The 72,089-nt window shown below is 33.8% G+C and overlaps 5 protein-coding genes across 6 annotated transcripts in view; 1 reads left to right on the plus strand and 4 right to left on the minus strand.

Annotated features, from left to right (window-relative positions):
* LOC141671026 (berberine bridge enzyme-like 24) overlaps positions 1-1,700 on the minus strand; it is a 1,711-nt gene extending 11 nt beyond the window's left edge. Inside the window, exon 1 of the mRNA XM_074477098.1 lies at positions 1-1,700. This exon is cut by the window's left edge and continues 11 nt beyond it. Coding sequence (XP_074333199.1) covers positions 94-1,683 — 1,590 coding nt within the window. The 5' untranslated portion in view covers positions 1,684-1,700 and the 3' untranslated portion in view covers positions 1-93.
* An 8,809-nt stretch (positions 1,701-10,509) lies between these two features.
* Positions 10,510-12,280, minus strand: LOC141671060 (berberine bridge enzyme-like 8). Its single transcript, XM_074477151.1, has one exon. The coding sequence runs from the start codon at positions 12,162-12,164 to the stop codon at positions 10,575-10,577; it is 1,590 nt and encodes a 529-aa protein (XP_074333252.1). The 5' UTR covers positions 12,165-12,280; the 3' UTR covers positions 10,510-10,574.
* A 16,082-nt stretch (positions 12,281-28,362) lies between these two features.
* LOC141672181 (berberine bridge enzyme-like 24) lies at positions 28,363-30,080 on the minus strand. Its single transcript, XM_074478711.1, has one exon. It carries the CDS (start codon positions 30,052-30,054, stop codon positions 28,453-28,455), a length of 1,602 nt encoding a protein of 533 aa, XP_074334812.1. The 5' UTR covers positions 30,055-30,080; the 3' UTR covers positions 28,363-28,452.
* A 1,629-nt stretch (positions 30,081-31,709) lies between these two features.
* LOC141670551 (uncharacterized) lies at positions 31,710-34,094 on the minus strand. Its single transcript, XM_074476452.1, has 3 exons — positions 33,822-34,094; positions 33,641-33,716; positions 31,710-33,317 (listed from the first exon to the last, which is right to left on the minus strand). Exons 1-3 carry the CDS (start codon positions 33,849-33,851, stop codon positions 31,891-31,893), a joined length of 1,533 nt encoding a protein of 510 aa, XP_074332553.1. The 5' UTR covers positions 33,852-34,094; the 3' UTR covers positions 31,710-31,890.
* Positions 34,095-40,175: 6,081 nt separating this feature from the next.
* On the plus strand, positions 40,176-43,316 carry LOC141672471 (putative serine/threonine-protein kinase PBL7). Of its 2 annotated transcripts, XM_074479088.1 has the most exons (7): positions 40,176-40,326; positions 40,576-40,686; positions 40,782-41,026; positions 41,528-41,913; positions 42,195-42,327; positions 42,767-42,856; positions 42,934-43,316. In XM_074479088.1, exons 2-7 carry the CDS (start codon positions 40,578-40,580, stop codon positions 43,090-43,092), a joined length of 1,122 nt encoding a protein of 373 aa, XP_074335189.1. In that variant the 5' UTR covers positions 40,176-40,326; positions 40,576-40,577; the 3' UTR covers positions 43,093-43,316. The 2 variants fall into 2 exon arrangements, with proteins under 2 accessions (XP_074335189.1, XP_074335188.1); XM_074479087.1 differs by having other exon boundaries at positions 40,270-40,686.
* Positions 43,317-72,089: the final 28,773 nt, after the last annotated feature.

A 72,089-nucleotide genomic window follows, 5' to 3' on the forward strand; every position in this document is an offset into this window, starting at 1 on the left:
TGTCGAAAATATAATTTATTACAGCTTGAGCATAAGTTTATAATTGTACAATTTTAAAAGAAACTAACAAGTAACAACCAATGTGGGCTTCTACTAGTACAATAAAGGAATGCTTTGCTTGTGGTTGAAGAAATTCTGAGGGTCAACTACAGACTTAATCTTCACTAATCTGTCGAAATTATTCTTGTAATACTTCTTACCCCATTTGCTTGCTTCTTCATATGTCTTGCTTCCTGTTCCCAGATCAGCATCCCTATAATTCACGTACGAAGTTCTAGGGTTCTTGGTCACAAATGGAGCATAGTATTTAAACAAATCTCTACTCCACTTTAAAGCGCCTTCCGCATCTTCAGCTGCCAAAGTCACGGCCATGTTGATCATATACAACACACCTGGACGATGTGGAAATGGAAGTGCAGACTCCGAAAACTCGTTCATTCTCCCACCGAATGGTGTATATTGGATGAGCATGGTTTGTACTGGTTGCTTTAACCACAAGTCCCATATCCCGTTTAGTCCTTCCAATGAAATTGGTTGTGTTGTGAAACTCGACCTTATCTTGACGTAATCTCTTGGAATGGCTGTTTTGTTGAGTAATATCTTTGGATCAGTCCCTACTGTAAAATTTGAAAATAATGGGGCTGTTTGAATCCAACTAGTTTCAAGACAATCTTCTCTCCTCAACCCTAATTCCGGGAAAAGTTCTTGCATGATTGGAAGTAAGGTATCAATTTTACCAAGATACAACGATTGAAAGATAAATCTGACTGTTTTCTTATCTTCGCGAGCACTTGAACTGCTTGTAATAGAATCAACCACAACTCTAAGATCAAGATCTCTTGGAAACACGTTCGCAGCAGTAGCTTGCCATTTCTGAAATAGAGCTGATCCATTTTGTTCCAAAGTTCTTACGACCGCGAAATAGGTCACTAACTTTGGGACAGGAACCAACTTTATTTTCCACTCAAGAACAACACAAAAACTAGCAGGATCGCCACCTCTAATAGCCCAAAACAAATCTTCTCCCATTGATTTTCTGTCGTGAATTTTACCATTAAAATCCATAATACGTGCATCCAATGTATTATCAGCAGCAAGACCGTATTTTCGCTTCATCATACCGTATCCTCCACCTCCAAGAAAGCCAGTAATTCCGACAGTTGACCATAAGCCAGCTGGGAAAGCGAGAACATCACTTGTTTGCGAGATTTTATAGTAAAGTTGGCCAAGGCTTAGGCCAGGTTGAACCCATGCAGTGCTACTTTTCAAGTCTATGTTAACTCTATCAAAATTTATCATATCAACCATAATAAACGGCACTGAAGCTGTGTAAGAAACACCTTCGAAATCGTGACCTCCGCCACGAATTCGAATATTCATTTTAGTCTTTCTAGCACAGTAGATGACAGATTGAATCTGGGATTCGTCGACCGGTGTAATAATGACGAGAGGTTTTCGTGTTTCGGAATTATTGAAACGAAGGTTTTGTAAATTAAGTTGCAAAATCGGATTATACGAGGCATTGGCCGGTGTAAAAATGACTTGGGTAATAGCTTCTGAGTTTTTAGAGTGTTTGGTTAAACATTCAATAAAACGACGAGGACTATCAGCCGAAGTTTGCAAAGAAAAGGATGAGAAAATAATTAGAAAAACAAAAGAACAAAGTATTGAAGGAGTTGCCATATCTGGATCTTGTAAATGACAATGTTTTTTATATGAAATGATTGATTCAATCCCATCTATTTATAGAGTATCTAGTGTTGATGAATTACGACCCTTTCGTGGTAAAGATGTTAATTAATTTTTTTATGAAGTATAAAGTTGGATATATAATTGCATTTTTGACTATGTCGTTTCAAAATAGTTTCATAGAAATTGTCAAAACATGTAAACTCACATTAGATCTGCTTGTTTGACATTATGTGAGTAATTGGATCAACATTCCTGGGTTTTAATTTACGTGAATCAGATTAGCAACCACATTAATAAACTCTACGACAAGCAAGTTGTTGCATGAAGAAACTTAAATATGGTCAACGTTTTGCATAATTGATCATTTCGTAGGCGGTTGACAACCGAAATGCACATCTAGTGTACAATTTATTGGTTGACCTTACATTCACATGCATCTCTCACTTTATAATTTTATAATTTTAAGACGGGAAATGTTAAAATTCTCAAAATTATTTTCAATGTGCCGATCAATTATTAATTACTTTTTTATAATAAATTGAATATGTATATATTAATACGAGTTCTGTCAATTAAAATTTGTTAAAATAATTCAAAAATAAATTTGAAATTTAATTTGAGATCGCTATAATTGCTCCGCTCACAAATACCCTGCCGGAAAACCAGATCAACATGCAGCTAATAACTGTTTGACTTCATTAATTTATCATATCTCATGTTAAAAAAAAGTAGCCACATTAATCATTTTGGTCTAGGGTCGTTACTCGTTACCAGCTGTGGATCCGGCTTAAAGTTAGCTAGAGCTGTTCACGAAACGAGCTGAGCCGAGTTTTGATCAAATCGAGTTAAGCTTTAATTTTTTTTCTGACGAGCCGAGCTTTCTTAACGAACAAAAACCTGTGTTCGAGCTCGAGCTCGTTAACGAACGAGCCGAACACGAGTTTTTATCGAACAAAATCGAGCCGAGTCGAACTGAGCCGAACACGAGCCGAGTCGAACCGAGCCGAACACGAGCCGAACACGAGTTTTCTCCATCAAAACGAGCCGAGCCGAGCTGAGCCGAGCTGAGCCAAGCCGAGCCGAGTTGAATTAAAAAATTCTGGTCAACACACCGGTTGACTGTTAAAATAACAAACCAAATACTTTTATTTTTTTCTAAAAATTTTGTCATATCACTAAAATATATTGATCTTAACATTCATACGGTTGTATCATTCATAAATATTTTTAAAAAAATCGAAACATTTATACAATACTAAACACTAATTACAAATACAAGTCAAAACACCGGTTGACTGTTAAATAACAAATCAAATAAATTTATTTTTTTCTAAATTTTTTATCATATCACTAAAATATATAGATTTTAACATCCGTACGGTTGGATCATCTATAAATATTTTTTTAAAAATCAAAATATGAATACGAGACTAAACACTAGTTACAAGTACTATTCAAACAAGTGGTTGATTGTCAAAATAACAAACAAAATAAATTTATTTTTTTTCTAAAATTTTTATCATGTCACTAAAATATATAGATATTAACATCCGTACGGTTGGATCATCTATAAATATTTTTAAAAAAATCAAAACATTAATACGAGACTAAACACTAGTTACAAATAAATGTCAAAATACCGGTTGACTGTTAAAATAACAAACCAAATACATTTATTTTTTTCTAAAACTTTTGTCATGTCACTAAAATATATAGATCTTAATATCCGTACGGTTGGATCATTTATTAATATTTTTAAAAAAATTTAAACATTAATATGAGACTAAACACTAGTTTAAGTATTTTTCAAACAATTGGTTGATTGTCAAAATAAAAAACAAAATAATATTAATTTTTTTTCGAGCCGGGCCGAACCGAGCCGAGCTGAACATGCCAAAAGCTCGACTCGAGCTCGTTTTCTTAACGAACACATTTTTGTGTTCGAGTTCGAGCTCGAGCTCTTAACGAACCGAGCCGAACCGAGCCCTTAACGAGCCGAGCTCGAGCTTGTTCGCGAACGGCTCGGTTCGCGAACAGCTCTAAAGTTAGCCAATTACTTTTTTTATTTGATAAATAAATATCTAACATTAAGTAATTCTAATTAGCAAAATAAGAATAAAAAGAGTAAGGTCAGCAAAATCATAAATCCAATCCACTTATAAAATATTTACCGAATAATCAGTTTTTTATATCACTAAAATTTTAATCCAATTTCGATTTTGGTTATACAGAATTCGCATAACTCCCATTAAAGCGAATTATCTAAATTCAAATAATTCGTTCTTTATAATAATTTTATAAGATTTTAATATATGATAATGCTTCACATTAAATAAGTAAATAATGGATGATATAAATAAGCATCCGGTCTTCACCGAAAAAATCCTGCAAATATGAGAACCGAGAGGTATATCAGGTTCATCAGTTAAGTCCCGCAAATGTGAGAAACGAGAGGTATATCAGGTTCATTAGTTAAGTCCCGCAAATGTCAGAAACGATAGGTATATCAGATTCATCAGTTAAGTCCCGCAAATGTGACGCAAATGTGAGAACCGAGAGGTATATCAGGTTCACCAGTTTGTGATTTGCCATCTCTTCTATATATATAAAGATCAAGTGAATAATATCAGTGAGATTAAAAAGTCTCATTAAAAAAACTAAAATACCCCTATTTTTAATTTTTATATTAAAAATGCGATTTGTGGGAATCGAACTTGAGATACTTCATTCACCTATATAACCTCATACCACTAGACTATATTAATACATGTGTTTTTTATCATTCACATAATATGTAAGTGTGCTAAATCAATATTTTATTTAATTTTAAAGATAGTTACTTGAATTACGCAAAAAAAAATCTTGAATATTTGTATAACTACCTTTAAAGAATTTAATTTTAGATAAAAAATTAAGTATAGTACATAAATGGATTATTCTCTTATTTTTTTAGTTTGAAAATATATTTTATATATTTTTAACACATTTTATTATTATAAAAAGTAATTAAAATGTACGTTCATAATTTTTAAAGAAAATATTAAAAATATGATCGCTTATATATAAATAACCTATATTAGTATTACATATTTGGATAAATTCAAATTATAATAAGTCAATGAATTTTAATTCATTTCAAATTTGAAATTAGAACTTGATCCATTTTTCAAAAAATACTCGAAATTTGACTATATGACTCGGCCGAAAAACATCGTTACATTCTATGTTTAGTAAATTTAAAGTACAAGTTCGGCGAGAATATTTTACTAATAAGGTGAATTTTTTTTAATATCTTATATTAATATAATTTAATGTGTTTGAGGTGTTTAGAAGATTAAGTCAATTGATTATTTGTATTAAAATTACTAACTTCACTGGTAGCGCATTATTGTTTTGGGGACTTGTCCCGATTTTAAAAATATTCGAAATTTGATATAATATCTCACGAGATTTGTTAAAACTATGATGATATATTAAATCGATTTATTTTTTATTTTTCACTTAAAAAAACTAGCGTTTAAAAAAATATTCTTTTAGATAAGTAATATTCATTGATCATGATAATATTGTACAAGTATTCTGAATTATTTTAATTTTAAATTATTAAAATAAAAGTTATATATTAAATATATTGTAACATTTGATTCAATGCATTTTATACTATTTAAAGAAAAAAATATGTATATTGGTCAATAATCTGAAAGAATTAACCAGTTTAACTAATATTTATAAAACTTTATCGAATTGAAAAATATTTAATTTTAGGAGAATAGTATACAATGTTATCAAATTATTATATGAAGAAATATTAGAGCAGTAATGAAAGAAACTTAAAAACGGTCTAAATAATGATATAATTATAATTTTTCCTTCTAATTCTTGAAAAACAAATCATGAATATCAATAATAATTCTTTACGATATATAATTTATTTTTATGTTATAACCATGATTGATACTCAGTTGCGTAAAAAATAGATATGGATTGTTTGTTAGTGATAATGTGAATACCATATAAATTATTGCAATTTATTTATTACAAAATTTTATTTTTTCAATAATTATAAATGCATGTTATTTAAGTAATTAATTGTCTCACTAGATGTTAATAATAATTATACATGTACATAAATCAGATATTTAGCATATAAATAATTGAAACCATCGTAATTTACTAAGAAATGTAACATACGATAATTTATATGCTGACAAACACACACATAACTTAATCTTATTTTGATAACCATAGTGTAAATATATATATAAAAAAAAATCCATGCATACATACGTTGAATTTGAAAAACTAACATTTTTCATTAAAATCAACTTTCATATTAACAGTAGTGTAAATTTTACATTATTGTATATTATGATTGCAAGTGATTCTGACTTCAGTTATGCATTTTTTATCTTTTTAAATTGAGTAAGTTAATTATAAATTAGTAGTGAACTCAGTAATAATATAGATCAGTACATATAGTTTATTTAAATAAAATTCAAATTTTTGGTCAACTCTATATTCAACATATATGTTAATTTTTAACTCTTTTTTTCATCGTAGGTAACCCGCAGCCGCTACCCTTCGGGTGCGCACTGGGTAAAACCTACGGGTTCACGCAATATCCTACAAACCACGTGAACCCAGGTAAACCGCATTTAAGAGCCAGTCTGGCTCAGGAGGCATTATCATAAATTCTCCTCCTGTGGGATTCGAACCTGTGACCATGAGGATAGTTATCCCTCTTTAACTAGCTGAGTTCCTCCTGTGGGATTCGAACCTGTGACCAAGATGATAGTTATACCTCTTTAACTAGCTCAGTCAACCCTTGTAAGTCTTTTTCTTTGTAATTATACTAACGACATTTTACAGATTCAGTATAATCATTTCGTTTTAAACGTACACTGACTATGCTGTTTATATTCATTCATTAAATACAAATTATACAATATAAACAAAAATATATATATTTTGCTTAATGAGTTATATTAAAAATGTTGTGTAATTTGGTATATTATTTTATAAAAATAATACACATCGATAAACAATCAACTTATATTTAATATACGTTAGATATTGTACAACATCTACAAATAAGAAAATAATTAAGAATATAATAATTACATTATGTATAAAAGAAATTTAGAAAGTAACTCGTGCCTGCACGGGTGTATTATGCTAGTTAACATTTAACAGTGAGCGGTTCTATGTTCAGACAAAAGACTTGTAATATGATTCTACATTCAGGCCAAAGGATAGATTAGAGCCCGACATCCATAATACTTTTTTTTCTATTTGAAAATTAATTAATTGTTAAGCATTGTACATAAAATTTAATTTTAGTAAAAAATTAAAACCACTAACTGTCATTGGACAGGAAATATTAATTAGTTGTTTATTACCAAAATTTATTGTTAAGCACTAAATAAATATACATATATGACGGGATTCGTTTTCAATTTTTTATTTTATCAAATTAGATATTCAAATTTATGATTTTTTTTTTAATTTTTATGCTCACCCTCCAAATGAAATCTTTGATAGATCGAAAAACAATTCTACCATAAATTTCCTTTATGTCATCTCAAAATTTCGAACTTCCTTAAATATCTAATGAACAATTTGAATTATTTTAAATTACAATCAATATATTTTATTTGTTTAAAACATAATGCTAGTCCATTCCAAAATGATTAAATGCTTTAATATTTTGCATGCATTTATTTACATATTTTCAGGTATTTATTTACATTTGAAATGGACAAAAGTTATGAAATGATTTATAATAATATTCGAATTTCATCAATCAAATTGACATTTAATAAAAACATAAACAGAAAATAGACCCCGTGTACTAAGTTAGCATTTCTCTAATGCGAAAAGGCTGTCTAAAATTTGGAGATGAACTCAGCTGTGATTCGAGGCTGCTTAGAATATTACCCTAATTAAAATCGCCAAATGACAAGAATACGTAATAGAATTAAACTCTCCCCATCAATATTTATGTAAATTTTTGCACGTTCTCCAAAAGACAAGTTTTTAAATTTGCCATCGCTAAAATTGGTGTTGCTATCCGACTAATGTATAGGTTAATTTTTTAAGTTTAGACGAGCTTATATAACTAATTATTTATTTACAACACAACCGAAATAAAGTACTAAGAAAAGGAAAGAATCTCAGTCATGGGCCTAGGCGGCTAAGCCCATCCCAATTCTTAAGTCCAAGTAGGAACGGATCTGATTCGGTTATATCGGTTGTGAATCTCTGGATTTTCTGGCGCTAAACTGTACCAACTCAAATTTTGTAAAAGAAATATGTCTTTCTACTTTAATGTATCAAAATATTTTGACCAAAACTAAAGCTGGCCTCTAATAATTTCGGCGACCGCATTCCATTGCTATTCGGTTGCCGGTATAAATTCACGTATGTCTTCTCCCCATCTACGAAACAACGACTGTTTTTTTCATATATTTTCATTGTCAGTTACAGATAATATATGTATACATATATATGTATTCAAATTCTACCATATAACATGTATATTCATATCTACTTGTATACATGAATCTCTATTCTATCGGTTTAATTATATATATATATATAATCTCAACCATAAACCACAAATTTTTTACATTTAAATTAAATCCTATCCATCCAGTTACTATTTTAAATATTATTTTAATTCATCACCCCACCTATCAACCAACCTCGTTGTCCAACAGTCCTTTCGTTCAACTCTTCTCTACCTTCTCTCTCCTGTCCTCTCTCTTCTCCCTCCTCTCACTCATCTCTCTTCGCCTCTCTCTCTCTCTCCCTATCTCTCTCTCTCTCTCTCTTCTCCCTCCTCTCACTCATCTCTCTTCGCCTCTCTCTCTCCCTATCTCTCTCTCTCTCATATACATATAACCATACACACACAACTCCCTCGCCCATCTTCATCATCCCCCACCTCCTCCAAACATCATCAACCTCCGCCGCCCGGTCAAAGATACCGCTTAGTTGCCAACGTCGAATCTAGTGTGATTATATTGTTGCGATTCTTGATTTAGGTAATAGATCATAAAATAATGTATATTTTGTAGTGATTTTGGTTTTTAGTTAATGATCCTTCAATAATTGGGGGTGTATGTAGATTATAGGGGTGGTATGAATGGTGGTGGTGATGTGGTGATTATAACTTAATTGTAGTGTTTTATAAGAAATTTGGTGATTTTTGTTATAGTATTGGTGATTGTAGTTGATGAACGGAGTTGGTGGCCGGATCTGGTGGGTAGAGGCAGTGACCAGTTGTGGTGATTTTTTTGTTCCGATGGTGATTTTTTGTTTGCTGGTGGCCGGATGTTGTGATTTTTATGTTTCCAGTGGTGATTTTATATTTTGATGGTGGTGATTTTATATTTGACGGTGGTGATTTTCTGGAAGTCGCCGGAATTGGTGGTGGCCGGAAATGGTGGTTGCTGGTGATTGGAGGAGGTGGTGCGTGGTAAGTAGAAAGAAGATGATGGAAGAGGTGATGGTTGGAGATGATGATGAGATTTAAAATGAGTGGTCTAGATTAAAAATAAATTTAGATTTGTGTGGTTGAGATTAGATCTCATATCTCACCAAAAAAATGTTCTCAATGGAATAAGACCCTATACATATATATCTTAATGTGAAATTTTATAAATTTTTTATGTATTTTTGTGAATCGGGGGTTCGAGGTTATATGTCTAATATTTAATTAAGGGTACCGATATGCCCATACCATTCATATTTGTATGTTTGGTTGTCTTTGTTTATGTTCTTATAATCTATGCATGCTTTGCTGTTAAATGACAATCAAACAACAATGTAATCAGTATTGCATATTTCTTTTTTGGATAGTTCCATTTGAGTTCCTGAATCAGCACGGAAGCGTAGAAGACACGAGTGTTAATTCTCGCAGGACTCTTACAAGACAAATCTTGAATCTACAAGGTTTTTTTAAATTCACAAGAAAATTAAGAAAAAAATTCTTAGGGTTTAAATTTAATAAAATGTTTTTTTAATTCGTTACATCATAAGATTGTTTACATATAGGGATATAAAATTCTAAAATTAAAATAAAAATCCTAATTAAAATAAAATAATAAAAAAAAGTAGTGTGATCATGCAGTTTTGAGCATGGGTATGCAATTTCTTCCATCTTGCCACAAAAAAGTTACTGTTATATTTTTTTCGCTTTAGAATGGTCATGTTATCTAGCTGCGTGACCATGACATCATATGTGCTCAACTGTGATCATTCCTTTACTCTTCTCGAATTTCATTACACCATTGATTAGCACATAAATTCTCCTACATCAGACTCCTCCACTTCAAAAAAATTAGACCTCGAGTTCTCATCTAGGATAAAGTATTTCTTCAACTTAATATTTATCTCATCATGGTGATATTTTTAAAGGTAATGATCTTAGAACTTTACTTTGTACACGAACTCATCTCCAAGATTAAAATATTGTGAAAACAACACTTGGACTATTCCAACCACGTTTTATTAACCATTGCCCACTTAGAACTTGAACTAATTTCAACTTCTTTAAACTCCTTAACTATTGTACCAAATACCGCACTTTTAAAATATGTACCGAAGTTACGCTTATCCTTAAATGTATATAAAATAAAATTTCCATCAATATTTATGAATTCAATTGCATTCTCCCTACTTTTCTCACATAATGCCCCGGATAAGTTCTAATGTTGTAAAAAAAAACCTCCATTGTATGGTAAGGATTTTACGCTAGTATTTTGTATATAGAAGTACGATAGTGTTTTGGTAGAATGGCGAAATTAAAATTATTTATCAATTTCTAATTCAGTTCAAGATCACTACAATTTCTTGTCAGACTTGCTACATTTGGATGATTATATGCTAAGAACAGGAATACTTTGGCCGTGCCTGAAGAAATTGGTAGGATCGACCGCAGCCTTCACTTTAAGCAATCTGTCGAAATTGTTACCAAAATACTTTTTGCCCCAAACACTTGCCTCTGCATAAGTCCTGCTACCTTGTCCAATATCAAGATCAAGATAACTCACAAACGAAGTTCTCGGGTTTAGGGTGACGAATGGTGCATAATAGTCAAACAAATCATTGATCCACTGAAGTCGTTCTGTGACATCATTATCCAGGGTAACTCCCATGTTGATCATGTACAAGATTCCCGGCCTATGTGGGAATGGAAGTGAAGTCTCTGAAAAATCATTCATTTTCCCTCCAAATGGGGTATATTGTATCAGCACTGTCCCTGAGGGAAGTTGTAAAATCCTATCCCACACGCCTTTTAGTCCTTCTGCAGATATTGGTACTCTCACAAAGCTTGATTTTCCTTTGGAAGGATATCGGGGAATTGCATTTCTATTTAGCAAGATTTCTGGAGGAGTTCCCTGTGAAAAATTTGAGAAGTATGGTGCAGATTCGATCCAACTTGATTCGATACAATCCTCTTTCACTAGCCCCAACTCAGGGAAACATGTTTGCATGATAGGAAGTAATGTATCAATTGGGCCAAGATATAAGGATTGAAAGATGAACCGTATAGTCTTTTTATCTTCACGAGTACTTGTAGCAGTTTGTATATTGTCAACTATACAACGAACATCAAGATCTCGTTCTCCAAAATTTGGAGCAATTGTTTGCCAGCGTCTGAAGAGCTCAGCACCATTTTGTTCCAGAGTTCTAGTCACCCCAAATCTGGTGACGATATTTGGGACGGGAACAAGCTGAATCCTCCAAGAAACAACAATCCCAAAGCTAGAGACACCACCTCCTCTAATAGCCCAAAACAAATCTTCCCCCATTGATCTTCGATTAAGAATTCTCCCGTTAACATCAATGAAACGAACATCAAGTGTGTTATCAGCAGCAAGACCATATTTTCTTTTCATCATGCCATAACCACCCCCACCAATAAATCCACTAACCCCAACAGTTGACCAAAGGCCAGCTGGGAACCCTAAAGTGGAGCTTTTCTCTGAAATTCTGTAATAAAGTTCACCCAGGGTCAGCCCAGCACCAACCCATGCAGTTGAGCTTGTCAAGTCGATATCTACTGACCGATAATTAATCATATCTACCAGCACAAAAGGTTCCGTTGCTTGATAAGATTGACCCTCGAAATCATGACCACCTCCTCGGATTCTGATCGATAGGCCAGTTTTACGAGCACACCAAATCACAGATTGGATCTGCGAATCCTGTATAGGTGTAACAATGAGTAGAGGTTTGGGTGTTTCTGGTGTGGCAAACCTTAAGTTGTCTATTCGAGCATTCAAAATGGAAGTGAAAGAAGCGTTACTTGGGGTATAAGTAACTGCAGAAATTGCGTTGGAGTTGAACGAAGTACGAGAAAGACATTGAATGAAAATCTGGACAGCGCCATCTGTCGAAAATGCCTGAGAAGATACTGAAAAAAGGAGAAGAAAAGCTAGTGAAAGAAGCCAGAAAGAAGGCATGTTTGTTTTGTTGTTGTTGATATTGTATAGTTTGTGAAATGATACGCGAAAGATATAGTGATAGTAGTTGCTATTTACAGGGATATCCAGAGCATTAATGGAGCTACGAAAATATGGATGGTACAATGGTGAAATTGAAACAAGTCTACTTTGGATAATAAATAGAGTTGGGTAATTTTTTGTTATTACTTGGGTGACTTGAAAGCATGTTTGGCTAAGTTTAAACGGCCGGCTTTACGTGGTTTTTGACTTAAAAGTCAAAAGATGGTAGTGGTTATCAAAAGTCAGATCCGTTAATAAAAGTTGATATCATCATTCAAATAAATAACTAATTTAAAAGTTATAATTTCTCTGGTTCAATATATAAGTTATTCAATTTTTACAAACATTTTAATGTGTTATGAATATATATTTAAAATAGAGTAAAGTGAATTTTATATACCTGCACTTTAACTGTCACTACTTGGGATATTGACATTTATAACGTATTTTTTGCTCCAGTGAACATCCAGAATTTTATAAAATGTGTACTTCCGTCAAATCAATTTAACAGCATTAAAAAAATTAGGGATAAAATCGTCTTTTAATGATCATCTTCTTCTTCAAACCCATGATAAACGATTTGTTCAGAACTTAGAGCTCACAATTCTGTTTAATTTGTTAACCAAATCAACTCATTTAACTTGCATTAAGATCGTCTATTTCTCATCTATAATATCATATTAGTTTTAAGTATCAAAGATTTAATTTCAAATTTTGTGTATTTCAGATTTATGGGTGTATATCGGTGAATTAAATCAGTGATTCGATTTTCAAATATTTATTGACACTACAATATATTTTATAATTTAACGTAATGCTTTTTCTCATAACTTAGTTTACAGGAGTATTACATTTTTTATGATTATTGTTAGCCATCTGCTATATGTTAGAACTAATGCACTTTCACATTCATCTTTCTCTGGTATATTATAGGAAGATCATTTATTAATTGTAAGTTCATGAACCTTGCAGGTTGATTAACTATCTATACGTTCATTGAATCAACTATCAAATTAATTTTATAAAATTTTGTAGAGTTATAAATAAAGCATTAATTGTACACATTCAAGATAATCAATCAATCAATCAAAAAACACAAGTTCTTTTATACATCTGTTCTTTAAGAGCTCTGCAGTAGCAATTCAATTAGTTTCCTACAAATTGGTATTAGAGTAGCGTTTGAATTCCAATATGGGATCGAACTAAAATATATAGTTTGAATTTCAATTCCTAATAGTGATTATCAATAATCTTTAACGCCTTTCTTTAATAGCGAAGATTATGAGTGTCAGGAGATTAAAAATGAAGATTGTTCTACCGGCAAAAGGCTTGTGAAATATCATGGAGAAAGGCTTTACAGAACCTAGTGATGAGACTAACATGTCTGAAGTAGAGTTAAAGAAAATTGAAGTATCTCACCACCAAGATGCTAGAGCACTGATCAAGTTTCAAATGGGAGTCACAAAATTGATATTCTCTTGGATTTCAAGAGCATCCACTACAAAGGAAGCATGAGACATTCTTGAAGTAGAATTTCATGGAGATGATAAGATAAGAAGTATTAACCTTCAAACTCTCAAAATATTTTTCAGAATTTGAGAATGAAGGAATCAGAAAATATTCAAAATTATCATGCCCGGGTAACAGAAATTGTGAATCATATGAGAACTTAAAGTGGTAATATAACTGACCAGCATGTTGTAGAGAAAATCTTAATCAGCTTGGCACATAAGTATGAAAATATTGTTGCTATTATCGAAAAACTAAAGATCTCAGCAAATTAATAATAATAAAAATTGATGGGATCGCTACAAGCACACGAAAATAGGATATTATACAAATCGAGCAAGCTCAAAATGCATTTCAGTCAAGAACAGAGGTGAAGTCACAATAATTTGCAAAAAAAAGTGGTTACAACAAGGAGCAAAGGAAGGCAGATCGGCGAAAAAAGAATTAAAATTTTACAAGCAACAAGAAGGTGGAAAACAATGAGAAACGTACAAGTTTTAACCCAAAATTATTTTGCAACATCTGCAAAAAGAACAGCCACATAACATCTAATGTTGGTTCAAAGGTAAGTCTCAAGGTAATTATTGCAGTAGATTTGATCATATCGAAAAAGATTGCAAATTTAAATTTCACGAGAAAGTAAATTATACTGATGAAAAGAATGAGAACAATATTTATTTTTTTCATGACATTCCAGCCTTCATGAAGATAACAATGTTTGGTACTTTGACAGCGGCTGTACTAATCATATGTGTGAAGATACAAATATTTTTTTTCAATTAGATACCGAAATAAACCCAAAGGTAAGGATGAGAAATGGAGCAGTAGTCAAAGTTAAAGGCAAAGGCACAATTGATATTAACATAAAATTTGGTGTTAAATATGTTCGTGATGTTCTTCTTGTTTCAGATTTAAAAGAAAAATTATTAGGTGTTCGAAAACTTTTGAAAAAAGATTATTGTCTTTTTTTTAAAGATAATTTGTGAAGAATTTTTAACAAAAAAGAACAAAAATTAGGCCATTGATGAAGTGAAAATGGAGAGGAACAAAACTTTCTTTTAATGTTTAACTACAAGGCTTTAAAGGCTGATGATTTTGAAGATTCGTGACTTTGGCATAAGAGATATTCTAAACTAAATATTCAAGGATTAAAGCTTCTCAAGCAAGGAAACATAGTGGATGGCTTACCAAAATTACAAAGCGAGAAGAACCCGTGCGAAGGATCACATAATGCCATTTCCTCAAGGGAAGTCATAAAGAGTAAATGAGCGCTTGAAACTCATACATACCGATATTTTTGATCCAATGAAAAGTCCATCTTTGAAACAACAAATGTATTTTATAATTTTTATTGACGATTTTTCAAGAATGACATGGATTTTTTTGAAAGAGAAATCAGAAGTTTTCATTGTGTTCAAAAGATTTAAAGCTCTTGTAGAAAAACAAAATGGTTGTGATATAATTATATTTAGTTCTAATTGTTTTTTAAATTATATACCTTGTAGAGTATATGTTAAAATTGCTCCAATCTATTTATTATAGCCCTGTACAAAACATACTCAAAACTATTTTTTTATTAACTTAATAAACTAGACATCAGTTCGTGCCGGAAACGATGTCTAGTGGGTGTTTTACATCTGTTATAAACCAATGTCAAGAGGCACCGACTTTTCTCTATACCCACGAAAACATCGGTTTTGAAATAAAAAAATATCATTTCAGAACTGATGTCTATTTCCCTGTTTCTAGTAGTGTAAAGTGCATTCGGAGTGATAGAGGAGGTGAATATACCTCTAAAAAATTTGAAGAATGTTGCAAAAATGAAGTCATTTGAAATCAACTTATAGTTGGATATAGTCCACAATAAAATGGAGTTACAGAGCGGAATAATAGAATAATTGTTGAAATGGCCATATCTATGATGAACGAAAAAGGGCTACCAATAAATTTTGGGCCGAAACTACAAATCAACCGTATACATCCTTAACATGTCCTACAAAAGCTGTTAAAAATATGACACCTTGGGAGCATGGAGTGGAGAAAAACTTTTTGTAAGTTATTTTAAAATATTTGGTTGCATTTGTTATGATCATGTACCTGTTGAAAAGTGATAATTGACATTTTATACCACTTAGAGCGTCTCACAACGGCTTGAATTGGTGTCTTGAACTCGAGTATTTTGTGTATTTGACGCATTTTAGAGTGTTTTTGCATTACATGGTATAACTTTCTTAGACATGTGGATTTCATCAAAATAAGCCTAAGGAAGTGTTTGGAATGAGTACCGGGTTGATGTGCGAAGAATTTACAAAAACAGAAGCAAAATAATAATGTTTCCAAAAGGGTTGCAGGCGCCCGCCTGATGAGGCGCCCGCCTGGAAGGAGGAGGCGGCCGCCTGGGTGCGGATTTTCAAAATCTGATTTTTAGAATACGAGTTCTATTGGGCTTCTGTTAGCGCTGGTTCATTTGGGCTATTATATAACCAACCTTGGAAGACGTTTTCGACAACAGGTAACAAGGAGCGAAGGCAATAAGATTGAGAAGACCGTTTTAGCACGCAACAACGAAGAAGAGGAAGCATACGTTTATCTTGTGATTCTTTTAATTCATTGTAATAGTGGATGCTAGTTTTCTTTACTCTTTGAACCTTAATACTCTTGTGACGTACTCCATTATTTATTAAGTATTTTTATTAGTTTATATCATTGTGTTATTATCATTTTTTCATATGAACCCATGGTGACGATGAGTTCTATTATGGGCTAATCGTGATCATGGGATCATAGCGGATTTACTATGGATTTCTTTAGTTAATTGTTTAATACCTTGGTATATGGTGATTGTATGATATCTAGCATAGGTTGTGCTTATTCGTCTTATGTGCGTAGCGAACATGTAAGATAGCTTGTTAATCTCTTGTGAAGCGACAGTGAATCTTGAGATTTAGATTTTGCCATGCTAGCATAGGTTCGTGTATTGTATGCATGATTAGTGGGTAACTCTAACCGTTTTACTTGTCCTGTGTAATCATAATGAATAACTTGCGCTTAAATCGTTATGTTGTCAAATTCTGTAGACATATAGGGTCTGAACATAATTGATGCATATTCAACTTCTATCTTAATTGTGGATGCTTGGTAGAATGGTATTCGTACAAGGAAAGTTGGCGTCTATCAGTTTTGTGTTGTTCGATTAATATCATCACCATTACATGCTAAGGGTAATAACAATAACTATTGAATGAAATAGTAATTAAGTTATGATCTCATGTGTATTTATATTTTTAATTTAAGTGTTTAATTCTCATAGTTAATATTAGTTAATCAACCTTAATTGTTATTGTCTTGACATTGAAGAATAAACATACATTGGTGAGTAAGTGTTAATTAAATATAATTAATTAGAGTCTCTGTGGGAACGAACTAGAATTCATTCTATATTACTTGCGAACGCGTATACTTGCATGAATTATTTAGGGTATGTTTTGTGCCTAACAAAAAGCGTACTAAATTAGACGAGAAAAGTGCAAAATATATTTTATTGGGTATACTCTTGAGACTAAAGTATACATATTTTATAATATTTAAACTAACAAAATGGTTGTTAGTAGAGATGTTTTATTTGATGAAACTGCAGCCTGTGATTGGAGAAAAAACTTGTGGAGTATGTCAAACATCAAATTTCTTTAGAAGTAGATGAAGAAAGTGAAGAAACAGAAGAAGGACAAGAGCAACATACTCATACATCAGAATCTGAGGATGATAATGAAACTCCACCAAGAAAATTTAGGCGATTGAGCGACATTTATCAATCCTGTAATTTTGTGGTTGGTGAACTAGAAAATTTTGAAGAAGCAGTTAATCATGATGTATGGAAGCAAACAATGGAAGAAGAAATGCATATGATTGAAAAAAATTGAACACAGAGCTTGTAGAAAAACCAGAAGAAAGAGAAATTATTGGGTTAAAGTGGATCTACAAGACCAAGTTAAATCAAAATGGAAAAGTTTATAAGCATAAGTCGAGGCTAGTCGCTAAAGGCTTCACACAAAAGACTGGTGTTGATTTTCAGAGACATTTACCCCAGTAGAAAGGCTTGAAATTATAAGAACTTTGATTGCTCTTGCTGCACAAAAGAGATGAAAAAAAATTCAACTTTATGTTAAGTCAGCTTTCTTAAATGGAAAGTTAGATGAAGAAATTTTTGTTGAACAACCAAAAGGGTTCTTGATGGAAGGGGGAAAAAAGTATACAAACTCATAAAATCCCTCCACGGTCTTAAATAATCGTCCCGAACATGGTACAAAGAGATTGACACTTACTTTCTGAAAAATGAATTCCAAAGAAGTAAGAGTGAAGCAACTTTGTATGTAAAGAAAAAAGGAAGCAACATTCTCATTGTTTGTCTATATGTCGATGATCTAATTTTCACCAAAAATGATAACACGGTGATTCAAAGCTTTAAAGAACACATGATGAAGGCTTATGGGAGTGATTTAGGGTTGCTTCATTACTTTTTGGGCGTTAAAGTATCATCAGGAGCTGAAGGGTTTTCTGTCTCACAAAAGAGGTATGCAAAAAGTATTCTTGATAAATTTAGTATGTCAAATTACAAGCATGTTTCTACACCATTGATTATTAGTAAAAAAATATCAAAAGACGATGTAACATCAAGGGTAGATAGCTCTCTTTACAAAAGTTTAGTAGGTAGCTTGTTGTATCTTACCGCAACAAGGCATGACATTATGTTTGCTGCAACTCTACTATCACGATTTATACAAAATCCTAGTCAAATTCATTTTGGGGCAGCAAAAAGAATTTTGAGATACTTGTAAGCAACTCTGACTATGGGATCTTTTACAAGACTGGAGAAAATTTAAATCTGATTGCTTATTCGGGTAGTGATTGGGTTGGAAGTATCGATGACATAAAAACTACCTCAGTTTATTCATTTTTACTTGGTACACACTTTTGTTCTTGGCTATTAAAGAAGCAGAAAGTTGTTGCACAATCATTAGCAGAAGCGGAATATGTGGCAACAGCAAAGGCAACTTCTAAAGCTTAAGAAGGATTCTTGAAAAAATTGGCGAAAAACAAAAGGAAGCAACTTTTCAATTTTGTGACAATAAATCTGCCATCTATATAGCAAAAAATCTAGTGTCTCACGAAAGGACACATAACAATCAAGTATCATTTTATCCAGGATGCAGTTGAAGAAGGAGAAATACAGTTATAATATTGCAAGTCTCAAGAATAGTTTGTTGATATTTTTACAAAATCTCTCTCTAAAGAAAAGTTCTGCTACATACGTGAAGGCATTGGAGTTGTCAAATAAGTATATTAAGGGGGAGTGTTGAAACTAATGCACTTTCACATTCATGTTTTTTTGGTGTATTCTAGGAAGATCGTATATTAATTATAAGTTCATGAACCTTGCAGTCGAACATCTAGAAGTATTTGTAGGTTCATTGAATCAACTATCAAATAAACTTTAGAATTTTTTGTAGAGCTATAAATAAAGCATTAATTGTAGTCATTCAAGATAATTAATGAAAAAATAAGTTCTTTTATACATCTGTTATTTAAGAGCTCTGCAGTAGCAACTCAATTAGTTTCCTATACCATATACACAAGAAATCATGTTTAGTTGAACATACATGTACAATGATGGCTTTTGAGCCACCAAATTATTTACCATTAGATCTCTGGATCTTTATCTCTCGGAGACTGTCACCGGCTTCTATTGCTCAATGCAGGTTAGTTCGCGAAGCATGGAAACAAATTATTCAGCTTTGCAATCCGATCATGCTATTGAAGAAACACTCATCCCATTTGGCACGCATCCCATTTGTTGCTGGAAGAAGTGTGCCAGATGAAGCTCCAGAGGATAAAATCAAAAGAATGTTCAATAAACCATATGTTTGTATCTGCAATGATGCTCAACGTTGATATATTTTTTTTATAAATATCTTCAATGGATTAATGGTCTGTCATTTTTCTATAGTTTGTAAAGATTGGACTTATGATAGTATTTGGTGATGTATTATTGAATTTTTTTAAAATATTATATAGTTGGCATCAGTTTCATTCCAATATGTTACGATCCAAATTTGTAATACTTTTTAATAATATTTTATCAGCTTACCTTTAGCTTTTCTTTTCTAACGAGTTAAGATTCATTACTCAATCTAAGATAAGGAAATGGACTGTTAGATATATTTGATAATGTCATGGCTAATATGTTTTATGTTTAGATTTCAGATCTTATTTGAACAGAACAAATCAGTACTTAACTGATCAGTACTTATACTGGAAGTCAGAACTTAAGGGATATCAGTACTTATGTTATCAGGAGATAGATATCAGAACTTAAGTGCTGAAGGACGATCAGATAAGGACAGTAGCTGATTAAAGTTAAGAAGATCAAGATAAACATAAGAAGAGATATGCATGAAGAAGGAATTCCGTGAAGAATGGAATACTTGGAATAGAAGATATCTGATTGATATATTTTAGGAAGCAGAATTATATTCCATATCAATTAGCGAATATCTTGTAACTGTGTAGTATATAAACACAGACATAGAGTTTACACTAGATGTGTTATCATTATTGAGAATATTGTTTAATATAACTCTAGTAGCTCTCGTGATATTTTGTTCATCACTGAGAGATAACAGTTCCAGATTGTAACAGAGTTTATTGTTTAAATAAAGTTTGTTTTCTGTTACATAAGTTCTTGAAGTTTGATTTGATTGTAATAAACACTGTATTCACCCCCTCTACAGTGTTGACTTGATATATTAATGAAAACTATCTTTACTTCAAGATTTTGTCTCTGAGTTATTTTATCTTGTGTTGATAAATCCTGATTGATATTCTGATGACCATTTAAATTTTGTTTTTATTTAAGTTCTGATTCTCCGTCAGCACTTATTCATAGAAATTATCTCGGTCGTTTTTAACAAGATTCAATTTCAGAATATTAATGTTGCAGTGAAAAACAATCCAATCAGTGATAACGGGTTAAAATTTGAATTGTTTCCCTTGATAAAAGGAACAGTTTTTTTTCCTTGAAACTCGGCAAATGGGTAAGTCATGATTACTGTTTTCTCGAGCCCAGTAACTATCCGTTATTACTGCATGTCTGACAGGTGTCCAACGGTAACATTTTTTTTATAAGTACAGCAGAGAGAAGATTTCTTTAATCTTTTTAATTTCTTCATCTTCTATCTCTCTTCTTACTTTTACTCTCTTTCACTTTACTATTTCCGTTGTTTACATACAGATATTATATCAAACACCTATCAGGCATACTTAACTCTAAATTTTTCACATGGCACCAAAGGATTTAATCATTGATGGAGCAAAGTTCGTTCCAAACAACTATGCTGCAATTCTTGATCATACTGAAGCTCCATCTGAATTGCATTTTGTGCAAGATCTTCTTGCACATAGTGAGGTTGGGTACGCCTTAACTCAGCCTGAATTCTTTTCAAGTCAACAAGTTCTGAGGTTCTGGAGGACTGGCGTTTTTGATGATGGTGGTAACCGTGGAACTCCCAGTATTATCTTCCAAGTGGGTGATTCATCTTTTGTAGTCACTCCTGGTACAGTACGCAGGGCTTTACATCTTCCAGAGGATTGTACTTTCTCAGTTCCAGAGGACTCAGCCCTTCGGGAGTTAATGGCTGAATTGGGATATGAAAAGAGTCTGACGAAACTTGGACAATTGAAACGGGCTAATATCAGAAGAGAATGGAGTTTCTTCTTCGATTGCATCACCAAGGCCTTTGGCAACAAGTGTTCAAATTTTGATGTCATCCCAATTCTGAGTCAGCATATCGGGTATGCTATTATCCATCAAACTCATTTTGATTTTGCAACTGGAATAATTGGTTTTATTGGGGATAGGATGACAGAGGATCGAGATGTTGTTTATTTTGCTAGATTCTGTCAACTTATTTATACGTATTGTACTGCTGAACCCCAGTTAGTCAGCACTCAAACCCCACCTTTTAAGGTTGCAAAAAGGTACTTTAACGACCTGATAAATGCTGACACAAAGAAATCAATGGTGAGACAATTACAGATTCCTCCGTCTGTGAAACAGATTCTGGTAAATGCTGATCCAGCTACTTACAAATCTGTTTACTCAAATGTTCAACCAACTCACCATAACCAAAATCCATCAACCTCAGTCCCTACCTCTCATTCTACTCAACCTACCCTCAGAACTTATCTCAAATCCTATCTCTCTACTTCACAGAATGCTCAACCTTCTTCTTCAGCACCTACTGTGAAGCCTACATCCTCTAAGCCAAAGAGAACAAAGACTGTTCCTCAAACATCTCAGAAGAAGAGGAGGATTACTTTGAGAGATGAATCAGATTCTGAGGATCAGATTCCATCTTCAGAACCTATGATAGATGAAGCTGAGAAGGCAACTTCTCAGAAGGATTCTGCAATTGGGGGTTCTAGGCTTCTCAAGAGGCTTAGACGTATGACGGTTCCTGCTACTCCCAAGGAATCCAAATCAACAAGAAAGTACAAGAAACAGAGGGCACAGAGGCCAGTTTCAGATGATGAGGAGGAAGCAGCTAAGGAAGGGGATCAGGAATCTCTGATCTCACAAGACAAGGAATTTGCTCCAGTCACTTCTTCTCCATCAACTCCATCTCAGGAACCTGTATCTGACAAGGCTAATTCACCTTCTATATCTCTTGTTCATCCAGGCACAAGTGCTGAAATTGATATTCAGAACTTGGTTGTGCCTGAAATACTTTTCTTAGAAGCTCCAACAACAAATAATCCTTCCACAACACCTGTTACTGATGCTGTTCAAACTCCTGAGTTATCTCTAACACCTTCTCTGCATCAAGATGATGATCAGATTTTAGGTGAGCATCAGGATATGGCTGTTGATCAGAACTTAGTATCAGATCAGCAATTAGAGGATGTTGAAGCCTCCATTGCTACTCATACAGTTGTCTTATCAGAAGATACTGATTCTTTAAGTTCTGATACTGCAAATGTTGGAGATACTGGTGAAGCTGCTACAACTGTAGATGCTGATGCAGCAGGTCCTTCAGGACATACTCCTCCACTGACTCTTCCTAAGTCTGAACTGCTAAAGGAGTTTGTTATCAGGGATGCACCAGTACCTTGGAGTGAAACTCCTGCAGGTCAGGAGTGGACTAAGGAATGGAACTCAGTTTCATGTGTTCCAAATGCTTTACATCTTGCTGAGCACTTGACTAAAGCTGATGAAATGTTAAATTCTGATGATTTTAAAACCCAGCTTAGGGTCACTGCATTGAGTACTAAACATCTACAAGGTCTTCATTCCAACACTCATGCAGAGCTACACAAGATTCAGGAGAACTTTATTAAACAGGAACAAGTTTGGAAACTTGATAAGAAAAAGTTCTTCCAACCTACCATTGACAGGGTTGCTTATATTGAGAAAACTCAAGAGAAGCAACAAGCTCAGATTGATCAAATTCTGTCAAATCAAGCTTCTCAGCAATCGCAACTTACTGAAATCCAGACCTCAGTGGAACTACTTATCTCTCTTTTATTACCTGCTGATGCCAAAAAGGGGGAGAAGGTAATTAAGTCCAAATGCAAAATCAACAAGTCACTGCAAGGAAAGGATGATGGAAAAGATGACCAAGGAAACTCTGGAATGGGTAGTGGTCATAGTCAAGGTAGAAGGTTTACATCAAGACAAGCTAGTCACAGAACAAGTTCTGATACTGGGAAAAGAATAAGTTCTGCTGCTGGTAAAAGGATAAGTTCTGATGAACTTCTAGATCTTGATGAGGAAATGTCAAGACAGTTATTTCTTCAAGAAAATCCAGGGATGGACTTGGAAAGTTTAAAGGAAGAAGAAGCCAGACTTAAATCAGAGAAAGTCACATCTAAATCTGTAGCTTCTAGTAAAAAGTTACTTCCAAAACCTAAAGGCATTGTGATCAAAGAAAGGATACATACTGAAGAAACTTTGGCTAGATCACAACCACAGATAGATCCAAGATCCAAAGGTAAAGAAAAGGTTGGTGAACCTATCAAGCCTTATGTATCTCCTGAGGAAGAAGAAATTACTGATGGAAAAGATAATCTTGCTCTGACTTCAAGAAAAGTTCTTAAAACAACCTCTGACATGGCTCAAGTTGTTCAGAGTCAAGAAATTGTAAGTTCTGATATTCAGAAGAAGCAAGTAACCTCTGACAGTGCTCAAGTTAACTTGATATCAGAAAATAAATCTAAAACACTCCTACCAGGATTCACTAAAGCAAAACAGACTCAATCTTTGAAGACTACTTCAAGTGGTTTTGAAGCAAGAGTAGTTACTGGAAAGGAAGCTAGAGATAAAACTGGATTGGGAAGTGCTGATGAAAGAAGAGTACACAACACTACCGATGATCCAACTTCCTTGAGTGAACCAGGTATTGGAGCAACTCCTGAGAGATTGAATCAACTAGAATCTGTACAGATGGTTTACCATACCTACTTGAAAGAATACATCATGTTGTATTTCATGACAGATGGTAGGGTTTATCATATAAGACAAAATGCCATTCCGTTGAAGTATTTTGAAGAATTGGAGCATGTATTGTTCTTACTTCAAGTGGATGACAGAATAACAGAGACTGCTGCAAACTACTTAAAGGAACAGATTCAGAGACAGAAAAGACTTTATTCTGTTAAGTCTGACAGCAGATATGTTCCAAAGTACAGAAATCACAATGGTGATATTGTTGATATGAAGCCTAATACTGCACAGATCAGAACATATCTTGGTATTAAGGGGCTTGAATTCAATCTAGAGTCTAATAAAGCTTATGTCATAAGACTAGATCGGGAGTTGAGAAAAACAAAGATTAATGATCTCAGAGCTGCAATATTTCAAACTGGTGAAGATACTGCAGAGCTTAAAGATGTCAAACGGAGAATGATTGATGAACTCAGATATGCTGAGAAATGTTTGTTGAAGAATTATCTCAGAACAACTCCTGACATCAGAGAGATCAGAAAATGATGAAGCCAAGTCGAAGATCTACAACTGCTTAAATTCTGATATTTATACAGATTGAAGTTGTTATCAGAAGTTGAATTGGTAAAAACTTTAAGGACTGTAAGTTGTAGTTATCTTGTCTATTTCTCATGCATTTGTACTTAATGTTTTTGACATCATCAAATATCTGTTAAACTTGTATATTTTGTTAATTTACAAGTTGGGGGAGATTGTTAGATATATTTGATAATGTCATGGCTAATATGTTTTATGTTTAGATTTCAGATCTTATTTGAACAGAACAAATCAGTACTTAACTGATCAGTACTTATACTGGAAGTCAGAACTTAAGGGATATCAGTACTTATGTTATCAGGAGATAGATATCAGAACTTAAGTGCTGAAGGACGATCAGATAAGGACAGTAGCTGATTAAAGTTAAGAAGATCAAGATAAACATAAGAAGAGATATGCATGAAGAAGGAATTCCGTGAAGAATGGAATACTTGGAATAGAAGATATCTGATTGATATATTTTAGGAAGCAGAATTATATTCCATATCAATTAGCGAATATCTTGTAACTGTGTAGTATATAAACACAGACATAGAGTTTACACTAGATGTGTTATCATTATTGAGAATATTGTTTAATATAACTCTAGTAGCTCTCGTGATATTTTGTTCATCACTGAGAGATAACAGTTCCAGATTGTAACAGAGTTTATTGTTTAAATAAAGTTTGTTTTCTGTTACATAAGTTCTTGAAGTTTGATTTGATTGTAATAAACACTGTATTCACCCCCTCTACAGTGAAAGTGTGACCTAACATGGACAATGATGATGTTTTAAGAGAGATTGTAGTAATTTGGAAGATAATTAAACATGAAGTCCGAGAAAACAGCTAAATTCTCACCATTTCCTAATATGCATAAAATTTGAACTTCTGCATAAATTTTGAAAGTAAATCTTTGTTACTTAAATTTGATATCATATTGTAGAGCAGAATGAGACAATTTAATTGTAATTTCAGACAAGAAATGAATGAGATATCTTCTGAACAAATTGTTAATGGTGAAAACATGTGGAAGAAGAAGATTGTTAAAAGATAATTTTACTCCCCCGACTCTTGAAACATTATTAAACTGATTTGACGAAAATACACATACTGCAAAATTTTGAATGTTCAGTATAACAAATAATAATTTATGAATTTCAATATTTCAAATGGTTTGAATTATAAATATATAAAATGCACTTTACTTTTTAAAATATCAATTTTTGTTGTTTGTTTTTAAAAATTTAAATATATATGTAATTTAAATTAATAAAAAATAAAAATATTCATAATTTTTTTAATTAAAGGAAAATATTCATTTTTACTATTTTATCAAACCGTCTAGAATTCAGACGCCTTATATTATGGATTATAGGAGTGCATAACATAAAATAATTTTAACCTATATTGACTAGAACCCGTTTAGTTAATTACTTATTAAAGTGCATATTATCTACTTTAAGTAAAAAGTTTCAGTTTATTACGACAAGTTTGAAATCTTAATGCCGGTCAAAACTAATGTCCCGGGGAGGGGCATACACGGGGAACTAGTTTGGGTGTAGGATTTGATGGAATGTTTTTTTTTGACAAAAAGCTGGGAGTTTTATTACCACTTCGAATCTAACTTGATACAATATTTAACCGAACTCGGAATGTTAATTCAATTAGTATTTAGTACATACAGGTTTTTCCATTTTTAAAACCAGAAAATTGATCGAAAAGAAACTAATCAATTTTTTTTATGATAATATTTTTCAAGAAACGACTATTCCAATATATAACTAACCGCGTATTAAATGTAATTGACAGTCTTCACACAAGATGACTGGTAATGAGACAGTCGATTATGTGTGATTTACGTGTCGCCTTTTATAAAACTGACTATGGAAGAACATTTGACTTCCGTCGATTTATAAATGATCATCAAATTTTCTTATACACGTAATCAATTAGACACATTTGTAAATACACAGTTAAATAAAGAGACATCCATTACCAGAGTTCACTACAAGAAAGTAAGGGTAAATTCGACCGCGCCTAAATTTCACCATATTCGGTCGAATTTAGCATGCGCGGCTAAATTCGACCGAATTCCGGTCGAATTTACCGGTATATTCGACCAACTTTTCGTGTCGGTCGAATTTAGCACGAGGAAAAAAAAGTGGGAACAATTTCGCCCAAAAAATAAATTCCCGCACAATAAATTCGACCGAATTTGGTCGAATTTATGTGCACATACAGATTTTTATGTGCACACGGACATATTTTTATGATGGTATTTTGGTAACTGTAATTGTTCATATGTACCAAATGCTTGCAGTTACCAAAAATATATGTAGTATTATTTGTCAGTGGTTATGTAGTATTTTTTTTTCAGTGGATTATGTATTTTCCAGTGGTTCTGATATGAAACAGTGGAGTCCGGTAGAGCGGTTTTTTAATAATTGTATTATTTTTCCAGGAGAGTCCAGGAGAGAAGGCTACTGCGGTGGATGGCACAAATGTTGTGAAGGTGGATGGCACGGACGACTTTGAAGATGAAGATCCACACGCACACATGTATCCTCTCCTTTAGGCCTTACTGCCTTATTCTGAACTCATCTTTTGCAAGTTTCAGTTCAAGTCTGTACTGAAAATATTAGGCGGTGTATGTAATGAAAAATATTGGGTTGATTTAGCACTTTGCTTTTGGTTTATTAGTTGTAATTTAACTAATGGTTACATGTTTGTATTTTATCACTTTTGAATGTTTATTTGGGGATTATAATTGCAAAATGAGATGTTGTAAGTGGTATTACTATAAACATGTAGCAAATTTCTAAATTGCATATTTAATTTGATTGGAAAACATTTAAAGATTAAAGTTTTAGTATGTTAAATACGACTGAAGTTAGACTAATACAACTTAAAAAAATCTGGTATATTATATTCAACTAGAAAAAGTAAATTTTATCGCTAAAATCAACCAAAGATGGTCTAATTTATAATAGCAAAATATGGTCGAATTAGTGTGTGACCATATCAGGTCGAATTTATATTTGACCAGAGTTGGTCGAATTTGATTTTCGACTATATTAGGTCGAATTTAGGAACGATCATATTTGGTTGAATTTAGTATTTCGGTGGGATTTTTGATTTTTTTTGAAAAAAAATTGAAATTTTATTTATAAAATTGAATAAAAAATTACCACAAAAATCAGTCGAATTTAGTTGGTCAAATTTAGTACGATCGAATTTAGTTGGTCAAATTTAGTGCTTGTTATTTTGGACTAGCCTTTTTTCGACCAAAGCAATATGTCCACCACCAAGATAGCCATAGTGATTCGATCTTTGAATTTAGCTAAATTCGACCGTTTCGACCGAAATTTTTTGGTCGAATTTAGGTAAATTTCTTGTAGTGGTTAAACAGTACCGATTATCATAAACGACCGGTCTAAAACCGACCAAGATGGACGGTGATCAATCTAAATCTTTTTCCTAGCGGTGATAATTTGATACATTTTAATATAATTTTACTCGGGAAAAAAAAGAATGACATGTATTTCTTTGAAATAATCAAGCACTTGCTAATATTATTAGAAACATATCTCTGTAAATCAATAAAGTAAACAAGAAAGACCATATAAATGAAACAAACGAAACAGGAAGTATATGTCATGATTATATGCTTAAAACAGGAATACTTTGGGCGTGCCTGAAGAAATTGGTAGGATCAACCACAGCCTTCACTCTCAGCAATCTGTCGAAATTTTTACCGAAATACTTTCTGCCCCAAACACTTGCTTCTGCATAAGTTGTACTACTTTGTCCGATATCAAGATCAATATAATTGACATACGAGGTCCTCGGGTTCTGGGTGACATAGGGACTGTAATAGTCGAACAAATCATTGATCCATTGAAGTCGTTCTGTGACATCATTATTTAGGGTAATTCCAATGTTGATCATGTACAGGACTCCCGGTCTATGTGGAAACGGAAGTGAAGACTCCGAAAATTCGTTCATTTTCCCTCCAAATGGGGTATATTGTATCAGCACTGTTCCTGTGGGAAGTTGTAACATCCTGTCCCACACGCCTTTAAGTCCTTGTGCAGATATTGGTACCCTGACAAAGCTTGATTTCCCTTTATAGGGATACCGGGGAATTGCATTTCTATTTAGCAGGATTTCTGGAGGACTTCCCTGTGAAAAGTTTGAGAAGTATGGTGCAGATTCGATCCAACTTGATTCGATACAATCCTCTTTCACCAAACCTAATTCAGGGAAGCTTTTTTGCATAATAGGAATTAACCTATCAATTGTACCCAGAAATAACGATTGAAATACGAATCGTACTGTCTTTTTATCTCCACGAGCACTCGAGGCACTTGTTATAGTGTCAACAATACATCTAACATCAAGATCTCTTTCTTCGAAATTTGGAGCAATTGATTGCCAACGTCTATAAAGCTCTGCCCCATCTTGTTCTAAAGTTCTACCAACTCCAAACCTGGTCACAGTTTTCGGAACAGGAACAAGTTGAATCCTCCATGAAAGAGCAATTCCGAAACTAGAGATACCACCTCCTCTAATAGCCCAAAACAAATCTTCCCCCATTGATTTCCTATCAAGAATTCTTCCATTAGCATCAATGAAACGAATATCGAGTGTGTTATCACCAGCCAGGCCATATTTTCGTTTCAACATACCGTAACCACCTCCACCAAGAAATCCACTTACACCAACAGTAGACCATAGACCAGCTGGAAACCCTAGTGTTGAGCTTTTTTCCGAAATTCGATAATAAAGTTCGCCTAAGGTTAGACCAGCACCAACCCATGCAGTAGAAGTTTTTAAGTCAATATTTATTGACCGAAAATTAATCATATCGAGCATCACAAAAGGTTCTGTAGCTCGATATGATTGACCCTCAAAATCATGACCACCACCTCGAATTCTAAGTGACACGCCAGTTTTACGCGCGCACCAAATCATAGTTTGGATCTGCGACTCTTGCGTGGGTGTAATGATGAGCAGGGGTTTTGGTGTAGCTGAGGTAGTGAACCTCAAGTTGTCTATTCGGGCATTTAAAATAGACGTGAAAGAAGTGTTACTTGGGGTGTAAGTAACTGCAGAAATTGGTTCTGAGTTACCGGAAGTGCGAGACAGACATTGAATGAAAACACGGACATTGTCATCTGCAGAAGCTGCCCAAGAAGAAGTTGAAAAAAGAAGAAGAAGAGCCAGAGAAAGAAGCCAAGAAGAAGTCATGCTGATTTTCATTGTTGATATTTGTTGAGTTAGTAAAATGTGATGGGAAAATAGAACGACAGTTGCAGCTATTTATAGCGATATCGGAAAATATATAATATGCATGGGCATTGCGGCCAAGTAAGAAATTGAACTCACGTTCAAATAATAACACTATGAGTCTATGAGTAATGCTAAAAGCAAGAGAAAATGTATAAAAAATATTATTACAAAATGACGTGACATGATTGAGGTTACCGGATGAAATAATTTAATCATTAATATTCTTGTGAGTGCAGGAAGTTTAATTTTATTTAACGGAAAAAAATTGACACGTATTTTTTTATAAATATTTTGAAAATCAATTTTGTAAACCCAGCTAATTTGGCCAACTAATTTGCTTTTCCATGATATGATATTAATACGCGCTATAATTTGGTACGTAGTAGACTTAGAGCTAAAATGTTTGGCCATTTTCTTCTCTTATTTTTTTTTTTTTAAAAGAAGCAAGTTCGTTAGATGCATTTATGGATATTGTCTTTTGATCATAAATTTTCAAGGTAAAGGTGTAAAAAGAATCAAAACTCGTACAATATAACATACGTAGACACCAAAAGTCTAACATTTTGGACCTGCTCCAGAGTCAACTGGCGTGTAATTGTCAGTCATTGTGAAAGATGAGCTTAATCATTGAATAAATATATTGATTTGTTGTTAATTAACGAAACCTAGACCCTAGTTCGAAACAACTTCATCTATACTTATACTGAGGTAACTAGTATTCAACTCCTTCCAGAACGATGTGATCAACGTTGTTACTTCATGCACAGTTTACCTTTTGGCTTTTTGATGATATATTCTAAAGATCTAGTTGGTTTTTCCTCATATATCTTTTAAGTAAATGAATGAATTTGCTATTCAACAATAATGTATTAGAGCTCATGCTAGGAGACTCGACTCCGGTTCAATGGCTGACTCGCTGTTATCTCCAACATTCTCGCAATTTATTAGAGAAGGTTTAGGCAAACCTTGTAAATACTATCTTTAACAACTGTATTGACGTTAATAAGAGCTGATAATTGTGCAGGTAGTATTCTAGACTTGGTCATGCGCCCATGTAGAAATGTCCTAAATTCTCCAGACCTCGCATTAATACATTCTTATAATTTTATAAACATCTAGAATCACCAACTATATATTATCTTTGTCTGCTCTTACGAGTATATTATATAGACATCATCTTGATGTTCACATCACATCTGCCTCGGCTGTCAAATATTGTCATTTATTATAAACCCAAATTCAAACAAAACAGCTAAGTTTTGTAACACATAATGTGTTACGTGATCTTTTCTAAGATATATATGAAACTATAGTTTACAAAGTACTTCATAGCTATAAATGCATCAATCTGTAAACAAGTAAGCATATGCAAATCAACCCCACGTCTCTCTGCATCTCTTCATTCTCTTGTATAGAATTATCAGATCTGCAAAGTCCTTTAAAATAGTGATTGCATCATTCGTAATAATTTGATTAATAGGCTTCAGAGTTTTGTACCCAGATAACAATTATGAGCAGATAACACGAGGTTTTCGATTTATATAAAATACAAATATGTGCTAGGCCACTTCCCACACGTCTGCACCAAGTAGCTAGGCTGTACACATATGCTCTCAAAAATTAAATAAACAGGGAAACATTTGATTTAACGGAAGAAACAATACGTGTAATTAAATTCTACATGTTACACAAACACAAGATGATTAAGTTGTACAAATTGAGAGAACATAAAACAAAAACTAGTATACAACAAGTACTTTTGCATAACCAGTAAACAAGTTCATAACATATTAGTTTGCTTGAAACTCACATAATGCTACAATTATTAGGATTCTCATCACTGAAATACTCAGTGATATTAATGGTCACAGGAGGCGGAATTGCCGGACCGTAGCTCATTGCTGCTGGCTGTGGCCTCCCTTGCATTGCTGGATGGTACATTCCGCTTCCTTGCAGCGCCTGCTGTTGATTCATCATCATAGCTGCCAGTTGCTGTTGTTGCTGCTGTGTGTACTGGTTCCAACCCTGCCCCATGTTCTGATAGTATCCACCAGGCCCAGGCATTGCACCTGCAGGAAGTCCATGGACTGCTGGAATATTTCCCATTTGGCCCATTGGGTTACCATCCATTTGGCCTCTCTGGATGTTGTTACCCATTTGACTTATCTGATCAATACCCATCTGACCCCTTTGATTATTATTCCTCATTTGGCCCAGCTGATCAAAGCCCAATTGACTCATTACATGACCCAAATGATCACTACCCATCTGATTTATAGGATAATCTCCCATTGGATCCATCTGGCCCACATTCCTACCACCTGAACCACCATTATGACCTTTTCTAGACTTATTGAAGCTACTATCATTTATTGCTTCATTATTTATCATATGATCCCAGCTACCAAGACTGTGCCCACCTTCCCCGTCTCCACCACCATTACTACACCCTTTCTTTTTACCTCTACCATTATAATTAACCCCTCCTTTTAATCCCCCGTTCTTGTTCTTTTTTACCCCTCCTTTTAGCCCCCCACTATCTTTGCCCCCATTTTTACCTACATTCTTGATTGTACCTCTGTTGTTACTACCTTTTCCTCCATCACACCTCCCCTTTTTGCTTTCGTTGCAACACTTTTTCTTCTCAAATTTCCTTAATAACCCTCTAAATGATGAAGTAAACTTAAGCATACCTTTCTCTTTTCCAGCTTTCTTATTCTTGGCATCATTTTTCCCACCACTCTTGCCCTTAACTTTTAAACCTCCTTTTTTACCCTTGTTTGACCCATGAGTAGTTCCATGGCCATTACACATGAATGGTTTCATCTTAATGTTTATACCATTTTTATGATGATGGTGACCCTCAAAACTTTCATCTTCAAACTCACCATCATCATCATCAAACTCACTATCATCATTAAGAGGCATATTAAACTTAGCTGGTTTTTGAGGCAAGTTGAGACCTTTATTCCCTTTCATTTGCTTCACATTCTTATGTTGATCTTTGCTACCCTTTTGAGACTTGTTGGTTTTCCCACCTTTCCCATTGTTTGGCATTTGCATATTCTGAAACAAATTAATATTATTCATCATATTATTTGTAACCTTTTGTCCTCCCCATAGTTCTGCATGTTTTCCAGCTTTCTCTAGTCCCTTTAGTAGTGTAAGAGGATCCACATTGCCTAATACAGTCACCTTTCCTTGTTCTGCATCTATGATTGTAGAATATACCCCTAACAAAATCCATAATTGGCAGAATTACACAAACCTATGTGTGCATACACATGAAACCGAGAGATTCAACAACTAAACTAACAAAATGTTCAGGATCTGAACAGGATCCAAAAATGGCAGAATTACACAAACCTATGTGTGCATACACATGAAAATTAGTGAAAAACAACTAAACTCACTAAACTAACAAAATGCTCAGAATCTGAAAATAGACTAGGACATTAATAAACATGAAGCTTTACTGGACTTGTACATTTTCCATACATCTCATATCAAGGAAACCATAAAATGACAGTATAAATCAAGTATGAGGAAGACTTACCATCAATTTTCTGCAATATCTTTTTGACTTTGTTTTTGCATCCATCACAGTGTATATTCACTTTAAGAACACAGCTCTGCAAATAAATTCATAATAAAAATCTTAATAAAGACACAAACATAGTGTTTTAAGAAAATGGTACAATAATCTTGAGTACTTGAGTACAAGAAAATGAGATTACCGGAATCTTGAGAAAATCTTGTTTGCTCATTGTTTTAGAGCAAATGCGAATGCAAGAGATGAAGTAAATGAATGAGTAGACAACACTGGAGTGTGAAAATAAATAGGAGAAAGTGTGTGAAGAGTTGAGAATAGCTTTTCAAGTTGGGAAGGGAGTGTGTTTCGTGTAGGGGGAGAATGTAGCATTTGAGGAAGCAACCGGAGGTGCATTTAACTTGTCCAAAATTATCAACAAGAGCTGCATTTATCACTAATATAATTAGGGCACCTTTAATTCTCGCCTTTCCTATCACTTTTTTCTTTAAGCTAGTCGAATATACTAGAAAAACAAAAATCTGACCTTGTATAAATTCAAATCATACACAATGTATGAGACTCTCTCCTTCAAACTTTACTACTAACGTTTTGATATATACTTTATTTTTTACTAGATTTTTTTACATATTTTTACCTTATTTAGCACGTATTTAAAAATTATTATAAAATATAATTTATATGTTTTTTTAAAAAAATTATTTTTTATATAAAAATTTAAATATTATATTTTTATTTAAAAGAAAAAAAATTTAAATTATTTATGAAAACAAATTTTAGGGAAATTTTAAAATATGTGTTGAACTCCCGTCCACCTATATAAACATCTAGTCGGACGAAGGGAGTATGATTTACTTGATGTTCGAACTTGCGAGATGCAACTAAATTTTTTTGGAACTAATCAAAACTACAATATTATTATCTTGGCATAGTGGACTTGAGCCAGACTTGGAACAGTGGATGAAATGAGACTTGTCTTTTTGAATGGAAAAACAAGAGAGGGAAAGGGGTAAAAGTAGTTGAAAATTTGTAAAAAGAGGATGGACACCTTCACATCAAGTCATCAACTTCTCAGTTTTGTATATATTGATTAGATTAGACCCTGACAACTATTTCATTTTCTGAATTTATGATTTACTACTATTTATCTTGTTTTCTTATTAATTCAATACTATCATGCCATCTCTCACAATTGTGACCAACTCGTCCAAATACTGATCCAAATTTCTGACCAACTCCAAATATTTGATCCAAATTTCTTTTTACATATAATAATATATAAATATCATATTAAATAATTTTATCTTAAATTTATCATTTAATCATTATTAACAATTTATAAAATATTTCATAAATTAATTAAATCAAAAAAAATTAATACACATAAAAATATTAAAATTGTGCACTTAATTCACGAAAAATCATTTATTGCAAAAATTAACATACAAAATATCATTAATACACACTAATTTTCCGAATTAGTATATTATTCCCACAAATGCTCGATTAATGCATCTCTAAGTGCAATATGTGCCTCTTTATTTTTTATTTTTAAACTTTAATGAAATTATGTTTTCTCATTATTTTAAGTTTTATTTTAAAAATAAATTTTGTTAACTATTAATTATATTCAGTTATTAATTATATAATTAAATAATCAAAAATCAATTTAAAATCTCATAAATTACAAATAACAAAATCGTTATTTTATATTAAATCAAGTGATCCAAATTTGGAGTGAACAATAGTGATACTGTTCACTGATCCAAATTTTGGATCAGCATTTGAATCACTATAAAATGAAATTTAGGGTAATCTGCCCTAAATTTGCCCTCATAAGTGAGCTTCAATACTATTATGTGAGCGGAACGTTTTATCCTAATAAATGGGGGCCTGGAAAACAATTAAGAAAAATATTAATTCAAGGGTCCCTATCCACAGCCATAGTTGGATAGGGACCCTATCCAACCAACAAATCAGGACCATCGAAGTAAAAAACGAATGACTTGGATCCGTTATTGTCGCTATGTTTTATTGCGAGGGCGTAATGAAACATTGCGGGAGTGGCCCACATACTTCATTCCCCTTTTTACCCTTTTCCTATGTTAATTCATTTATCAATGCTTTTTTAACTACATAAATATTAATTTAATAATATATTATTCTTAATATTTCTGATTAAAAATATAATATTTAAAAAATATTATAAAATATTTTATAATAATATTAAATATTATATTTAATATTTAATATTCAATATTTTAAAAGTATTGAAACATTAAAATGAAATTAATATATTTAAATATTTAATAATATATATTAAAATAATAAAGAAAAATATTTTTGATATTTAAATATTTTAATTATTCAATATTTTTAATAATAAATGAAAATATTTGAATACTTCATTCCCCTTTTTACCCTTTTCCTATGTTAATTCATTTATCAATGCTTTTTTAACTACATAAATATTAATTTAATAAGATATTATTCTTAATATTTCTGATTAAAAATATAATATTTAAAAAATATTATAAAATATTTTATAATAATATTAAATATTATATTTAATATTTAATATTCAATATTTTAAAAGTATTGAAACATTAAAATGAAATTAATATATTTAAATATTTAATAATATATATTAAAATAATAAAGGAAAATATTTTTTGATATTTAAATATTTTAATTATTCAATATTTTTAATAATAAATGAAAATATTTGAATACTTCATTCCTCTTTTTACCCTTTTCCTATGTTAATTTATTTATCAATGCTTTTTTAACTACATAAATATTAATTTAATAAGATATTATTCTTAATATTTCTGATTAAAAATATAATATTTAAAAAATATTATAAAATATTTTATAATAATATTAAATATTATATTTAATATTTAATATTCAATATTTTAAAAGTATTGAAACATTAAAATGAAATTAATATATTTAAATAATTGCGGCAATGGCCGCAATGAAACATTGCGGCACTGTACAAACCCCCAAGCCAACAACTGTAAATATTTGTTGTTTTAATAAAACTTTACAACGTACCCCGGCAATGTTTCATTGCGGGGGGAAGTGTCTACCGCAATGAAACATTGCGGTTGAGTTGTTTATTTTTGTTATTTTCTTTAAAATTAGAAAATTAATCAAAAAAAATTATAAAAAATAGTTTATAGACTTATTATATTTCATTTAATATGTTAAATGTTAGTTTGAAAATATAAATGTTTATAAGAGTAACTTAATTATAATATGCAACTATTTTACATAGTTTTGTGAAAATTTTGCATAATAGTTATGTCAAATGATGTTTCTTGACGTGTAAGTTGTAAAGTACAAATTTTGACGATCCAACTATATGGATGTTAAAATATAATGATTATAATAATTAAGAAAAATTATTTCTTAAATAAAATACGGTATTTATATATATTTTGTTACCAAGAAATGTTTAACATTTTTGGGGCTAAATTATTTTATAATTTTTTATAGATAACGAAAATTCGATAAATTTTCATTTTTTTGGATTTTCACATTTTCAAATTTTAGTATTATATTTGTTTATTAAAATTTAAAATTGATAAAATATATTGGACAAGTACAAGAAAAATAAAACATTAAATAATTTATTTCATTCAAATATAAATGGAGTACATTCAAATATTTTTTCAAAACAAATACATAATAACATTTTATGTCGACGAGAATGATCAAACTTTAACGGTGTTGGAAGAACCGCCTTTATCACCCTTATCGTCGTCTTTCTTTTTCTTCGACTTTTCCGCCTTCGCTTTAGCTTCATTTTCTTTTTTTTTCTTGCGCTCAAGCGCCATTTGAATACGGCGGAGAGCTATTTCCATGTCTTCTTCTCCTTCGGGCACGTCGTAAGCCACACCATCTATAATTACCTTATTATTGTCTAAATCGTAGTAGAAAACCATTTTTCGGATATTAGAGAAGATAATGTTGAAGAGGAAATGTAGAATGAAAATAGAGAAGAGAATGTTGAAAAAAAATGAGATGAGGCAGGACTATTTATAGGTGAAAATATGAATTTTTAAATTCACAAAATTAAATTTGGCACAAAAACAAATTTGCTGAAAAAATTTCATTTGACTGTTGAAATTGCCGCAATGAAGCATTGTGGCGCTTTCAAACTGCCGCAATGAAACATTGCGGTGTGTCGATCAAACTTCTGCTCTATTGACCAGTCAATTCAACTGCCACAATGTTTCATTGCGGCAATTTCAACCGTCAAATGAAATGTTTTCAGCAAAAATTTTTTTGTACCAAATTTAATTTTGTGAATTTTAAAATTCTTATTAATATTGGCACAAAAATAAGTTTTGCACAAAAAAAAAAGTTTGACTGTTGATAAATTTTTTAAATTAAAATAACTCAATTCACTAAAAAGTATAAAATTAATAATATTATTTTTTAAACTAAAATTATTCATACGATAATTTAAAGAAAAAGTACAGAAAAAATTAAATTGATAAATTTATTATTAAAATTGATAATATTTTAATATATTACTCCTACTTATATTTAATGTTAACATATTTTAAAAAATTAATTACTGTTGAACATTAATATTATTTTTATACTTATATAAATAAGTTAAATATTAGAATAAGCTAAAGAGAGGGGCAGTTTGAACATTAAAAATTGGGAGCCTAACCAACAATGAAACATTGCGGCCCAGCAATGAAACATTGTGGCCCAGCAACGAAACATTGCGGAATGCGCAATGTTTCCTGTGCATGGCGACATCCCGCAATGTTTCATTGCGGAAGCCAATACCCGCATTGAAACATTGCTTTCCCCGCAATGTTTCATTGCTGTGGGTTGGCTGGTTGTCCCCCAACCCACGTTGGCTCCTGATTATTTCCCTTAATTCAATACTATATATGTGAGTTTCAACACTATTACAACACAAGTGAGGGGAATGGTTTATCCTAATAAATGGGGATAGTACCAAAAAACATTCAGAAGTTAAGGCCACATTTTTACCCAAATAGTACCAAAAACAAAATAAGATATAAGGAGTACCGAAACATAAATTAAAATATATTTAGTACTCCCTCAATTCCTTCCAATTGTTTACATTTCTGAGGAAGTGTCCGACACGCATTTTAAGGTGCATAAAAAATATAGTTATGTAACTTATTTTTACAATTTTTTTTTCTGAATAAAAGTTTAATGTTTTAATTTTTATTCAGAAAAACAAAATTGTAAAAAAAAATTTACAGAACTATACTTTATATGCACCTTAAAATGCGTGTCGGACACTCTCTAAAAAATGTAAATAATTGAAAGGGACGGAGGGAGTATCAATTAACAGTTGGAGACAAAATTTAGATTTGCTTAATAACTTCAATTTTTCAGGCCGGCCAAGTAAGATTATACTTATTTTAAACTCCCTTTACTTTAAATATTAATCACACTTTGTTTGTGAGTTTTGATGGGGTTTTTATGAGGCAACTTGTTGATCAACAACCTTTCTGTATCGAGCTACTAATATACTTTGCTTGATCCATTACATTTATCTTGGGCCTCATTTTCTACCTTCATTTAAGGAAGCTGGTCCTAGCATGGGTTCACTTCATGACACTTGTACAGCCACTCCATCAGAGAACGAAATTTAAATCAAAATTCAAAACTGTTACATTACATATAATTTGGATACTGATTAGTGTAGGATTATTAACCTTCATAGTTTTTATCGGAGGATTAATTTGTTAATCAGTGAGAACAGAAATATTATTAGTGATAAAAAAAATTACAAATCGCATGTTCTAGTTTGAAATTACAATTTTTGAATTATGGGTTTCTCTTCTGTTAAGGTTGAAGCTTAAATTCATCAGGCCAAAAATTTAGGTATCTGTTCTTTGGTTGGTAATGAATTTACTTTCGAAGCATATGTCAAACAGACACCGTCTAATGGAAGTTGTGATTCCAAGTGAGAAGAGAAATTCTGACCGGCTAATCGAGAACAAGGAAAGGCCGTCTCTCGAGCTCAAACGCATGCCCTCCTACAGCACTGAATCCATTTAGGAGAAAGACTTCCAGCACTCAATCCATACCCTATCAAGACTCCATTCATTTCCATACAATAGCTTACTACATGTACAAAAAACAAAAGTAGACAATACAGACCAGAGAATAAAGGGCCACATATTATAGAAGGGAATATAGGCAAAATTTTCCAAGGCAAGAACTCTATCTTTTCTCACCTTATCAGGACCACACTGCAAGTCTCAACTTGTAATCAGGGGCAGCCAATTGCCTATCAAGCTAAACAAAATATGGATTTTCCTAATATCAGCTTCTCAAATTGAATAAAAAGAAATAAACCACTATTTATCCAGGCACTACTAGTTTGCTAAACCCCTGACAGTCAAGCTAATGAATAGGACAAGACAACAATTTGCCACATCTAATGGAAGCTTCATTAATAGAATTTTGTACACAGCACAACTGGTTTCAAGATGAAGCTTTCTGGATGAGTTTATATGAATTATGATGCAGAAGCTTCCAATATTTCCCATGTAGCAAGACAAAGACCATTCCCAAAATATACAACACAAAAGACAGAATTATGTACATGTGACCCTTTAGTCTTCACGAGACACCAAGATGATCATGTGGCTATACAAGCAATATTACCTCTTATTATGGCAAGTATTACCTTCTTAGCTCATCTTGCATTTTACGCATTACCAAAAAGTCTCGTTTTCCTTTCTTTTCTCGCATACTTTTGCATTTCGTGTCCATGGATACTGACACCACTGCAACAGCAGCGTCTGCGACGCCACAGCTTGCAGCAAACAACCACCACCATGATATTCTCCCTTCGCCTACCATTCTTCTTATTGTAATGCCAATTACAATAATCATCTTACTCCTTGCAATATTATTTATAACAGTCATGCTCCGACGGATGAGACCTGCAAAAGGCAATGACAGTTTAAGTAGTAGCCCAGAGCATGGAAATTGCATGTTCATTGCTCACAGAAATGCAACTCTTTCTACTCCAGGTAATGAATACTATATATAATCGTGTATAATAAGGAAAGTGTGTGTGTGTGTGTGTAAAATTTTAACATTTTGATTTGGCGTGGAATTGCCATAGATGTGAAAGGAGGGTGTATGTATGGAGTAAACTCAAGCAGATTCCCTCCACCAAAAGTTAAAGGCATACAAGTTTTCACATACAAGGACCTTGAAGTGGCCACGGAGAACTTTAGTGAAACTAATGTTATTGGAAATGGGGGATTTGGAGTGGTTTACAAAGGAATATTGAGTGATGGGAAAATGGCAGCAGTAAAAATGCTGCACAGGGAAGGGAAGCAAGGGGAGAGAGCTTTCAGGCAAGAGGTTAGCGAATTTATTCAATGTATTTGTGTTTATCTGTTTATACCAATATAAAATCCCCCTGTATTTAGAGAAGTGTACATAAACACTATCATCATCTTTCAGTTAGCACCACAGACACAGAGTATACTCAATTGAAGTTTTCTGAGTAACCCCTATGACTTGTATTTTGTAAGAAGAGAGAAGGATGAAAAATCCAGGATGCAGATGTACATTTCTGTAATTAATTTTATGCCCTGGACAATGGAACCCTAATCACACTTAATATTATATTGCATTCTGCCTGGTGTTGACTTGGATCCTTCTATGCATTTGCAATATGAACTTAATAAGTCATATTATTAGTGTCAGGAATATACTCGCATCCCCCCCAGGCCCTTCCTCACATTCGTTTATTAATGTTCTACAGTCAAAGAGAAAGCACATGGCTACAGAAAATGGATGAGAGAAATTTATTGTTACTCTTCCTCTTCTGCTTGATTTATCTACTTTCCCTTGCGGCAGGTGGATTTACTAAGCACCCTGCACTCTCCATACCTGATGGAGCTTCTAGGCTACTGTGCAGACCAGCACCACCGTCTCTTAATATTTGAATTTATGCCAAATGGTACTCTACAGCAGCACCTCCACACTCCTCATAATCGAGCTCAACCATTAAATTGGGGCACCCGATTAAGAATAGCACTGGACTGCGCCAGAGCTCTTGAGTTTCTTCACGAACATACAACACCATCTGTAATTCACCGTGATTTCAAATGCAGTAACATTCTCCTGGATCAAAACTTTAGAGCCAAAGTTTCTGATTTTGGATTGGCTAAGATAGGGTCCGACAAGATCAACGGGCAGATTTCTACACGCGTGATGGGGACCACCGGATATTTGGCACCAGAGTTAGTATTTCACTATCCGTTACGCCTCTCTTACCACAATTAACCATTAATGTATATATAACCGTAACCAGGCATAGACACACTCCCTAAATCACATTGTCATTTCTTTATCACTTTATAAAGCATATGTCTTAGTAACTGATAAGAGTCTAGACCATATCCTTTGAACTAATCGTCCCCTAAAACAACTCGCTTATTATCTACAAATGTCCAAAACACTTCTCAGTTCTTTTATAAGGTCAAGCTTCTCAACAATAATGGGGTGAACTTTTAAAATGCAGGTATGCTTCGACAGGCAGGCTAACAACAAAATCGGATGTATATAGCTATGGGGTGGTTCTGCTAGAGCTATTAACAGGCCGTGTTCCGGTTGACACCAAGCGGCCTTCTGGAGAACACGTTCTCGTCTCTTGGGTGTGTATTACGCTAGTCATTTTTTACTCTACAAATTTAGCTAATAAGTATTAACTGACATACTTTATGTCGATTGACAGGAGCTTTTCAAATTTTTATATCATTTATATATTATATCCATGAATAGTTTCATACTTCAATTTGCAAATAAACTGAATCTTTTATCATTTCACCATAAGTCATAACACTATATACATTATCACGATGCCTGTTATATATTTACTTATCGGTACAAAATATAAATGTGTAAATATAGATAGGAACATACTTCAATTGTTATAATCAGAATTCAGAAATGCCACTCATGCAATAGATAAATTGGGACCTGCAGTCCTGCACAAATTTATGATGATTCTATGAACAAACAAGAATGCTATCTGTTCTTGCACAAATTTCCAAATCTTAAAATTCTCAACATCTTGTGTCCATATATTGGTAGGCTCTTCCAAGATTAACTTGCAGAGAAAAACTAGCACAGATGGTAGATCCTGCTCTACAGGGACAGTATTACAAAAAGGATTTAATTCAGGTAAGTCAAAGTTCCAATACTATATCATAATTAGTAAAGGTACATACCTGTAATGATTGCTCTATGGTCATATACAGATAGCTGCTATTGCGGCCATGTGCGTGCAGACGGAAGCTGATTACCGTCCTCTAATGACAGATGTTGTGCAGTCCTTGATACCTTTGGTGAAGAATCTCTCTTCTCCATGTCCTTCCAACTTTTCTAGATCCAGCCAAAGAGTAAGTCCCAGGTCCTAGGGCTGTCACAAACTTCCGGAGTCCCAGGTCCTAGGGCTGTCACAAACTTCCGGTCAATAATCTAGTGCTCAATCCTTTTGCATCATTACTGAGAAATTCTAAGGTGCAGAACCAAGTAGAGGACGTCATATAAGTTCAGAACCAAATTCAGAAGGGCATTACCAGCTTACTGTGGTAACTGAGAAAACTAAAATGCTTCTGGCATTATTACAGTTAAACCAGTTTCAAGCATTTGTTTTGTTTTCACCAAAATAATAATGATATTAATGGCGCCATCGGGGAAGTGTAAATGGTCCGACTGTAATTATAAGGCCTCTCAGTACCATAGATATTATAAGAGGTCTGATTGTAGGCATCCGGGTTTTTTCAGATTCAATTTCATTATACAATAAAAAAATACCCCCATCCACTATATAAAGTTTTTATGATGCTCAGTGCAGAGCCAAAATGATTTAAAGTAAATTTCAGATAAAATTAATTAAACTTTATCACTATAGGATTCAGGTCAGTGGTAGATCCAGAACTTATATTCATGGTGACAAGAGTTTGAACTAGAGGTTCAGGCCGGATCAATTGTAAAACATTGAACTTAGCTTTTCCAGAAACCGCACTTATGCTCAAAATTAAAGACAAATACATACATACATGCAAAAAATAGATGGTGAAGTAGATAAGTTGGAGTTGGCTATATTCTATTATATATCAGTCCTGCTAAAATTACTCATATAAATCTCAACTGTGTTTGGTATAAAGGATTGGAAGTTGCTCAGATAGTAAAAATTGCAGTTACTGCCATCTAGACTATTTACCTATCATTACAACTATTGAAAGATTCAGTCGACCATCTAGGCTATAAACCTATCATAAAAAGAATGATCCTTTGCATGCGTACTACATGGAAGATTGAAAGGCTAAGAGAGGCTTTCCTGTTCAAGATTCAGCCACTTCATATAATTTATATGAAATTTTATGCTAACAGTCAATTTGTGAAATATTGCAATAATCAGAAATCTTGCAAGGAAAAAATGGCTTAAATTAGAAAATATAATTAGTTTGAGTAAGTGGCTGGACAGTAACTAATCACATAATAATACCTTGAAATGAAAATTTGTAATTATAACTAAATCAAATACCAACACAAGTATAAGAAAGGTTCGACCAAGTACCTTCGGATCTATTAGATTTTTTTACTATTTCAAGCCTTCTTTGACTGCGGATGGCGGATATATTTCTGCAACACGTTTTGAAGATCATATCCTCTGGGACAGCTCATGTCTTTGGTTTCCCGAAATATCTCACGATCTCTGTCTACCTTTTCGGCTTTTCCGACCTATAGTAACTATCTCTCAGAATCTTGTAAGTGATTTGATCAAGAGCAATTTTCTTTGTTTCCATTATGTCGAACAATACATTACACCGACGAGCTGTGCCTTGCAGTATCAATCAATCAGACATGTATAAGTACCAACAGAGCGAGTTTGACATCTTTGAATCATTTCTGTGAAGATTTTATAAGCCTTTCATGTGTCCAGCTCTGCAGAACCCAAATATGACAGATATGTAAGTAACATTGTTTAGATCCACGCCCGATCCTTTCGTTGAGAAGTTTATATGCTTCTTGCAATTTAAACCTAGCAGAGAAAAGATGTATGAGAATTGCAATTTACATGTCACGACTAGTCCCAGCTTGCAACATTTTGCTGTGCACGTGGAGACCTCCTTGTAACTTAGCTGTTTAGAAAAAATATTAGTAACTTAGCTGTTTAGAAAAAATATAAAACGAAGTGGTATAAATAATAACACCTAGGAATATTCCTTTTAAACATTAAGAGAAAAATCTGTAATGCTTTTCCCGGTTCACCTTCTTTGCAAAGCCTGTTTAAAACTGCATTGTAGGTAAACTTCTTAGGAAAAATACCTCGGTCACCAGGGGCGGATCCAGGAATTAATTTCCGGGTGGGGACACCGATTACATTTTGTGAATACATCCTTGTATTTTTTTAATTGTTGGGGGACACTTTTATATATTTTCAAAATTTTAGCGGTGAAAAAATATAGAATTTTGTTTTATAGGGGGACGGGTATCCCCCGTGCCCCCTACTAGATCCTCCCCTGTCAGTCACACATCTAGACCATAGATTGTAAAGCCCTCCCTGTGGGCCTTTCATCTCGGTACCTCCAAATAATATGCTACTTGTCACGACTATTGGTTCATTCCTACTTCACTCCACTTCCCTGAGAATATCCTAGGCTCTTTGGAGTATGTCTTTTGCAGTAATAGATGATCAAAATAGTACAACTATATGCACAACGAACAGGTCCAGACTCCAGAGTTTCCTTATCTCAGCAAAAAATTAAGAAAAAAAAATAGCCCACTCTATTTTCTTCTGGAAAACACTTGAGTAAGAAATTGCAAGAAATACAATGTCCGTGGTCTGCACAAACATATCAACTGCATTTTCAAGCATGGAAATTGAAGTCGGAACCTTGATAAGTACATCACATACAATATTCAGACTTGCAGCATTAACATTACTAGTTGAATGAAGTAAACGAATGATTAAAACAAGACATATCAAGGTTTGGATCACGATAATACTTAACAAAATTTCCCAGAAAAACATACACTATACTTCACATTCCAGCTAAACCAAATTTATGTACAACAGTCGTAAAAATGATCCATCGATCAATCTAAACAATACTTGTTCACAGCATTCGGAAAACTAACGTCTACTGCCTTAAATTTTGTATTCCAGTATCTATATCAGGCATTGTATCGAACACACAATCAGCATTATAAAAAAGCACTAGAATGCAGTGTAGGAAATAAAATGTTTATCAACAAGTCCTCATTTTGGGAAATACCCAGTATAGAAATCACTTTACAAGACAAGTTTGTGGGAAAAAAGAACATACCCATGTCGCATATAATGTTCCATGCAGTTTAAACCATTTCTTTAACAGAAAAAACAAGAAGTTGGAGTAAAGTTAAGAGGGAAAATTGTATCTAGTGTGTTGTTTGTTACTTTGTTGTGGATATTTAAGAATGGACTGACAGTAGACCCGGAAAAATGGGTCTCCATCTGAAAAAACCAAGCCCAAATTCACCGAACCAAGATATGGTCCGAGATCCAAATCATATAATTCGATTGTTTGAAAATCAAATTAAATTGATCTAAAAATTACTATAACAAAAAATTCAATAAAAAATATCCGAAATATTATATCTGATTATAAATTTGAACTGAACAAAACTGAATCAAATATTATCTGAATCGAATATGATCCGAAATAAGTAAAATTCATATTTAAAAGTATTTTATGTTCGTAATAATATAATTATTTAATTATAATATTTTGTAATAGTAAATTATATTATATTAAAAAGCACATAATAAAAATATATTTTTTTAAGTCTCACAAAATGAAAAAATAATTAAATTATAATCCAAAAATATCTGAACGAAATTGAATCTGAACCGAATTTTGTCTGACTTTTATCCAAATTTAATCCGCTTTTAATCCAAATTATAACCGAACCAAATCAAATTCGATCCGATCCGAATAACCTCCGGTTATATAATAATTCAAAAATCTGAGTGGTCTAAAATCGATCCGATTTGAAATCAATATCTGATTCGAAATCGATGCGATTCGATTATCTGATTTATCGGGTCTAACTGCAGCAGTATAGCACCATTCATCAACTTCAAATTCAGATAGAGTTCGAGCAGGTTGAAAATAAATTCAATCTTATTTATACAAAAAAAATAAAGGGGCATTTGTTCGAGGGTAATAATAGGTGAATCAGAAATATTTGAGTTTATTCTCTTCGCTTCCGTGTACTGTTTCTTTTCTGGTTTTCTAATTTAGGTTTACCCATTTTATTTATACTATATTATTATAAATGAAATATGTTTTCGTTTATTCAGTTGATTAACATTTTTCTAAAAAATATATGAACATTTTCCAAAACAAGGTTTCAAAAAAAAATATTTTAATTAAAAAAATTAAATAATATATTTTCTTTTTGACTAATATTTAATATAATTACAAACTTCATGAATTATTATTATCAAACTTAATTTTTAATCTCACTCAACCTCTTTCATACTTTTTTAGGGAACCAAACACTACCAAAACTAATTTTAGTAATTCAAATTACAATATAACAAAAAACTTAATAAATTAAAAAAAATATTAAATCAAATCATCCATATACACCACTGTTATTTAAGAATCCCACTTTTCTATTCGGTTGCACGAAGCCACCTATAGACTATATAGACTGTGGGAGCACTTTTTATTAAGATTTTAACTATCTAAATTTTGAATTTTTCACTAGGATAATACATACAAAATAATACGTAAATATTTAAATTTCATTAATCTCAATTATATATAAATATTATTTTTTATAATTTACTTTTATAAATAAAAAAAATATAATTAAAAATATAATAATCAGTCTGTGAATCGTACAAGTTATAAACTAGTATTGCATGAAACACATTCCCAGCCCCCACATTGTATTTCCCCTTTTTCTAATTTTTTATTTAACATATTAATTATAATTTATATGTTAAACTATAAAAAGATAAATTAATATATAAACTATTTCTAAAACCTTAAAAATATATATACAATTTGATTTTTTAAACATTTAAAATAATTTTTATATAATAATTACATAACTTTTCATTTCGTTCCATTTTCGCATCAAAATCAAACTAGATAAAATAATTCGGGATCATTTATTTCATTTCTCCATCTTTCTTTCTATTCAATTTAAAAGGCAACATGTGGAATACATGTTCTTCAAATTAGTTAACCGGGTACATCTATGAGAACGGTACACTGCAGAACTTCCAAAAAATAATATTATTTAAATTAATAATGAAAATTTATTATGATCTCAACCTGCTAAAAAAATTATCCATGTTTATAAAATAAATAAATTAGAAATTTTAAAAAAAATCATATACTAAACATGAATTTTCAATTTTAATTTTGAAATTATCTTCTTTTTTTATCGTAGGTAGCGGCTCCTTCGCGTGCGTATTAGATAAATCCCACAGGTTCACGCATGCAATAGCATGTAACACACGTGAATTAAGATAAATCGCACAAAGTACGTTAAATTATCATTTAATGAGTTTATTGCTCTCTTTTTTGGAAAAGTATGTCAATATGATGTTAATGAGGTTTTGTATCTGACATTCGGAGTTTACATCCATGTCTTTCGAAATTGTTCACAGTGATATATCAATTTCAGCTATATTAAGTAATTATGCCTCTATTTCTTAACAATTAGTTTTGACTTTTCCTATTTCGTATAAGTCGAAAGTGTGCTCTCTCTTATTGTCATTCATAACACTTATAAAAAATTAAATTAGTGTTAAAATTAATATTTTCAATATGATAATGGGCAAAAGTATATCAATGATCCCTTTAGAAAATTTTGTTAAACAGTTGGCATTCATTTTTTGTTTTTTCTTATCCACATATCTCAAAATTTTGTTAACCAGGTGGCATTTATTTTGGTTTTCTTGTCCTCACACTTCTTCTCAAGATTAGGAGGAACGAAAATTAAAATATATCAATATTCATACACTTTTTTACATTCGTTTATTCCCATTATATTTTGATATCACGTTCTCTCGGAGACAACTTATTTTTATAATATTTTAGGATACAAATCACCGACATGAATATATACCATCGTTCCTTATCGTGTATGTTTTTTACCATTCTCTTAAACATCACAGTTACAAATGTTATAATATTTTTAGTCGTAAATTAATTATTTTGAGATATGTAATATTTGATAAGAATCAATTTTTATTCTTAAAATTATATAATTCATAAAATACTTTATATGAAATTTGACAAATGAGTTGCCTTTATGTCATACATCACAACATACAACAAACACCCTTAAATCTTATAGCTAACTAATTAAATTTTTCACACGAAACTAACAAAAGAGATGATATTGCCCAGTCTAACTGGTTCAACTGTTATTATATATTTATTTTATATCATAAGAAGGCAGGGGATTATATTCTTGTAGTGAACTTGGTCGATCAATATTTCTGTGAAAATTTTTGATAAGTAATATCGTCAATGGTTCATTAACAATTCATGAATAAACTTGATAACTTTTATTAATGAAAAATATTATGACTACAAAATTGGTTCTAAAAATAATTACAAAATGACACATGTAAAACTTTTATTTGCTAAATAAAAGAGATGATATAATCGAAATATGGTTTCGTTTACTTGGTTAGTTAACACTTTCCTAAAAACTATATTAACATCTTCCAAAACAAAGTTTCAAAAAAAAATATTTTATTTAAAAAAATTAAATCATGTATCTATGTAGATACAAACTCCTATGAATTATTATTACTGACTTATAACCCGTGTCATGCATGGGCTAGCTAGTATAGTTAAATTTTTTATTAGTACTATTATTGTTTCAATGATATTTTATTTTGAAGCAAAGAAGCAATTACATTAAATCAAATCATTGTGTAGGTGAAAATAGAATGAAATGCAGCATGCACACTTCCCCCACTGAAACTACATTCTGGTTAAGAAGAGGATACTCTAGCCAATTTATGAGCCAATCTGTTAGCAAAACGATATACACACAAGATTGAGATTTCACTCATACATTCTAGCATCTTTCGACACTCATTAGTCACCAATACAAATGGAGAGTATAAAACTATCATACTTTGAATAGCATTAACCGCCACAAGACATTCGATTTTCTGTATTACAGTATCCCAGGACCTCTGTTTGATCCAACTTAGAGCCTCCCTGATTCACATTAACTTCGCCAATTCTGGACCTTGAAAACAATTTGTTCAAAATAACTTTAAAAAAATTTAAAATAAGAAAGGTCTAAATATTCTTTTGAATAGTAATAGTATTTCACATACTATTATTTGATGTACTACTCATTTAATGCTTACTATAGCGAGGGTTGAATTAATGTTTACACTGTGGCCAAGTGAAGAGGGGTAGCAGTAGCTTGTGTTTGATCCTTGATACTCCATATCTAGCTGAAAAGTTTGGATCTTCTTTGTTAGGGGATGCTCCAGCTGTGGCTGGAACTAATGAATTTTCATCCGTTCATTCTGAATTGGCACAACGCTATCGTCTGCATAACTCTTTTGTGGAACATAATATTTCTGCTGATCATTGTACTGGTCACTAGAGCTCTTGTGAGAAACATTATATTGATATTGAGTAGTGAACTAATTTTCCTAACAATGAAGTAAAATCGACAAAGTTCAAGTACTCATCAAATGCCGCCCCACGTAAGCTGGTTAGAGCTGTTCTTGGAAGGATTAATCAACTATGAAGCAACTTCACTTTCTTCATCATCATCATATGCAACCTCATCTGTGTCTAGAGTCAAGAAATCAACATTGAGATCGCATGCAAGTCCAAGAATTGACACTTTAGCAGCCTGAGAACGTAAACAACACAAGAAATTGGCGCAACTGGAACACGGTAGTGACTGTTTACTAATGGATTAGCAGAGTGAATATCGTCATTGTAAGCCTAGCTCATTGGCAGCATGAATGCTATTATACCAAGAAAGCACGGAAGTAAATTGTGCATGGTGCTGAGCGACATGTATCACAAATACGCACCCAAGTGCTTCCAATTCGCTCCTCCTTAAAAATTGTCATATTATTTTTCTTTGTGTCTGAAGTATGTGAGTGTGCAAAATTGTGGCAAGGGGAGGCCTGGTAGCTATAGGAAAATGCCAGTGGGCCTAAGAAAATCCAGGGACCGACACGTGGCAATCGATAGCGGGCGCGGAAAATAGTTTACAAAAACTCGTGGTTGGCTAATGTTTAGGGATGACCCATCTAGCTTGCTGATACAGAGATTTCCAAGTTGGCCTTGTAGCATTGCCTAACGCTGAAGAAACTTTTAATTGCAAGTAAAATAATATTTGAGCTTCAGAGTTAACCATAAATCTCCGATGTACAATATTGCATACCTATAAAATTTGATCCTGCTTGTTTTCAATAGTCAAACGTACTTAATGTCTCCACTGATTCTAGAACCCTCAAAATCTTGTTATTAGATAAAAGTACACACCTGTTTAGGTACTTGCAGCAATAATTTTGGCTCACTTATTTGTACAATGTAGGGAGTTTCTTATTTTGATTATTTATTATCACCTAAACTTCAGTATAGTAACTGACTTTATATTAATTATTTAAATTTGTTAAATATTCTAAGGTTAATACTGAAGATCAATAGGTATTTATATTATTTTAAAATAAAGTTTAATCTTGTACTACCTCATCCTCGTATATTTCCTGTAGATTTAGGTTATGTTCCAGGTATTACTTCAAACGATTCCCATTACCAAGAATCTCTTCCATGATTCAGTAATTCTGCCAAGCAAGAAAAATAACAAAGCTTAGTTTCAGTAATTCTGCCAAACAAGAAAAATATCAAAGCTTAGTTGCATAAATAAATTGAATAAAGTATATTTCTCAAAAAGCTCTATTCACTACGAACGCTATAATATAAAAAACGCTTAATGAAACCAAATGTAGTTTTCAGAAAGCGTTTTTTCCTAAGCCTATCATAACATGCACATACACTCTAAATACACGAACACAGATCATCTAATAGCCACCCAAAGTCCAATTTTAGCTTAGATAACCATATTAACCACACTAATGCCTAAATATTGGGATGATATACAAAAATGAAAGAAAATTATTTTCTGCATAGTTATCTTTTGTTTCCTTATGCAGAGCTCATGAACGGCCTCATGGTCGCCCTTGTTTCAATTTTGTACTTGGGTTGAAATTGACCTTTTAATACTTGGATACATCATTATTTTTCTGTAGTCTGCATTGTCACTTGTCTTTCCTTTGTGGAGGATCGACTGGCTTATTCATATGTGACTATTTCTTGTATTACTACTATGCACGGTCAGATATGAATGGTCATGTAAACATCATTCTTCTTTGGATACGCTTGCATTTGTTATGGTTTTTTCTTCATGCTTGGGATGTCGGTTTCCAAGCATCTATGTTTTTTGTGCGCACATATATCGGTCAATCAACTGTGAGTAGTGATTCGCCACTACTATGGTAGTTTAAAGTTTAAGAGTATGCTTAACTATCAAAAATCTGAATGTCATTACCAGACCAAAGTTCCAATGTAGTACAATAGTATTTCTAAGATGTAGCACTTGAGTTATTTCACAATTATAATGCATCACATGGAAAAGGTTATTCCAGTTTTCCATGACAATTCAAAATTTTATGCTCTTTTAGTATGTTGCCCAGTAAAGTAATTGTTTAAGGGGGTTGAATATAATTACTAAACAAATCGATGTATTATAAAAGTAAAGTAAAAACAGATGAATCAAATAACAATTTATATTGATCTTTAATAAACTGTTACAAAACTCTCTCAAGAACAATATTTTTAAGAACTGCTAGGTTATGCGAATACTCGAGTTAAGCACCACACATTAAGTGTTAACCTATTTTGTGTTTATATACTACACAACTACAATCAATCACTATCAATTACAAGATATGTTACAGTATAATTCTACCACTTTCTCTACATATCTAAATCAACTACGATCCTATAAATCAACACTTTTGATTTATCTCGCAGCTCTGACTTGTCATTCAAGTCATTCTCAACGGATAAGTTGATCAACAGATATATGTTGTAGCTTCGACGGATATTCATTTGTAAGTATACAGATGACTGAATAGATCATCAACGGATGATTATTGAAGCTTTCAACGGATGATTATATCCTGATAGTTGATCATATCCTGATTGATAGACAAATCCTGATACTCGACTTAGCCAATTCTCAACAATCTCCCCCAATTAATGTTTGGTAGAATAAGCATAAATTCTAATAGAATTTTCTAGTGCCAAAAACCAAATAGACAAAATAAGTAGTGTAAAGCATACTTTGTTTCAGACTTTGATCTTCATGTTTCTTGATAAACTTTGTAGTATCTCTGAACAAAAGCTTTAACTCTGTCATCAATCTTTTTCAACAGAATATCTTCTAGCTCGATCTTCAAATTTTTCTCATACTCTGTTTTATCACACAATTGATAGATAACAACTCTTAGATTTTTGATTTGAGCTCTTTTTGTCATCATGTCTTCTAGTGACACATAACAAGTTTTTCTTCCATCATGATTCATGGTTATATGCCTCTGAGTAAGAACATTTTCAATGACAGCTTCTCATTTCTTCATATTGACTTCTTGCCCTCTGAAATTTATGTATGTAGGAATATATGATCCAAAGTAATATTGACCATCATTCAGTATCCTTTTTCTGATATTGGAAAGAATCATGTTTGACCATAACTTTGAAGTTTCATATTCAACTCTTAGCAAATAGTGAATGTATTTCAGTTCCTTTGTAGACATGATCAACAGTTCATCAAGTGAAAGAACTTAAACATGATCATTCTGCAGTAAGAGTAAGAGCTTCTGTTTAGGTTCAGAACCATCATGTTTGTCAAGTATAATATTCACAGCTACAAGTCTATCCAGATGATGAGCGGTTACTTCCTGACCAGGACTTTCAGCAAGAGTGAAGTTCAACAACTTTAAGTTGACAAGTTTAGCTTCATGATGTCCTATTCCAGCTCTTGTGAATGGTTTAATCAACTTGAGATTCTTGGATTGTACTAACCAATATTGCTTATTTCCCATGGTATTAGAACCAGGTAAACCATCCATCCTTATTCCTCCATAAGTAAAGCTCAGTTTATTATTACAAATAAGATCAGCAGTTTTTCTCCATTTGTATTTGTTCTTGATCTTTGGAAATACTTGATCTTTCCTTTCTGCTCTTTCATGTAACATCTTCATATCGGTACTCCTCCATCTGTTTCCTTCAGCTCTTCTAAGCATATTTTTGTATGCTTGATTTGCTTTATCAACAACAATTCTAATTTTTCCTTCCTGTGCCCTTTCTTCTTTGTCATAAACCATTTCTTCTTCCTTGAAGTTTTCATCATTAAAGACTTCAATATAAGCAGAGAGAATTTATAAATCCATTCGAAATAGAATTTCTTCTTTTTTGGTTTTAACAGAATCGGGAATACCTATCACTCTGTTAGTATCAAGATAAGAATCAGGAACTTGTATCTTTGTTATCAGAATTTGAACTTGGAGTAACAAGAACAACTTCTAAATTAGATCCACGTGATCTACCCTTAGAGACTTGAGTTGGACGTGTAGTTTGATTTTGAATTCCAGTTCCAGTTTGAACTAACACAGCATCAGAGGTCTTCTTTTCTTTCTTATCACAGTCATCATCAGAATTGGTATTTCTCCTCAAAACTGGTTCAGGTTGACATTTTATCTTTGGTACTATCTCCCCCGTTTTGGCATCTAGAATATGTAGAAGAGAGAGAGTAGCATCCAACTTAGAATTTGTTGCATTCTGACCAGCGTCTAGAGCTGTCATCTTCTCAGACATTTGATCTTGCTTAGCTTCCAAGCTAAACATCCTCTTTATCAAGCTATTGTGTTTGTTTGTTCCTTTAATAGTCACATAAAGATCAACAATCTCTTCTCTAAGATCAATAATATATTGTTTGAGTGCAGAGACAGATGGATGCAATCCTTTGATTAAAACTATTGTGGCCTTGATAGATGCTTTCATATCAGAATTAGAAACCAATTGAACAGCATGAACAGCTAAAGTCTGAGCAGATTCCAGAGAGATCTTCTCACTGGGTAATCTCCGAGAGTGATTTGATTCATGAGCTCTATGAACAGTAAGAGTAGGAGCATGACCAGATGATTTAGATGCTTCAATTCCATCTTTCAGAGCAACAACATCAAGATTATCATCATCAGAATCATCAGACTCGGCATCATCACCAGAAGATTTCTCAGGAACATCAGAATCAGTATCAGGAACTATGCCTTTGAGCTTTAAATCAGGATTTAACTTAGAAGGCTTAGTTACCTGTGAAGATCTGGAAAGAAAAGAATCATAAGTACCTAAATCTCTCTTTTCTTTTAAAGTGATCTCATCGCTTCTCACACATATATTACTTTCAATAGTAATATTTAGCTCACTATTTTCACTCTTTTCTACCTCTCCTTTTTGCCAGTTCAGGAGACTTCCTCTATATAATTATATTTTAGTCTAAATCTTTTCTCACAAACTCATTAGAAAGGCTCAACTCTCTAGAAAAAGAAGAAATAAGAGGTGGCAAAGAAGAGTGGTCTGTAGTCATATAAATAGAGGTATCCCTATCAATAAGTCTATTTATAATCATCCTAACAGATAAAGTAGAGTGTAAAGAATTTGTACCTTGAGCAGTAAAACCATTGGTATGGCCTTGAGTGGTTGTACCAAGACGGCTTTAGTTCTTTATGTGCAAGTAACCAGTATATCAGGATGTGTAGTGTCAAAAACAGCTTTATCAGTGATTATCCTTGATTCAGGAATGTGCTGCTTGTTAGGAATTGACCCCATATCAGGATTTATGAATAAGTCTGCAATACAACTTTGAAATGTTGGTTCTTGTGTGACTTGAGGTGTAGAAGCTTCTTCAATCCTTTGAACTGAAGGTTCTTGTATGCTTCCTTCAAAAATAGGATCACTGATAACAACATCTACGTGAGCAATATGTTTTTGATGAGCTTCCCTGTCATGTACTGTCTTCTGAATATCATCATCCACAGAAATGTGACTTCCTTGAGCAATGTCATGAATAGTCAAACGAATCTCTGTGCTTGCACCTACACTTTGAGCAAGTGGTTCTTGTGTAGCTGGGGCATTAACAAGTGCATCTTCACTTTTAGAAGATAGTTCTTGTGTACTGTACCCCTTCTGTGGTGATTGAAGCTTGGCCTTTTTGCTGACATAAACTGTTGAAGTCTTTGCTTTTCTCTTCACAGACTTCTGCATACCAACTTTCTTAGCAATTTCAAAAACTTTGGTTATTTGAGAATCAATAATTGTCTGATCAGGATTTAATATTATCTTGTCAGGAATTGCTTGAGACCTGTCAGGATTTGATAATAAATTATCAGGATTTATAGATTCTTGATCCAGAGCAATATCAGCCAATATATTAAGACCATCTGTATGCTTTTGAACTCTTTCTGCCGCCTTGACCAGTCTTGTAATAACTCGAATTTTTGAGACCTTGTAAAACGTTTAATGAATAGTAACCCTGATGGACGGGAAAAACTTTTGAGTCCACACTATGTAGTGCATGAGAAAATAAGTTTCGGAGTTGATATTACGATAATACGTACTAAATGAGTGTATGTAAACGCTATTAGTTTTCGAAAAAAATGAACTTTGAAAAATGACAGTATTTACGACTCATCGAGGATTACGGGAATCACAATATAATTACGAGATTAAAACCCTACGGATTTATATTAAAGTAGGATAAATAAAAATATAAGGAATAAATACGAAATAAATTACATCGCGAACCATTTACGAGTGAGTATTACGAAGAACGTTTAAGTAACCAAGCGAACGCGTAAACGATTAAATAAACGAAACGCACTAACTAAACCATGGTAAGGAAGTAGCCATGGTTACTTCATCAAATAGTGAGCTAACCGTAGGATGATCAAGCTAGATAGCAAAATAGTGTGCTAAGAAAGCTAACCTTGTAGTTTAGCCTGTAACCTAGTAAGCTATTAGGATTTGTCCCTAAGATATGCAACCAAGAATCAACCTAGAATGCTATACTAGGAGAATAAAATCAATTTCAAAGATATCACCTCATCTTCCTAGAAGCAACCTAACAAAGCATCCAAGAGAATCAACCAAGAGGAGTATAAATACCCCCCATCACTTTGTTCCAATCGGCAATATTGAAGAAAAAGGGCAAATCCAATTCAAAAACTCCAAGTTCTAGCTCTTGTAAAATCACCCAATTAATTCTCAAGCCTCCTAGAAATTAAACTAAGGTAAGAAAATTCTTTCATCTCTTTTTATCAAGTTTGATGGGTGGAATAAATTCAAGAAACTCACTAGTGAATAGTATGAATAGTAACCTCTCTTTGGTTTCTTGATTTCAATGGTGGTTTTAGATTCTAAAAATCATACCAAGCACTTCCAAGCCTCCACCATCCTCAAGAACACATCTCAAGCTTTCAAGAAAGGTAAAAATATTTGACCCAACTTTATTTTAGATTCATTTTTAAGATCCATTTAGTATGTGGTAGTAAACCTAGTATAATGAGTGTTATTGGTGAAATCTTGATGATTAAGTTAAATAGTTTTAAGATTGGTTGTTGTTACCTCAAGAACATGATGTTCTTTAGAGGATTTTGTGTGTTGATGATGATATGATGATTGTTGGTGGTTGTATTAAGTGTTAGGGCGTAAATGAAACCCCGATCGTAAACGTAACTCCTTTAAAACCAACGAATCGTAACTTTAAGTTTCTGTAGAAAGTCCCGAAGTTGTAAACTGTAGTTTCTTGAGAAATAACCTTTGTTTAGGATAGAAAATGTTATAAGGATCGTTTAGGTGCTTGAATCGCTTGATTCCAATTTACGGATCAAAAGTTATTGTCATTTTACTAAAAGTGATTTACGCGACAAAAACTGCTACGAAATACGAACTTTGAAAATATAAAGGATAGACTAAAAAGTGTTCATAAATCATGAAATTTTTATAGAGAGTAAAATATTGAGTTTCCTAACTTCCATAAAAATTTCAAGTGAAAATAATGATTTCTCAATTTTATAAAAATATCGGAGTCGAGACCGCGCGAGTAGAAACCGTGAGAATCCGTAAGCGGAGCCGACGACGATAATAAGAATGAACCTAAGATACTTAGGAAAATGAAGTGACCATAATGTGAATATGACTTAAGGGAATGATAAGGGTAGTATAAGTTGAGAGGGTGCATAATAAGTAGCGCATGAGTGCGGGTAGCCGTAAATTAGAACGGAACCTAACGAAATGAAATGTGTTTATGGTTATAGATTTCCGAGCGGAACCTAGAGCATCCTCCACCTCGAGATACCCAGGAAAGTTTCCGAACCCAACTCCATTTTTACTGTTTTGTTGTGAAAGGATTGTTTTACTATCATTGCATAAATACCATATTTGCCATGATACGTAGTTGTTGAATTTTCGCATAATATAGCGATGTTGTACGATAAGTATATATCGTGAAATGTTATTTCGCTTTAAGCGTGATGTATTATATAAGACCGAGAGTCGGTCGGGATTTAAGATAAAACCCGGGAATCATTTCCGGTGATATTATAGGACGGTTACAAGTCCATAGTAGTACATTTTTAAAGGGACTCATCGTCCACTTACGAAACATTAAAACACCTCGAACTTTTATCAAAACGATTTTCCCAACAATCATATTCCCTCAACTATATTTTATTGTTCGAATAATAAATACTATATACTTATTCCTTATTATGGGAGTAGTATACTCCAACGATTAATTATTTCAAAATCGATTAATCATTATAGACTAATTAATTATGTAGACACAAACTAGTTGAGGAATATTATTTTAAATAATCTTTTAGAGAGTAAACTCATTCGAGGTTTGATTATTATCGATTATCATTTAATTATTTATTAAAGGGTTTATTATTGATTTAAAAATCATAGATCCTGATTTAAAACATACTTTCTGATTTCGGAATATCATTCGAATAATTTTAGATCGTCGGTGAATATTATCCCGACTTATTAATATTTTGAATATAGTTTCAAGGAGAAACTTTTCCCCCTTATTTAATTATCTGTTGACAACGGTCAACTCACATCCTTAGTACTTCCTCCGAAACTTTCAGAAGTACATATATATATATATATACAGTAAAGCTATGCCTATCAACAAGCAAAACGCTTGGAGGAACTTCAATGTGGTTCGAGTTCTCGAGATATGATAGGATTTCCTAAAGGACAAGGGAGGGGTAGGATCTGAGTACTTCATATATTGGATAGACTACTGGTACCGTAGGAGACGGTACAATATGTACATATGGACCTGCGAAGTGTGTGTATACCCAAAATGAGGACACATAGCCCGTATGCGGCAAGGGTGATAACCGAGAGGTGAAGGTGTCATCCTTCTACTAGTAGAAAAGGTTACTTTTATCGCAGTACGACTGATCATCGTATGTGGTGGCTCCAACGAATGTCCCGATTCTTCCAATTGGAATTGTGATGCAATACCATAACCCAAGCCTAGGTGCTGGGATTACTATTAAGGTATTCGCAGGATATTAAAATCCCTTAAAGAATTGTTTTCATAAGAAGGTGTGTATCACCAAGGAAAACTATTTTCGAATAAAACATAATTATCATATATGATGTTATCATACAGTCATTTTCATACTGTACATTATTATGCTGGGCATTATAGCTCACTTATTTTCTTAAATTGACACAACACAACAGTGAACCAAGATGCCTGCCATGAGAACCACAACCAGGAAACGGGTAGGAAATGGCCAGCTGTTCCGTAGATTGTTTGGTGTTATACCACAGGTAGTCAGAATAAGCTGGATTAGTTTTCAGTTGTTTATAGTTCGGCTTATTTATAAGTATGACTTATGTAAGGTAAGAAACAAGAAACGCATATTTGGCCGGCAAACTAGCCTTACCTAAAGGTCACTCCCCGGTAAGACTAATTATATTTGGGTTGTAATAAAATTACTCTAGTTATGATGGTTTGTTTCCAAGAAAATAACCTGTAAGTGTGTGTGTGATAAGTGTGGGGTCGTGAAGCGTGAGTATTTACATATTGTAGTGTGAGTTGTGCGAGTTTGGATGGCGTGGCTTCCGAGACTCCTGACCCAGGGTTTTGGGGCGCCGCAGAAATGGTATCAGAGCCTTAGGTTATCAAATCTTGGAAATGATAGGACATAAAATACGTAGATATAAGAATAATAAAATAATCAATTAGAGCTCAAGTCGAGTTCGTCGTCGGGCTACACGGGTAGTCTTCACAGTTTTACCCTCAAAGGAATTCCAACTCTAAGTTAGTAACACCTTGCCTATTGTGTCAGGTACCAGTGGAGCCTAGGAGGGAGGTCGATCCTGTTGATGATGTCATGATTCCTGGGCGTGACCCTATTCCCGAGCCAGAGAGCCCACCCATTGATGATTCAGACGATGACCCTACTGAGGATGTCCTAGAGGAGGAGACTAACCTTCCTGTCCCCATAGCTAATGGCGTAGTATGGAGGGAGGTAGAGATGTACCCTCACCAGGATATTCGCTCTCCTACACCACCCCCAGGGATCCAGAGCCCTATGCCTTATACTGATGATGATGATGAGGATGCGATACGTGCACAGTTCCACGAGGTTCATGACATATCCTCTAACGACCCAGATTCACCTCTACCACCACCGGCGACCATGCATGTAGCCTTACACGACTGGATAATGGGTCAGATTAATGCTGAGATTACTGCGGCATCTGTTCGCATTGTGGAGTTACGCCAGGCACTGACAGCTGAGAGAGGCACCCGACTAGGATACCCAGGAGATTTCAGAGCTGCTTTCCCAGCCATAGCCCGCGGAGAGATCGATGGGATCGAGCTCCGTACCAGGATTCAGATGAGGATGGCATCAGTGGGAGGATACATCCCGGTAGTTGATGCAGAGCTGATGATTGCAGGAGCGATGAGGAGGGTGCGTGACCTCACTCGCAGTGATAGTGACTGAGAGACTAGTGACTAGATATAGACCTTGAAGAAGGCTGGGAGACTTGTCACCAATTTTGGTAGGATAGCTAGTAGTAGATAGCGTTCCTAGCCCTTCAGGGTACACGGCTTATGTATTTTCATTTCAGTATTCAGAACTAGTAGTGATAGAATGTAATCAGGCATGTATGAATTCGGCTAGTTGTTTCATCCCCAAGATATAAATGGGAGGTCTTATTAATATAAATCTAAGCAGTTATTAAGAAATGATGTCTATATTATTGCACTTTATAAAAACCTGCTAGATAATAAATGACATACTTACATATGAATAAAATAATCCAACTGTTATAATTACAAATATGTTGACCAATTTTTAATATCAGAACAATGCCACCCCGTAGAAGAGGAACCAGGACACAGCCCACAGAATCTGTTAACCAACAACGAGGTGAACCTGACCCTGTAGTGAATGAGGAAAGTGAAGAAGACCTAGACTATAATGAATATGATGAGGAAGAATATGTAAAAGAAGAGGCTGAGGATACCCATCAGGGAGGAAACCCCATGAATGAATTTATAGAACTGCTAAGAGCAAATCTGAACCAACAGCCTATTCCACCACAACCACATGCTGCCCAACAGACTGCAGCTACTGCCTTTAGATCCTTCAAATCTCTCAAACCCCCAGAGTTTCTAGCATCTGCCGACCCCGTTGAAGCACGGGCCTGGCTCAAAAAGATATAAAAGTCCTTCAAGATACTAGGTGTTGAGGAATGACATAAGACCATTTTCGCTTCTTACATGCTGAAAGGAGAAGCTAACTACTGGTGGGAGTCCAAACAAAACCTAGAAACTGATGCTGTGATTCCATGGGATAGATTTACCTGACTTTTCTTAGACAAGTACTTCCCTAGGTTTATGGAAACCCAGATGGAGATTAGGTTTCTGGAGTTGAAACAGGATAAGATGACTGTGGCTGAATATGAGGCCAAATTTACTAAATTGTCGAGATTTGTGCCTGAGTTTGTGAATACCAAAGAAAAGAAAGCACAAAGGTTTCAGCTTAGTCTGAAACAGTGGATACGGAACCGAGTAGCAGTGTTAGAGCTGACAGACTATGGCACCTTAGTACAGAAAGCCTCGATTGTTGAAGGTGGCAGTGAGCAGAGTGTGAAGGAGAAGGAAAATAGGAAGAGGAAGATAGGAAGCCAAGAAATAGGAACCGGGAATAGGAGCCTTCCGAGCAGGTTCGTCAGGGGAGCGGTGTCCCAACCTGCACGAGGCCCCAGATTCAGAAAGGCCCTGAGTGAGAGCGTTAGCCAGGGCGATGACAATCTAGGGCAACATTTTATAGCCAACCACGTGCCCCAATACCAGAGTGTCAAACCTGTAAGAAGAGACACCTTGGAGTGTGTACCCAGACAAGAGCCCCTCTGAGATGTTACCGTTGTGACCAAATCGGACACCTTGCCAATAGCTGCACCCGGTCCAATGTAACGTCTTTCCAATGTGGAAAGGTAGGACACATGAGAAATGATTGCCCAACGTTGAAGCCCCCGGCCTCAGGGATGAGCAAAGCTGCATCCAACCGACCCCCAGCTGCTAGGACCTTCAACATGACTGTTCAGGATGCTGTTCGAAACACTGACGTGATAGCAGGTACCCTTTTGTTAAATTCCGAACATGCAAATGTCCTATTTGATTCTGGAGCAACCAAGTCTTTTATATCTCAAGATTTTGCTAAAAAGTTAAAACTTAATGCCATACCCTTACGTGAGATATTACGAGTGGAAATAGCAAACAAAGAAATAATTCCTGTAAATCAAGTACACCCTAAGTGCAAGTTAAAATTAGAAGGGAAGATCTTCGAGGTTGACCTAATCCCATTCGCGTTAGGAGAATTCGATGTAATCTTAGGAATGGATTGGTTATCCAATAACGAAGCGCAAATATATTGTGAATGGAAGAAAGTAAAGATAAGAGTGCAGAATGAAAAAGAAGTAGTGTTTAAAGGTCAACGACAGAACCAGAAATTTCTAACCATGCTTCAGGCAAAAAGATTGTTAAGGAAAAGTAACGAGGCCTATCTGGCTTATGTGATAGATACCAAGAAGGAAGTCCCTAATATACGGGACATACTCATAGTAAACGAATTCGAGGATGTATTTCCAGAGAACTTACCAGGATTGCCACCTGACCGAGAAATAGAGTTCGCTATAGAGTTAGCACCAGGAACGACACCAGTATCCAAGGCCCCATATAGGCTAGCCCCAGTTGAGATGAAGGAACTAGCTTCTCAACTTCAAGAGTTATTAGATAATGGAATGATAAGGCCTAGTGTGTCGCCATGGGGAGCGCCACTACTGTTCGTAAAGAAAAAGGACGGCAGTATGAGATTATGCATAGACTATTGAGAGCTGAATAAGCTGACTATTAAGAATAGGTACCCTCTCCCCAGAATTGATGACCTATTCAATCAACTCAAAGGAGCTGTACATTTTTCCAAAATAGATTTAAGAACAGGATATCACCAGTTGAAAATCAAACCAGAAGATATACCGAAGACTGCTTTTTGCACTAGGTATGGACACTATGAGTTCTTAGTTATGTCATTTGGGTTAACCAATGCACCCGCAACCTTTATGGATTTGATGAAAAGAGTGTTCAAAAATTACCTGGATATATGTGTGATAGTTTTTATAGACGATATTCTGATCTACTCAAAGACAGAGTAAGAACACGCAGAACATTTGAGGATAGTCTTAGAAATTTTGAGGAATGAGAAATTGTATGCCAAGTTCTCGAAGTGCGAGTTTTGGTTGAGAGAAGTTCAGTTTTTAGGACATGTGGTGAGTAGCAAAGGAGTTTTAGTCGACCCTGCAAAGATAGAGGCGATATCCAATTGGGAAAGACCAACTAGCCCAACGGAGGTTAGGAGTTTTGTGGGTTTAGCAGGATATTACCGAAGGTTCATGCAAGATTTTGCTAAGATAGCCGATCCACTGACTAGACTTACCCATAAGACATAAAAGTTTGTATGGACAAAGAAATGTGAGGAGAGTTTCCAAGAACTGAAAAGGAGGCTGGTGTCAGCACCAGTGCTCGCTCTTCCCGATGGAAAGGGAGAGTTTGTGATATACAGCGACACATCGCTTAAAGAATTAGGATGTGTACTGATGCAACACGACAAAGTTATAGCGTATGCCTCTCGGCAATTGAAGGAATATGAGAGTAGATACCCTACACATGATTTAGAATTAGCAGCCATAGTGTTTGCCCTAAAAATTTGGAGACACTACCTATACGGTGAGAAATGCGAGATCTACACTGACCATAAAAGCCTCAAATATATTTTTACTCAGAAGGAACTGAACATGAGACATAGGAGATGGTTAGAGTTGATAAAAGACTACGACTGTGAAATTTTATATCACCCGGGTAAGCCAATATGGTGGCTAACGCCCTTAGTAGGAAGGAAAGACTCAAGATGATAATGACATCGGAGGAGTTGATTAAGGAATTTGAGAAGATGGAAATTGACGTGAGAATGACCGGTAGGGGAACGGAAGGGTTATCTGAGATTAAGCTAGTGCCAGAGCTGACAGAAAAGATACGAGTATGTCAGGAAAAGAAGATGAGTGAGGAAAGAGGAATGTTGACCGGTGAAGAAGTAAGATGCGAGAAGGATGAGAAAGGGATCATGAGGTATGCGTCCCGAATTTGGATTCCAAATGTGCAAGAGTTAAAGGATGAGCTGCTGCACGAAGGGGACAGCTCTAGATATTCAATCCACCCAGGAAGTACAAAAATGTACCGTGACCTTAAGGAATATTATTGGTGGCCTAACATGAAGAGAGAAGTAGCAGAGTGGGTCAGCAAGTGCTTGACATGCCAGAGAGTGAAGGCTGAACATCAGCGACCTAGTGGACTATTACGACCCCTAGAGATTCCAGAATGGAAATGGGAGCATATAGCCATAGATTTTGTGACAGGCTTACCAAGGAAAAAGACCAATCACGATGCCATATGGGTTATATAGATAGATTGACCAAGTCCGCACACTTTTTACCAATCAACGAAAGATACACCGTAGACAAGTTGGTAGATATTTACTTGAAGGAGATAGTAGTTAGACACGGCATTCCGGTAGCCATAGTGTCAGATAGAGACCCGAGGTTTAATTCCTGATTTTGGAGAAGCTTCCAGGAATGCGTAGGCACCAGACTAAACATGAGTACCGCTTACCACCCCCAGACTGATGGACAAAGCGAAAGGACTATTCAGACCTTAGAAAATATGCTACGAGTATGTGTCATTGATTTCAAAGGAAATTGGGATGACCACTTACCCCTGATCGAATTTGCTTACAACAATAGCTATCACGCTAGCATAGGAATGCCCTCGTATGAAGCTCTTTACGGAAGAAGATGTCACTCTCCCCTGTGTTGGGATGAAGTTAGAGAACACAAGATATTAGGACCAGAGTTAGTCCAACAGACCAGAGAAATGGTAGGACTCATCAGGAAAAGATTGGTAGCAACCCAGGACAGATAAAAGAAGTATGCCGACCAGACCAGGAAGGATAGAGAATATGAAGTAGGAGATTCTGTGCTATTAAAGGTATCTCCGTGGAAAGGAGTGATGATATTTGGAAAGAAAGGGAAGCTGAGTCCCAGATTTATAGGACCCTTTGAAATTTTGAGGAGAATAGGACCTCTAGCTTACGAGCTCGCCTTACCTCCTAATTTGCAACAAGTGCACAACGTGTTCCACGTGTCCATGTTAAGGAAGTACCATGCAAATGCATGACATGTAATATAATACGAGCAGGTAGATTTACAACCAGACCTGACCTACATCGAACAGCTAGTAAGGATAATGGACCAGAAAGAACAAGTGCTGAGGAACAAAACTGTGAAGCTGGTTAGGATCTTATGGAGAAATCAAAATGTTGAGGAATAAACTTGGGAACTTGAAGACGCAATAAGGAATAGATATCCCCACTTATTTTCTAATTGATTCCGGGACGGAATCCTTGTTAGAGGGGAAGACTGTAATAACTCAAATTTTTGTGTAACACCCCCAAATCCGGGGTCGGGGATTCGGGTTATCACGAGTTCCATTTCCCTTATCAATACTTAATCTTAACAGTCAACCAACTACAGAGTACTGTGACCCCACAATATACACACACACACACCACAAGTTATAGCCTCAGAGATGAATAAGAAAAATAACACAAGTCATTTTATTCCACAATTATAAACCGTTACACCTTAAAAGGGTTTTTGAATAATTTACATATTCCTTGCCATTATTACAATTCATATTATACATAAGTCTGGTTCATCAATAGTTGAAAACCTAGCCTATTGGTAGCTCCTACCTCAGCTACGGCGGCATCAACGCTTCCAGAAAACTGCGGAACATTTTCTAACCGCTTGCGAATTGGATGCTTGGTCTTGTTCATCTTTTCTATCTGTTGTTGTGTGATGAAAGAAGAAAGCAAGGGTGAGCAACAAGCCCACCAAAATAATATGAATAATGATTAACAATATATGAGCATTCTCATAGTACTCATAAAAGTCTTGGTCAAAAGAAATGAACCAAGCTGATATCTTAACGCGACCAAGTCGCAAAATATTCAGTATATATATATACATATATATATATATCCTTTTCACAATATTTGAAATCCTCTGACATGTATAACATCCACAGAGTTCCAGTTTATAACTGTATAAAAATATCGTTGCAAGGTGATCTCATATATCTAACCTTGTCTCGACATTTTTTTTTCTGAAAATCTTTGACATGCACAAGGTAATCATTTACTAGATATAAGTTTAAAAGATGAAGTTACAAGATACTCCAATATACTTATATCTTTTCCGAATACTACTTGAACTACCACCGTTCAAGTTATAATTAGTTTCAAAAGTTCATCACATAGATGAGACTACAAGGCATAACTCGTATAGAATCAATCTTTGAAATATCATTCAAAAGAAACGAAGTTACGAGATACTTCATTTGATGGAAACATCATTTTGAAAACTCGACCCTGCCAACACTCAACAATCGCCCAGCCGTAGCCTTTCTATCGAAGTGCTCTGGGTAGTGTTGCAGAAATATCTAACTGGATGATGAACTCATTACGGGAGTTTGCCGCGCCAGGGAGACCACTCACGATGATCAGTCGCAGTAGTGCAACCCCACCATTTTCTACATGTAGAGGAGAACCTGTCAGATTTACTTGTCAACCGAACACTAGACTCCTAAGGAATGGACCGTCTTAGCGGAACTTCCAGGCCAATTGGGCCAATATAATAAGGCTGGGCCGGCGCCACTCGACCACTTACGCCACTCCTAGTTCAGATGAAATCCATGACTCTGAAACGTAAAGCTCGTCCCCACTTTCCCCAAGTAGAAACTTGTTGATACGGCTCCACCAAGAAGTCGTATCTAGTTGGAAAGGAAAACTCACCGATATTTCCCAGGAGATGCCTGTTAATGGATTAACTTGTTCCAAGAATTTTACTTCCCGAGTGTTGGGTAAGTAATCAAAAACTCTTTTATCAAAATAGCAACCTTGTTGCGAATATAAAACACACCACAGAGCCGGATCCCTCAGGTTTTGAGCGAGTATTTAAATCCCCTTCGAAAGGAGGATCTTAAATATAAAAATGAGTTTTGGGATCCGCCCTAACCTTTAAAATCATTTTGAAGACTCGAAAATATTTTTAAGAATGTTTGGAGTGATGCTGATTTAATAAAATAAATCAGTCCCAATATATTAGAAAATATCTGAATATTATTATTTAAATAATATTCCCATAAAGAATAATCTTTATAAAAATAATTAAAGTAGAAGTTTTAAAACTTATACTTGAAATGAATATTAAATAACCAAAGATATACTTATACGAAAGTACTATCTTTATTTGAATAATCAAAAGTGAGTTTGATTATCGACACATTATTCTTTAATAAAATAAAGAATAATAATTAGTAAATAATCGGAGTCATAAGTCCTCGAATGAATATTCAAATAATAATATTCATTAAATAAAATAAACGGAGTCATATGTCCTTGAATGAATATTCAAATAATAATATTCATTAAATAAAATAAACGGAGACATATGTCCTTGAATGAATATTCAAAATAACATTCATTAATAAAATAAACGGAGTCATATGTCCTCGAATGAATATTCAAAATAATATTCATTAATAAAATAAACGGAATCATAAGCCCTCGAATGAATATTCAAAATAATATTCATTAATAAAATAAAGTTATCGAATAAACCTTATTCGATTCATAGTTTTGAAAACTATATCTATATATATATATATATATATATAAATATATACAATATACCCGGGAACATCGACTCCCGATTTTAGAAAATGTTCACCTTTGGGTCCCCTATACGAAGGGTATACGCAACTACTGCTTATCTCTAGCATAGGTATTATGCAACTTATAAGCAATTGAATCAACAATATATATATATCAAGATTACGAAACAGACATGCATATATACCATATCACATGCTCCAATATATCGCAAGACTTGCTAATTAACCACCATGCATCTATCACAAGATAATGCATATACATATGTATACATCACAACAACAGTATAACGGGTAGAAAACTTGCCTAAGCGACTGGGGGTGGTAAAAGTCCTGGGATGAGTCTGGTAACCTATAAACCACATATAAGTTGGAATTAAACCAAAGTCGCTTATGAATCTATACTTTAACCAATTAGACTCTAACGCTCGCTTTGCGCTCAACGATTCTCTTAAGTCGCTCGAGTACCCTCGGCTCCATCATTTTTAATAAATTAACCATTAAGCGTTTTAAGGCGATTCTTTCACGAGTGCCTTACCAACTGCCTAATACACTTTACATAAATGTTTCATACTCCAATTAGTCATTTAAGGTCCTTAACCAAGGTTTCAAAGTAAGGCGAGGGGAAATGGTTCGTTCGCGAAACGCCGTTAAGGTCGTTTCTCCTAAACCGTATATCGGATTCAAGCGTACCACATATCAAAATGAAGCTCGTAACATGAACTATCTAATCTGGCAATGGTCAAAACCTAACAGTGAGTTCTCGGGTCCTGATGTTATGAACAAAAACAGTCTAGGATAATCGAACATGACGACGGCTATGTTTACGTGATTACCAAATTTGTACAACTCCAAATCAATCCACAATCAACCCACAATCAACATTACAACCCAAAATCCCTCCAAAACTCACCACATCAGTCCATTACTTCATGTTTTAACCAACTCATTCAATCACAACAAAAGCTACTAACCATATTAAGGTTCATTAACTAATAACCAAGATTCAACCATCAAAATCTCTACCAACTCAACCAAACTTTAAACAAACAAGCATCATGCTTCACATATACTATATCAATCATAACCATTGCTAAATACTCAAAACTAAAGCTAGGGTTTGGAGTTTATACCTTCTTGAAGCTTCTTAACACAACACAAGAGCTTTGAATGCCTAAAGAACCTTGATCATTGCTTGTATAACCTTAAACTTTCATAAAAATTCAAGAAAACTAAAGTTATTTTTTGAAAGTTACTATTCACCATCTTCTTCCTTGAATTATTGGAAGAGATTGTGAAGGAATTTGAAGCTTAAACTTATAGGATATCCATATCTATGTACAAGGAACCTTAGATAATTACCTCACTAATTAACAAAGCTTGGAACTAGGATTTGAGTTTTTTTCTTCCTTTGAAATGGACAAAGCCGAGAGCTCTTCTTGAAAATGGAAGTGTTTTGTGTTTTTTGATGTTTATGATTTGTTTTTGGCTTGGTTGATCCACTTGGTTTGTTAATTAGATTATTACCATGGTAAATTTTGTGTGGTTCACAATCAACCAACAACACACTTCTCTTTTGGTCATGCTTAGGTCATCTTCCCATGTCATCCTCTCACACTTGTCCTCTTCTTGTTGGTGAGATGACATCACTCTCCACTAACCTTTTGATTAACTCCTAATCACTTGGCTAATGACCGCTGATCTGTTATACGGTTCGCTTAACTTTCGTTCTCGTTTATCGTTTGAGGGATCATACCCGGGATCTTATTACTTCGGTTCCCTTAACCTTTCTCAATACATTATATTCCTTTTATGATCCTCTCTTATAATCCTTGAATTTAAATCCTTTTAATCATGTTACCTTATGCTCAATTCTTTCGGTATCTGGTGGATTTTCGGGAAAAATCAAAGTATTCGGATTTGGATTCTGACGATCTTTACATACACTTATATACCACATAGAGTACTAATAATATCCCAGAAGGTCAATAAAAGAACCCATACATAGTGTGGCATGAAAAGTTTTCTTATTCAGCATAATCAGCAAAACACTATTCATAAGGGTTCCAAAAATTCCAAAAATTGGGGTTATTACATTTTGAGACCGTGTAAAACATTTAATGAATAGTAACCCTAATGGACGGGAAAATTTTTTGAGCCCACACTATGTAGTACATGAGAAAATGAGTTTCAGAGTTGATATTACGATTATAGGTACTAAATGAGTGTATGTAAACGCTATTAGTTTTCGAAGAAAATGAACTTTGAAAAATGACAGTATTTACGACTCATCGAGGACTACGGGAATCACAATATAATTACGAGATTAAAACCCTACGGATTTATATTAAAGTAGGATAAATAAAAATATAAGGAATAAATATGAAAAAAATTACATCGCGAACCATTTACGAGTGAGTATTACGAAGAACGTTTAAGTAACCAAGCGAACGCGTAAACGATTAATAAACGTAACGCACTAACTAAACCATGGTAAGGAAGTAACCATGGTTACTTCATCAAATAGTGAGCTAACCATAGGATGATCAAGCTAGCTAGCAAAATAGTGTGCTAAGGAAGCTAACCTTGTAGTTTAGCTTGTAACCTGGTAAATTATTAGGATTTGTCCCTAAGATATGCAACCAAGAATCAACCTAGAATGCTATACTAGGAGAATAAAATCAATTGGAAAGATATCAGCTCATATTCCTAGAAGCAACCTAACAAAGCATCCAAGAGAAGCAACCAAGAGGAGTATAAATACCCCCCATCACTTTGTTCCATTCGGCAATATTGAAGAAAAAAGGGAAATTCAATTCAAAAACTCCAAGTTCTAGCTCTTGTAAAATCACCCAATTAATTATCAAGCCTCCTAGCAATTAAACTAAGGTAATAAAATTCTTTCATCTCTTTTTATCAAGGTTTTATGGGTGGAATAAATTCAAGAAACTCACTAGTGAATAGTATGAATAGTAACCTCTCTTTGGTTTCTTGATTTCAATGGTGGTTTTAGGTTCTAAAAATCATACCAAGCACTTCCAAGCCTCCACCATCCTCAAGAACACATCTCAAGCTTTCAAGAAAGGTAAAAATCTTTGGCCCAACTTTATTTAAGATTCATTTTTAAGATCCATTTAGTATGTGGTAGTAAACCTAGTATAATGAGTGTTATTGGTGAAATCTTGATGATTAAGTTAAATAGGTTTAAATTTGGTTGTTGTTGCCTCAAGAACATGATGTTCTTGAGAGGAGTTTGTGTGTTGATGATGATATGATGATTGTTGGTGGTTGTGTTAAGAGTTAGGGCGTAAATGAAACTCTGATCGTAAACGTAACTCCGTTAAAACCAACGAATCGTAACTTTAAGTTTCTACAGAAAGTCCCGAAGTTGTAAACTGTAGTTTATTGAAAAATAACCTTTTTTTAGGTTAGAAAATTTTATAAGGATCGTTTAGGCGCTTGAATCGCTTGATTCCAATTTACGGATCAAAAGTTATGATCGTGTTACTAAAAGTGATTTACGCGACAAAAACTGCTACGAATTATGAACTTTGAAAATATAAAGGATAGACTTAAATGTGTTCATAAATCATGAAATTTTTACAGAGAGTAATATATTAAGTTTCCTAACTGTCATAAAAATTTCAAGTAAAAATAATGATTTCTCAATTTTATAAAAATATCGGAGCCGAGATCGCGTGAGTAGAAACCGTGAGAATCCATAAGCATAGCCGATGGCGATAATAAGAATCAACCTAAGATACTTAGGAAAATGAAGTGACCATAATGTAAATATTACTTAAAGGAATGTTAAGGGTAGTATAAGTTGAGAGGGTGCATAATAAGTAGCGCATGAGTGTGGTTTGCCGTAAATTAGAACGGAACCTAACGAAATGAAATGTGT

This window comes from Apium graveolens, chromosome 7 (genome assembly GCF_009905375.1).
Source record: "Apium graveolens cultivar Ventura chromosome 7, ASM990537v1, whole genome shotgun sequence".
Taxonomy (NCBI): Eukaryota; Viridiplantae; Streptophyta; class Magnoliopsida; order Apiales; family Apiaceae; genus Apium; species Apium graveolens.

Coding starts and splice junctions, on each gene's coding strand:
- LOC141671060 (XM_074477151.1), bottom strand. CDS start 12,164: ATGCCTTCTTTCTGGCTTCTTTCACTAGCTTTTCTTCTCCTTTTTTCA.
- LOC141672181 (XM_074478711.1), bottom strand. CDS start 30,054: ATGAAAATCAGCATGACTTCTTCTTGGCTTCTTTCTCTGGCTCTTCTT.
- LOC141670551 (XM_074476452.1), bottom strand. CDS start 33,851: ATGAGCAAACAAGATTTTCTCAAGATTCCG. Junction 33,717..33,821: donor AAGATTTTCTCAAGATTCCG/GTAATCTCATTT, acceptor ATTTATTTGCAG/AGCTGTGTTCTTAAAGTGAA. Junction 33,318..33,640: donor GATATTGCAGAAAATTGATG/GTAAGTCTTCCT, acceptor GGATTTTGTTAG/GGGTATATTCTACAATCATA.
- LOC141672471 (XM_074479087.1), top strand. CDS start 40,422: ATGGATACTGACACCACTGCAACAGCAGCGTCTGCGACGCCACAGCTT. Junction 41,027..41,527: donor AGAGAGCTTTCAGGCAAGAG/GTTAGCGAATTT, acceptor CCCTTGCGGCAG/GTGGATTTACTAAGCACCCT. Junction 42,857..42,933: donor ACAAAAAGGATTTAATTCAG/GTAAGTCAAAGT, acceptor GGTCATATACAG/ATAGCTGCTATTGCGGCCAT.